General features: G+C 34.4%; 2 protein-coding genes across 3 annotated transcripts; one reads left to right on the forward strand and one right to left on the reverse strand.

Annotated features, from left to right (window-relative positions):
* The first annotated feature begins 8,264 nt into the window (after nucleotides 1-8,264).
* On the forward strand, nucleotides 8,265-12,591 carry LOC118042366 (uncharacterized). Its single transcript, XM_035050015.2, has 7 exons — nucleotides 8,265-8,783; nucleotides 9,421-9,618; nucleotides 10,402-10,674; nucleotides 10,836-10,938; nucleotides 11,235-11,353; nucleotides 11,441-11,617; nucleotides 11,813-12,591. Exons 1-7 carry the CDS (start codon nucleotides 8,514-8,516, stop codon nucleotides 12,563-12,565), a joined length of 1,893 nt encoding a protein of 630 aa, XP_034905906.1. The 5' UTR covers nucleotides 8,265-8,513; the 3' UTR covers nucleotides 12,566-12,591.
* Nucleotides 12,592-22,211: 9,620 nt separating this feature from the next.
* LOC118042358 (phospholipase D zeta 1) lies at nucleotides 22,212-35,930 on the reverse strand. Of its 2 annotated transcripts, none has more exons than XM_035050002.2 (20): nucleotides 35,448-35,930; nucleotides 34,977-35,078; nucleotides 34,717-34,832; nucleotides 34,481-34,622; nucleotides 33,380-33,550; nucleotides 32,231-32,404; nucleotides 30,257-30,499; nucleotides 30,060-30,176; nucleotides 29,467-29,606; nucleotides 29,210-29,359; nucleotides 28,179-28,335; nucleotides 27,582-28,088; nucleotides 26,817-26,927; nucleotides 25,467-25,613; nucleotides 25,182-25,379; nucleotides 24,896-24,997; nucleotides 24,470-24,601; nucleotides 24,284-24,349; nucleotides 22,640-22,701; nucleotides 22,212-22,544 (listed from the first exon to the last, which is right to left on the reverse strand). In XM_035050002.2, exons 1-20 carry the CDS (start codon nucleotides 35,718-35,720, stop codon nucleotides 22,298-22,300), a joined length of 3,357 nt encoding a protein of 1,118 aa, XP_034905893.1. In that variant the 5' UTR covers nucleotides 35,721-35,930; the 3' UTR covers nucleotides 22,212-22,297. The 2 variants fall into 2 exon arrangements, with proteins under 2 accessions (XP_034905893.1, XP_034905895.1); XM_035050004.2 differs by having other exon boundaries at nucleotides 34,717-34,807; nucleotides 35,448-35,465.
* Nucleotides 35,931-72,089: the final 36,159 nt, after the last annotated feature.

The raw sequence follows: 72,089 nt of genomic DNA on the forward strand, positions 1-72,089 counted from the left end.
ACAGATTAGTTATTTTTTTTTTCTTTCATGTTTGAGCTTAATTAAAACTTTGTTTTGAGCTAGGGTCCAAGACTTGTTTGGATCAGGTTATGGACTTTTCAGTTTATGGTTTTGGGCCAGTTTTGAGTGGATCTCATATAAGTCCACATAAAGGGTCCATTATGGTTAATTTTTCAAGAACTATTTAAACTCATGTAAGCCAAAATTTCGGCAGATTTGATGATTATTATTTTGAATTTTTCAGTTTTAACGTTTGAGAGTGATTCTTGCATTCTTCAATTCTTGAATGAACTGAATCTGACTTATCGAAGATTAACTGACTTCGTGGCATCATTCTACTCATTCCAATAGTGTTGGTGCCTTGGGGCAAGTTTCCATTGTGTCACACTCATATTAGACCTATTTCGGCCTTCCAAGATTAGATCTCAATCTTGATTGTGGGTTGCGTGACCACGTGACCACGAGGTTTGCATCAGTTGGTATAAGAGCTAGGCTTCGAAACAAGGTCATATCCTTTTGTGACTTTTGATTTTTTTTAGTGTTCCTTTAAATTTTTCAGTATTTGCGTCCATTTTCTTATTGTTCGTGTCTGTGTCATCTAAGCAAAAAAAAAAGGTTATATTTTATCTTGTTACTGTCTCTAATCATATCAATATATTAAAGAGAGAGAGAGAGAGAGAGAGAGAGAGAGAGATTAGTTGAAATTTGAAGGATCATTAAATTTTTTCCGTAGAAACACAACTCTTGGTGAACTTTAAGCAAACCACCTCATAATCAATTGAAACTTTATATTCAGTCTATTGGGAGTGAGATTGCATCATATTTCAAATTTGAGCTTATTCTGATGTCCTTTTCTTGAGGTTTTAATTCGAGATTCAATTCTACCGCATAAAACCTACTCTTAGTGAACCATAAGAAAACCACCTTGGAATCAATTGAAAGTTCATTTTCAGTATATTGGGGGTGGGATCGCATCATATATCAAATTTTGCCTTATTCTGATATTATTTGCTTGAGGTTTTAATTCGAGGTTCAATTTTGCCGCAAAAACACTACTATTATTGAACCATAAGCAAACCACCTTAGAATCAATTGAAACTTCATATTTTGTGTATTGGGGATTATATTGCACAACATATTAAATTTGGGCTTATTTTGATATCGGCTTTTAGAGGTTTTAATTGGAGGTTCAATTCTGCCGCAAACTGATCATACAAAGGGTTTTGGTACCTAGACATAATCTAATGCCCTATAAAGTTTGATTTGTTGCTTGTTTAGTATCAGAATACTATATATTAAATTCAAGGTCATTTGGATATCGGTTTCTTTACGTTCCTGAATTGGGTCTTGTTTTGTCGTAACGGGTTTGTTTGGTGTTATCTTTCAAAACTTGTTTTGTTTTTGTTGATTTCGTTCCTGACATTATACTATCATCATATTTTGACATTTAGCTGTTGTTTGAGTCATTTTTATCACCTTCTCATTTTTTTGTTTTTTTTCCCCCCGATAAGTTCTGGTCCAAACAAAAGTCAGATTTGTATTCTCGAGTCTAGATCAATGTTCTTCTTGTTATAAACTCTATTCTTGTCTTCTTCTTCTTCTTCTTTTCCCCTATATGTGTCATGTATTCACCAAGTGAGAGAGAACAAAGGAGGATTGTAGATCAACGATGCGAAAACTATGTCATGGTTTGGGGGTTTTAGAACGAGAAGTTGATAAATGTAGAAGATTATTCTATGATCTTCAAGCTTCATGGGAAAAAGAGGTACAATGCCAAAAGAATGAAAGACAAAGGAGAGTCGCTGTGGTTATCATCCAAAGTATGTACGCAAGTGGTTAGTACGACGTGCTTATTTGAAATTCTTGTCAGTCACTACTTCTATACAGTGTTGTTGGAGAAATGTGTTAGCAATAAAGAGATTCCAAAGGTTTAAACAAGAGGCTACTGAAGTCTATTAATCCTATTCAAGATTCGAGGTTGAATCTTCTTGAAAATGGAGGGAATGATACGGTTCAGCCTTGTGATACGACCCACGTAAGGTCAGATTCAGATTTTGACGTAAAAAGCATAACAATCTAGGTTTACGACAACAGTCATAATTCTCAATCCGACCGTTGGATTGAGAAAATATTTTATGTGGACTCTCCAGATATGTTTTACTACCTTGGGTTAAAAATTTAGGTCAATTGGAGTTCGGGAAGGCACCGCAATACTGGTCAACAGAGGCTATACGAATTTTGTTATTTACTTCCATTTGACTTGTGGACTTCTTATTTGGTTAGGATTCTTTTCCTACAAGGATGTGGCAGCTGGTTTTGGGAATTTCCTAGTTCTATAAGGATCTTTAATGAGCTGCAATATAATCTACAAGTGGGGCAATGATTCATTAATGTTTCATAATCTTTTTCTTATAAGGATTCCTTATTCGTCTTAGCTACACAATAAAAGAAGGGTTGGTGGTATTTAATGATAGATTAATTATTTTTATTATTTTCTTTCATGTTTGGGTTTAATTAAAACTTTATTTTGAGCCACGGTCCAAGGCTTGTTTGGATCAGGTTATGGGCTTTTCAGTTTAAGGTTTTGGGCCAATTTCGAGTGGATCTTATATAAGTCCACATAAGGGGTCCATTAGGGTTAATTTTTCAAGAACTATTTAAACTCATGTAAGCCAAAATTTTGGCAGCTTTGATGATTATTATTCTGCATTTTTCAGTTTTAACGTGTGAGAGTGATTCTTGTATTATTCAGTTCTTAAACGAACTGAATCTGACTTATCGAAGATTAACTGGCTTTGTGGCATCATTCTACTCATTCCAATAGTGTTGATGCCTTGGGGGAGGTTTCCATTGTGTCATACTCATATCAGACTTATTTCAACTTTCCAAGATTAGATATCAATCTTGATTGAGGGTTGCGTGATCACGAGGTTCGCATCAATAATGGTTTACCCCCTAAGTCGAGCTAAAACTAATCAATCAAGAACTTTGTTTGAAATTGGATTTATTTTCATTTACATTGTAAACAACCTAATAACGATTCAATCTTGTGATTTCTCTTGCTTCAAAATGATGAGTTTTGCCTTTTGTGGGTTTTATAGGATTGCAAGGAGCACCAACAATCAGGTGAGTGCTGCTGCTACTTTTATCAGCTTGGTGTCTATTTTTTCACATCACATTCGATCTGATTCTGGTTGTGCTGCTGCAATTCTATAACTTTCTCTCTAAATAGCAATTCTTTTGCATGTTTTTATCAAATTGGAAGTAGGTTAAGTTGGAGCAGAAACCATGCTTCCAAAGACATAAGAATTGGTGTGGATGCTTGTGATGGTATCAAAGTCACCGTGGACACAATTCTCGGTATTAAATGTCAGAAAACTGTTCGATTCAGTTTGAGTCATAATCTTAAGAAATAATATCTCTTGGATTGATTGGATTTTTGGATACAAACGGAATTGAATTAGACTATGAACACCTCCACTTAATAGCAAAACCAACCTCCTTGTATGTTTTTTTTAAAAAAACCAAGAACTGATTAGAAAAATAGTTAAAATTAAAAAAATAATACTAAAAATAATGAAAATTTTAAAACAATATTTTTTTAAACTTGATTCTGACTTTATCATTAAAGAATTTTTAAATCCCATTAAAAAAATTTATTTTACAAGTGTCAAGTTTTCTATTACCAACCATCAATTTTGTAAATTCTAGAGAAAAAAAATATTGAAATGTGAACACATGGTCATTTTTTATTTAAACACTAAAAACCCTTTATTACTAAACATTTTAGATTTTGAAACATTGTGAAAACTCTATTTATATATTACATGAAATGTAATTTAATTAAACACATTACATAATAGCAAAAAAAGGAATAAAATAAGATAAAAGCTTCATTCTCTAATTGAGAGAATTTATTAAACCATTTATTAAAATTAAAAAAAAAAACAAATAAGTTTATTGTAATAATACATTAAGGCCAGGCAAAGAAATTTACTTTTTTTTTCTAAACAAGCTTCATTTTTTATTTTTAACTCTTTTTTTCCCGAGCCGAGCTATAAATTGAATTTTTTTATTAACCTATACAAAACATAAAAATAATAAAAAGTTAAAATTTTAATTTTTTACGCTAAAAACACTTCTTAAATACTTAAATAGTAACGCATTGCTCACATATTTATTTTTTTAAAATGATAATGAGAAATTGATATAATAGATTGACTTGAATTAACTATGATTGCCATACAAAACTCGCAATATAGATATAAAATAATGATAAAATTATGGAACCCAAAGTGAAACAAAATAAAAAGCTTAACAATAAAGAACCAAATATTAAAGGTAAAATATGAAAAAAAAAATTAAGTAAACCTATATCAATAACTAACGCAATATCTTGGGGTGGATAAATTTTTTAAACTGAAAAAAAAAAAAAAGTTAAAAGCAATGCTAAAATTTCTAAATAAATAAAAGAAATTCAAGAACTTGAACAATGAGTCATATTAATCACACTTACTAAACTCAATGATCACGATCTTGAATTTCTTGATTCATTGTTCATGAACAAAAACATATCCAATGTTCGTTTTAGCAGGATGGAGCCCGTCATACCCAGGATGTGAGGGGTAGAAAAGCTCCTCACTGAAAACTGCTTGGTCCCATGAGTTTGGCTCTCTAGACAACCGACCAGCAACACGATAAAGATGATGATCAAATGGGTTCTGCAAGTAAAGTATATTATTATTATTATTATTATTATATCAATATCTGACAGAAGAACACTGTATCCCAGCTGCAAAAATTCCCTCAAAATACGGAACTTCAATCCAGAAGAAACAGCATGATTGCCACGTGTTCTTGCAACCGAATCAATATCGCTATCCGCATCCCTCTTACACACTGGAACATCATTTGACTTGCAGAAATCTACAATATGGTGGCCATCTAGTGCTTCGACAATGTGTGTATAAATACAACATCACCCCTAGAACCAAATAGTTGTTGCTAAGAAACCACTTGGAAACAATGAATTCGCCGCTGAAAAGATGTTTTGAGAGTTTTCATTTCAGGGATGGCAGGGTCATTGTACTAGTCGTACAAAAAAACAAATGAAAAACCAAGAATGTCCCTAGCCATAAATAAATGAAATTTCATTTTTAAGGGTACTAAAATAAGTCTACCGTACAAAAAATTTATAAAAGGATAAAGAAGCCCCTTAAGAATTCTTGTAAAAATACAAATCTACCCCTAAGCCAATTCAATGGTTTTTTTTAAGGATAAAAACATCATTTTAATATTACTAGATACATGACCTGCGCGACGTCACAAATTATTTTTTTGTATAAAAAATATTTTAAAAAATAAAAATTTAAAAATCTTGGGTTTTTCTGCAAAGTTATACCCAAAAATCTTGGGTTTGGTTATAATGCCTGACCTAAGAGTAATATTTATAATATTAATAAAAAAATTAAACTTGCATGACCCAAGTTTAAGTGAACCTGACTGCAACACCGGACCCAAGAATATTGGATGTGGGTCTGGCTATAAGGTCGTGTCATAAAAGTGTGATAATTAAATAGATTAATTAAAAAAAACAAAGAAAAAAAATCAACAGGAAGGAAAAAACTAATGAAGAAAAAGAAAAAAAAATTGAATTAATTGGGTTAACCCTTTAAACCAGGTTATTCCGTAAAACCTGAGATTCGCGTCATGAAAGTTTGATAACTAAATAGAAAAAAAAATAACGGGTTTATCCAGAATTAACCAGGTTAACCCATGAAACCAAGTTATCTCGCCAAGCTCAGGATACATGTCATGAAAATATGAAAGTCTGATAATTAAATAGAAAGAAAATTAACTTTAACAAACTAAACTAAATGAAAAAAAATAACTCGTCAAATTAGGTTAACCCATCAAACTCGAGATTCATATCATGAAAATCTGATAACTAAATAAAAAAAATTAACATTAACAAACTAAATCAAACAAAAAAAATTCATTAAAAAAATTACAAAGAAAAAAAAAAAAAAACAGTTATATAATATAATATAATATAATTATAATGAAACGTGGGGAAAATTTTTTTTTTAAAAAAAAAAAAGTGGGGAAAGCTAAAGCTAAAGCTAAATTCTCAACCAACTCAATATTGAAAAAAATAAATTCGACAAAGATAATTTAAAAAAAAACGTGTGGGGGAAACACTGTAGCCAAACAAAAACCATGTAAGGGAAACACTATAGTAATCCATAGTGTTTTTTTTTTTTTTTTTTAAAAAAAAAGCTACAAAGCTAAGCTCTCAATTAGCTTAATATATATAAAAAAGATAAAGGCAATTTTTTTTTTTTAAAAAAGAAGAAGTCAATTTTGGGTAAAAGAAATGAAAAAAAAAATGTAAAAAGAAGGAAACAAAAGTGAAAAAAAAACACGTGGGGAAAGTTACAGTGTTTTAAAGAAAAAAAAAAAAAAAAAACAAAAATTTCAACCAGCTCAATAGTAAAAAAATAAAATCAACAAAAATAATTCTGAAAAAAAAAAGAAGAAAATATGTAAAAAATGACAATTTTGGTAAAAAAGAAAAACAAATAATAATAAAAAAAACATTTAAGGAAAGCTATAGCTAGATTATCAGTCAGTTCAATATTAAAAAAATAAATTCCACAAAGATAATTTTAAAAAAATACATGTAGGGAAACACTGCAGCAAAACAAAAACTATGTAGGGGAAACACTGTAGCAATCCATATTGTTTTTTTTTTTTTAAAAAAAAAAACTACAAAGTTAAATTCTCAACCAACTTAATATATATATAAAAAATCTACAAAAGGCCATTTTGATATAATAAAAAAAAAGAATAAAGAAATCATAAAAAAAAAAAAAACAATGTATGAGAATATTATAGTAATCCACAATGTTTTTTTTTTTTTTAAAAAAAAACTACATAGTTTAAATTTTCAACTAGTTCAATATTTAAAAAATTTAGCAAAGATAATTTTGAAACAAAAAAATTAAAAAAAAAAGAAGAAATCAATTTTGGGTAAAAAAAAAGAAAAAGAAAAAAAACAAAAAAAAAACCTTCTAAAAAAAACATGTTACTATAGTGAAAATCCCATATATATTTTATAGTTCTTTAATAATTCACAGAATCACATCTATTATATGGTGTTTTTTCGCACGTGAAATAGGTTATGTTAATGACATAAAAATATATTTTTTGAATTTCATGTGATTAAATTAATGTATCACAGAATGAACTACTTTTAATAAAAAAGAATAGGCTAATTTTATTTTATAAACAATGATTTAGCTTTTCGATGATTTTTAAAATATATATTTTTTAATGAGCTTGATTGATAATTTACATTTTTTTGTTGCATGTAATCTTTATTTTAACATATATTATAATATTTATTAAGAATATCTTTATATTTATAAATATAAACGATACAAGTGGTATCATTTGAGTTATTTAGTTAACAATATATTTAATCTCATCAGACTAATTTAAAACAAATCACGTGATCAAGTTTTATAAATTTTAAAACAATTTTTTCACTAATAAATACCTTATGAAAAATAAAAATAAAGATATGTATGTTTTTACATATCCTAAAGTTAATAACCATATAAATTTTTAGTGGTTTTATGGTTTGTAAAACTCGAACCGATAACTACTAAGAAGTAAATTTAAATCTTAACCAGCTAAATTACACCTTTTAAAGTTAATTTTTTATGTTTTTTATTGAATTTGTTGTGCTTTTTATTTTATTTTACTTTAAAAAATTATTATTCTATGAAAAAGAAAAAAAAATATTTTAACTACGAAACCATTGGTCCTCTCCCATGCCTGTTCAAATTATTCCATTGAGCTCTGTATTAAAATATATCGTCAAATTCTAAGCCCGAGGTATAGTAATAGTTTTAACAAATCCTTCCCTCGATTTTTTTTATTTATTTTTTATTTTTTTTATCAAATCCCCCGAAGGAAATATTTGATAACCAAACCCAACCACATCTCGCTACAATATAAAAAGCCTCCATGGCCCACCCAATAATTAAGGTTATGATTTCTTATGTCCAGAATACCCTCTCATCTTATTTATTTTTATATATTTTTTTATTTATTTTAAATTAATATTTTTAAATTATTTTAATATAATGATAATATATTTTTAAATTTTTTAAAAAGTCAAAATAAATCTTGACGGGTTCATTACCTGAATTTATATAATTTAATAACAATAAAAAAGAGAAAGAAATAATAACATGCAAAAGCAGAACCCACCTCTAACCAGATAATAGTAATTTAACACCTAATCTTTATGACAGTATACAATCTTCATCTTTCTGTTTCAACATCTGACAGACACTTGGTTTTCTTTCTTCACAAACTTGTCTGACTTCAAATCTATCAATCTTCCTCCTAAATCCTCTTTTACTTGTACCTGGAAAATCTGTTGCGCCTCAAAACAGAAAACCCATTTTTTATGATCTCCAAGACTTGAGATTCTTTAACTCATGGCGGCTGCGACAATGGCGACGGCAGCGGGAGCGGCGCTGCTGCTTTATTACATATTAATCCGGAGACTAGCGGCAGCGAAGGGCGGTGATTTATCGAAATCGAGGTCGGGGAGGAGGATCCCCAGAAGACTGGTACAAGCGCCTGCCACTTGGCTGGAAACAATATCAACGTTATCAGAGACGCTTAGGTTCACTTACTCTGAGACTTTAGGAAAATGGCCCATTGGTGACTTGGCTTTTGGCATCAATTATCTCTTAAGAAGACAGGTATCTATCTATGTATACTAAAAGGAGTGTTTTCGTTTCGATTTATATGGGGTTTTGTTATATTTGGGTTTTGCTTTAAAGTTTGAGTCTTTTTGATTGAGTGTGTGAAGTTAATTTTTTTTTTTTATGCTTTCAGGTAATTTACTTGTGTAGTCTTTGGTTGGTGAAGATACAGGAGATAATTGCTAATTAGTATGTATTTTGTTGAAAATGTGCGGTCCGTTTAAGTTATTTTTTGCTATTCAACTACATTCAGTGCTTGTTTAGGGGAACGAAAAGTTGTTGTATTTTTCATGTTGTGTTAATTTCTAGGATTTTCGGTGTGTTGAGTTATATTTTACTTTTTTGGGTAAGAATTTAGAGTTAACTCGTTATGTAGTTGCTGGTTAGTGAGGAGAAAAGGAGTTAATTAGTGTTTTGGTTGCTGCTGTAATTAGTTATTTATACTTTGCTTGGCCTTTTGTCTAAGATCAAGTGTAATTAGTTATTTATTTGTTGAAATTTGTATATTGAGGGAAATAATGCAGCAGCACTGGATGCAGATGATATTCCTTTACGTGAAACTTTGATTTGTTTTAATCTTGTCTTAGGCGTTTGAGGTTTGGTTAATGTGTTTAATTGAGGATCTTTTGTGTAGGGTAATTTGCAAGTTGCAAGTGTATATGCTGGTAGTAATTCTGTACAGTTGAAAGGTCCGGAAATCATAGCAGATATGTATGATCTATTGAGATTGTTGACCCTTTGCATGTATTTTTCAAAGAAGCCATTCGCAGTCTTTTTGGAGTTGGCTGGATTCTCTCAGGAGGATGTTCTTATTCAGAAGCCAAAAGCAGGGGTTAGTGACCATCTGTAATGCAATTTGTTGTGGTTTGCTTTGATTTCATTATTTAAATGTCATGTAAAGCTGTGAACATCTTTTACTTAGGGTTTTACATCTCGACTTCCTTTCTTTGGGTATAGTTTAGCCTGTATTATGGGTGGTTATCCATTTTAAGTAGCTATTACAGCATTTCAAATTCTGGCTGTTCTTTCTAAAATGGCATGCATATGCTGCAGTTTCTTTTACATGTGAAAGATCTTCATTTTTCACCATGAAGAAGATTCCTTTACATGTGAAAGATCTTGCTTTTTCACCATGAAGAAGATTCCTTTCATGATGCCCCTTGTGGAAATAAATTCACAGAGTGAGGAAACAAATAGCTGACTTTAAACACCATATTTTACAGTTTATAGCAATTACCTTTGGAAAGGAAAGAAATAGAAAGGTACACTAGTATTTGGCTTGCACCAATTAGGAGGCAAGCTGGATAACAGCCAGAACTAGAATTAGCTGAAAATGCAAGACTGCTACCTTTTACCTGTACACTTCTCTTAGGTTTACCTGTTCCTGAGAGGTCACACTAAATTTAGCTAAGATTCTTTTTCCATGTTCAACTCAATTTTAAGCATCAACATGTGCTTGCAACTTTTTTCCCAGTGTCACAGTATATCCTGGAAGAACTTGTTTAGATAATGGTCTTCCCTTGTACTGCAATCTCTTTAGGATCCTACATTCTGCTTTATTTTTGTTTGAAATGTTAAATGAGTATTCCTCTAATTTCCACAAGTTTGGATGCAGCTTCTGAAGCCTGCTTTCACAATTATACATGATAGAAGCTCAAAACATTTCCTTCTACTGATTCGTGGTACTCATAGCATCAAAGATACACTAACAGCAGCAACTGGTGCAGTGGTCCCTTTTCACCATTCGGTTTTACATGATGGTGGGATAAGTAATTTAGTTTTAGGATATGCACACTGTGGAATGGTTGCTGCAGCTCGTTGGATTGCCAAACTGATCTCCCCTTGCCTGCTTAAGGCACTTGGTGAATATCCTGACCACAAAATTAAGGTAATTGAATATACCTTTGGTATGAATTCATCTTACTCATATTTCTGTCTCAGGTATACTCTAACATGGTATTAGTGTAAGATGCTAATATGAGGTTACTTCATTTGGTAAAGTCTACCTGTCTTTGAACCCTGCTCTAATTGTTTGGTTATCATTTACAGATTGTTGGGCATTCACTTGGTGGTGGTACTGCAGCATTATTAACATACATTCTTCGAGAACAAAAGGAGTTCTCTTCTAGCACCTGTGTCACATTTGCCCCAGGCATGTAATTATGACTCTTTGTGATCTTTCATTTTGTTTTGAAATTTACATGGTACCATTTGTACTGGATTGTATACTTGTAATGCTTGCCTTTTGCATTTGCATAAAAAAAGAGATTCTGTGCAATAGATGCAATATTCTGTTATTAGGATCAACCTTTGGATTCTGTTCTTGTTACTTGTGAAATGCTCGTTTAATTGTGATTCTTATGGAATGTCTTATTTGGTTGAAGAAGTGTATAACTCGGGGTTATATTGATATGCTCCTCTAAATGCCTTTCATTACTTTATTTGCAGCTGCATGTATGACATGGGATTTAGCTGAATCAGGCAAGCATTTCATTACTACTGTCATCAATGGATCTGATCTGGTGCCTACATTTTCTGCTGCCTCTGTTGATGATCTTCGCTCTGAGGTTCTGAAATTTTCTCCTGAGTTGAATATCATGTTCATTCTATACCATCCACTGCCCAACTCCTAACTTTAAATGGTTGTCATCCAGGTCACAGCATCTTCATGGCTAAATGATTTGAGGGACCAGGTTGAGCATACTAGAGTCCTAAATGTTGTTTATCGCTCTGCCACTGCACTGGGTTCTCGTCTACCATCCATAGCTAGTGCGAAAGCCAGGGTTGTTGGTGCAGGTGCATTTCTGCTACCCGTCTCCAGAAGCACACAGGTAACATACATGTGCTTGTGAATTTATGGTCTAGGGACTTGTAGTCAAGCCCCTCATTAGTTCTTTTAATTTGGAACGAGTAAAAACACTGGAATTTGGGTGAAAATTTTCTCTACCTTCATAACTAACATCACGTGTTCTAATTGTTTCAGGAATAAAATGGGATTTCCTAAATTTGAGAATTGTTTAATGTAGGTTGTGATGAAGCGAGCACAAGACGTTGCCCAAGCTGTCGTCAGAACACGCTCATCCCTGACATCATGGTCGTGTATAGGCCCACGTCGACGTTCCGTGGGCCCAACAATAAATTCCAATTCAGAGGATTTGCCTGAAGGGACTCTAGTATCTGGAAACTCTGAAGCTCATGCTACTGAAGTCCAGACAAAAGACTCAGTGCAGATCAAACTTGAGAGTAATGCAAGCAGTGGTTCAGGTCATGATGATGCCGAGGAAGATGAGCCACTTTTATCGGACAACAGAGTCATACCTTCATCAGTCATAGAAGAGGTTACTGAAGGTCAATTGTGGTATGAACTGGAGAGGGAGCTTCAAAGGCAAGATAGCGAAGTTGATATCCAAGCACAGGAGGAAGAAGCTGCTGCAGCAAAAGAAATTATTGAAGAGGAGGACGTTCTCGCCAACGCAGCTGAAGCAAAAAATCCCATCACTTCGGAGGACCTGTCAGAGAGCCAACTGTTATATCCTCCTGGCAGAATCATGCATGTCATTTCCATATCTTCCTCAGATACAACCAACTTAGAACTCGATGGACCGACGGAAGAACATATAGGTTTATATGAGACTCCCAGAGAACTGTACAGTAAGATACGACTTTCAAGAACGATGATCAATGATCATTACATGCCTATGTATAAGAAGATGATGGAATTAGTAATCCAGGAACTGGAAAACGATGAAGACTGTAGTTGTGCTATGTTACAAGATTAAATATATAATTGAAAACACGTTTCAAATCAAGGTTATCAAATATCCACGTTTCTTTGTTCCTTGAATCGGTTGACATCAATAAGCTCAAGATTTTCAGCAATATTCATACTACAAATTCCCTAGCAGCGTGACGCGAGTTCAAAAGAGATGTTTTACTGGAGTTCGTGAGCCTCTACCGGAGGTGAGGCTTCCAAAAATTGACGGCAAGATCCACCGGATGTGAGGCGGATCTCGCTCGCCTAGAAGATGGTGTTCGTTGCACAAGGTGTCGGCACGGCCTGCCATCTCTGAACGATCATTGACATGTCGCCTTTCACCCCTGACAAGACAGGCTAATCTCATGTAGTTACCTAGAGCCATTTTTACAAATGTTCAATTTTGTGTTGCTTTTGTCAGGATACAATCTGTGTGCTGGATTGCTCAGAACAAAATGTTTTTTTTTTTTTAATTCATATATTTTTTTAGTTTTCTTTTTCCTTTTCCTTTCCAATAAGAAATTGAAAAACATTTTTATTTGTTAAGATTGAATATATATCAAGATCACAATTTTTTTTTTTTTATTATAAAAAACCATAACTTATTTTGTGATAATCTAATTATAGAAAATTAGTTTTATTTTATTTAAATTTAAAAACTATCATGAAAAACTTATATTATTAAATAAAAACATCTTTATATTAAACTTGTAATAAAAATTACATCATGATACTGAATAAATATTGAAAAAAGAAATCTTTTTACATTATTATAAATTTCCTGTATATTGAAAAACAATGAAAATTTATAAAGACTAAGAACTTACCATAAATTTTAAAAAATAAAAATTTCCTTTAAGTGTGAGTAGTCTTGAGAGATAAACAAGAGAGAGAAGCTCTCCTTCCCTCACAGGAATAGTTTCCTTTGTTCATGGCACCAGCTCAAATTTGAATTTCCAATTATTGTAGCCCCCCCTCCATGCTTATCTTTTGCTCTACACTTTTTTCATGGCAAAAAACAAGCGAAATACACGTCGACCCCTATGCAAAATCAACAACAGCTCAAGGTAGATTTACTTGAAAACTCTGTTCTTGCTCTGGTTGCACCCCCTTCCTCTTCTCCCCTCCCCTCTGATTCCTACCCCCCTCCTACAACGGTGGCTGGTGGGTCCAGCCCTAACAAAATTTTTTATTTTTGCTGAGGAAGGGTTTGTCCCCCAACCGATTGTCTGTTCCCCCTCTACCCCTAATCATGTGATTGTAGAGGATTGCTTTGATGAGGGTGACTATGATGAAGATGAATTGGATTATTCTGCATCTGGAGGAAGTTCCAAGTTTTTTCACTCCCTCATGCCACCTTTTATAGGCAATAACTTAAATGCAACTCTTAACAGTGGTTCGAGGGTTTCACCCTTGTGCTTTTCTGGGCAATCAGTTGTACCAGCAGCTACTTCAACAAAGAAGGAACCCTCTCATGTGCCTGCTCTCCAGCAAAACATCCCAGGTGTCGGCATGGTGGATCATAATCTTACCAATGTAGTCTCCTCACCTGCAGAAGATTCTCATTCAGGCACCTCTCATTCTCCTGCACTTGTTGAGAAATGGCGAGATTTATTTGTATCCAACCGCAACACTATCACAGGTCCTAAATTACTGCATTTCTCATCTTCTTGCAATGATTTACCCTGATTTGTCGCCTGATGATTTAGATAATAATTATGATGTATGGCATTTATGTATTGTGGGCTATGTTGCTGGAAAGTCGCCTGGTTTTAAGGCATTGAATAATATTATATCCAATTCTTGAAAGTGTGAAGCCTCTTTGGCTATCCATGAATCTAGTTGGTTAGTCTACAAATTAAAAAATGTTGATGATAAACTTGGTGTTCTTGCTAATGGTCCTTATTTGATATATGGCCGACCACTGATTATCAAAGCTATGCCAGAGTAGTTTGATTTTGGGACTGATGAGATGTCTTGCGTTCCTATATGGGTTAAATTCCCAAATTTACCGTTAAAATGCTAGTCTCCTAGATGCCTCTCTAAGATTGCTAGCAAATTAGGCATGCCTATACAAAGTGACCAGCTCACCTTTAGCAATGTCGAGAATTTCCTATGCTAGAGTCATTGTAGAATTGGATTTACTTGTTGATCTCAAATCCTCTATTGTCATTAACTTACCGAATGGAGCCACTCTGAATCAACCGGTGATATATGAGATGCTTCCTAGATTTTACAAGTTGTGTAAAGTCCTTGGGCACAACACAGGAACTTACACCTCTCATCCTACACCGGTGGTGGCAAGACCTTTAGGCAAGAAAAGCCATCCACCTATAGTTGCAAATAGGGGTCATAGTGTTTTTGATCGCCTAGGGTTTGTTGCAGAGCCTAGCCTTGGGAAAACTAAAGGCTAGATTGAGGAGTTTTCACATAGTTATGACTTTATGACCACCAAAGCTGTGGTGGCCTCTAATGGATGTGAAATTGTTAAAAGCAAGAAAGCAAGGAAATCTCTTGGCATACCTATTGGTGCCACACACACAGCTGATCAGGTTTCAACCACCCTCTAAAGGTAAAGCACCTGCTATCTCATCTTTAGGAGGTATTTTTACCTCTGATTGCTACCTCCCCATCATCAATAATGGGAAAGAACCAGTTGGAGTAGTCTCATACAATAAATATCCTAATGTAGTTCCTGTTGGTGTAACCACTATACGTGGTCAGAAAAGGAGTTCATCTAAAGCATCTGGGAGTGGTAAGGTACCCCTTCCACCCCTTCCTATGTAATGTTATTATTCAGCTAGAATGTCAGAGGGCTTAACAGTCCTCTAAAACAGCATGAGTTGGTTCGTCTCATGCAAAAACATAAATTTGATGTATGTGGTCTACTGAAGACCAAATTGGTTTCTTCCAAGCTTTAGTTTATGCACAAGTTTCGGCTGAAGCGCTGGAAACTAGTCTTTAACGTGGAAGCTGCTAGCACTGCTAGAGTGGTTGTGTTATGGAATCCTTCTACTATTCATGTTGATGTGCTTGATTCTTCTCCCAAGTTTATTCATATTTCCATTTGATGCTTATCTACTTATCTTACTTTTTCTGCTTCATTTGTTTACAATACAATTACTGCCTGTAGAACTTGTGGGATGGCCTCAAATCTTGGGCTTCAGTGGGTCCCTGGCTTGTGTTAGGAGATTTCAACTCCGCTCTTTCTTAGGATGACAAATATAATGGTGAACCGGTCTCCTCCTATGAAGTCTCTGATTTCAGAGCATGTTGCTGAGAGCTTGGGCTTTCAGATCTAAACTACACTGGTTGTCATTATACTTGGTCCAATGGGACTGTTTGGACTAAAATTAATCGTGTCCTAGCCAATCCTTCATGGAACAATCTTCAGCTCACTTCCCATATGCATTTCTAACCTCCAGGAGCTTTCTCTGACCACTCAGGAGCCCATATCTGCATTAGTGGCAATTGTCCCCCAGGTTGTTGCCCATTTAAGTTCTTCAATATGAGGGTTGAACACCTGGAGTATGCAGGCTTAATTTCTGATGGATGGCAACTCCTAGCCGAAGGCTTTCTCATGTTTGTTTTGTGCAGGAAGCTTAAATCTCTAAAACAACCCCTAAAGAGTCTGAACAAGTTGCATTTCAGCCACATTTCAGAGAGAGTTGCTAGAATGGAGGCTGACTTAGAGCAGCACCAACACCTTTTGCATGATTCCAGAGATGACATATCTCTCATGAACAGGGTAAATGCACTAAAGATTAATCTTATTAATCTTAAATCTGATGAGAAAGCTGACATGACCAAAAGATTGATGTCTTCTTCCAAGTGCAGGAGTGTCGAAGTAATAAATAACCCAGCAAGACCGGGGTCGAACCACAGAGAGGTTAATTGTATAAATTATAAATAACAAGACAACAACAACAACAACAACAATAAAAATAATAGTAATAAAGTAGTAGTAGTAGTAGTAGTAGTAGTAGTAATAATAATATAATAATACTCAGTACCTGCATTGTTATACCTGAGAATGATCTAAAAGATCGGGTCACAGGTTTCCAGCCTATATATTGAGTTTATGAAAAGATCAAAGAGATAAATTATATAATATAAACATAATGTAAATAATAATAATAATAATAATAATAATAATAATAATATATATAGTAATAGTAAAAAGAAGAAGAGGAAGAAATTAATGAGAATTTTGAGATGGAAGATTAATGTAAATATTAAACAATGATAAAAACAAATATCAAGGTTAGAGGATCCACCAATAGTATTTCAAACAAGTATAGTATAAACTCTTATTACTTAATTTGGAAACCACACACGGAGGAGGTTCAAATCGGATGATTTGTCATTAATAGCTCATTATAAATTATTAATAGCTCATTATAAATTATTAACATGATCATATTAATTATCTTATTTACACAACACCAAACTTTTAAATATTGTCAGGAATTCATGATGTTAACTAATGTTAACAATAAATCAAGTTCCTTTCATAGCCCAAGTGTAGGTAATACCATACGGTTGGGCTATGAAAGTGCCAAACATTTGTTCTACCAAGTGTTATATAACACAAATCTAGATTAACCATTTAAAAAGTAAGGTATTAAGAATTAGAAAGATAAAAAGATAAGACATGTTAATATTAAACATTAAGGTCCATGTTGAGTTTACACGATACTTATTCTTACACCATTAGTGTAACCTTTTCACCTTGACATAATAAACTTAGCTAAACATAATGAAGAAGAGAAACATAAATAAACAAAACAAGAACATAAATAAGATACAAGTTAACTAAAGAAAGGAAAGGAAATGAAAAGCATAAACAAGACATTAATGAAAGCAAAACTTAAAAATTACAAAAAATATAAAGATAGAAATAAAGAGCATGAACTTGATCTGAACAACCAAGCCCCAAATGCATGGCAAATGCCTCCTTTTATAGGCCAAAATTCAGAATTATTGATTTGATAAATAATTGTTGAGTGGGTGGCCAACTTTTGACTTGGTGAAAATCATTATCTTCTTGTCTGAATAAAACAAAAATGCTACTATCCGAACTAGGTCTACTGGAAAACATGAAAGTTGTAGGAAATTGACTCAACTTTCCAGGAAAAAAAATGGAGATAATTTGGACTTCTAGAACTCTAGATATGGGCCAAACACTGAACAGTGTTCGGGCTGCAGGATAAATTCAGACTTCTCCGTTGTTGCTATAATTTGGACTTGAAAACGGCCTTCTTAGATCTTGATAAAAACATGAAAGTTGTAGGCCTATGTCTTATTGAATCTGTGTAAAAATTTGAGGTCATTTGGACATCTAGAACTCAAGATATGACCCAATTACCGAACAGTGTTCCAGTTTAGACTGCACCAACATCTCTTTTCTAAGTTTCACCCTCTTTTTATCTTCACAAATTTCAATAGTTGAATTCATCAATCTATTCTTTGATTTATGTGATGGGCCTGCATTTAAGATGAATATTTACCATTTTTTAGGTCATTTTATAGTATTAGACTTGTTATTATAAAACATGTTTTAGTTAAGGAGCTATTGATACTTTAAGTGAAAAATGATGATATAAAACCTTGATAAATATGCACTTTTAAGTACTAATCAAAAGCGTTTTTCTCTCAGAAGCTGAAGTGCACATTTTTCAAGGATAGTGATAGAGGTACAAGTTTCTTTCATGCTTTGATGAGCCACAGACATAGGAAAAGCTTCATTCCTGCTCTCCAGTGTAGCAACAAGGATCTAACTACCACTATAGATGAAGTTGGTGCTGAATTTGTTCATTTTTTATCAAAGTCTTCTTGGCACTTCATTGGCTGTATCTCCTATTGATGAGGAAGTTATTCATAGTGGCCCTTGTCTGGATGCTAATCAATCTGATTTTCTTCTAGCTCCTGTCACCAATGAAGTCATCAAGGAAGCTCTTTTAAGTGTTGGAAACAATAAAGCTCCTGGTCCTGATGGATTCTCTTCTCTTTTCTTCAAACAGTCTTGGGATATTGTGGGAGCTAATTTCTGTGCGGCAGTCCAGGATTTCTTTTCCTCTGGATGGATTTTAAAGCAGATCAACCATTCCATTATTGCTCTAGTTCCAAAATCTGCTAATGTTAATTCTGCAAATGATTTTCGGCCCATCTCATATTGTAATGTGGTTTACAAAGTAATCTAAAAAATTCTTGCAGGAAGGCTAGGACGTGCCCTCCAAGGCATCATTAATCCAGCTTAAAACGCCTTTCTTGGTGGGAGAAACATGATTGATAACATTAATCTGACACAAGAATTACTCCGGCATTATTTGAAATATTCTATTAAGTTTAATAATAATATTAAAAAACTTCTAACAATCTAAATATTACGTTTTTATATCCTGAGAATTTTTAGTCCAAGCAACAGCGATAACATGTACAGTAAACTAGTCTTCGCTATACATCATATAAGTTTAGGGTGTCTAAATACAAAACATTACACTTTAAAGCACACCGTGGAGAATTGAGATTTTCTTATTCTATAATCCTTTCGTGTACTGCCAGCCAATTTGAAGATGTCACACTCACTAACATAAACTACAATACCACAATGTCATTTCTTCTACCTTAATGAACTATTATCTAGCTAGTGATGTTAGTAAAATTATTTAAATTATAATTACCATTAAAAGAAAACTTAAATTACGTAATTTTTTAAGAAATTAAATATTTTCTTTAGAAAAACTAAATGAATTGCTTAAGAAATGAATTATTTCTTTGAAGAACTTCCAAGTTGAGATCCAATGTACTTAAAATAATATAATTGAGGTTAGCTAAATTTAACATTCATAAGATTATTAATTACATAATTAAATATTAGTTTATTATTATGCATGCAACAATAATGATTGAGGCTAGTTATAAATTTTAAAATATTTATGGTTATTTTTATCTTTTAAATTAAATAAATAATCTTCCATAAAAAAAATATCAGTTACCATGTTTTTTTGAAATGTAAGCTGATATACCTTCAAGCTTATATATATTAAAAAAAATCAGTTAAGCAACTGATTTTCAAAATTCTAACCAAATATTTAATTATTTGATAATTTGCTTTAAAGAAAAATAATATAAAAGCTAGAAAAGAAAAGTGCCAAACAGGCTCTAAAATTTGTTCCGATGAGTTTGAAATGTTTAATTTTAGGGCAAAATAGATGCTGAAATTAGATTTGAAAACCCAAAAAAACCAACTGTAGTGGCTTCTAATTACGGGAAGTTGCAGAGACCACCATCATGTTGTTCTTTAATTAATAATAAACGGGCCTATATGTCCAGCCCATGCATGCAGGCCTAATTCTCCAGCCCCATCAGCATAGAGTCATTTTTTTTTCCAATCATTTTTTTATTTTCTTATGAAAATTAATTTATTTTTTAAAATTTTATTTTATGATCACCTTTTTTGGAATAATTTTTTTGAATATGTTAAAAGATTATATGAGAATAAATAAATGATCATATATTGTTTAAAAAAAAATAAAAAAATTCCAGCCTTAAATATCTGCTAGGAGGTTTTAAAACTATTATAGAGATAAACTTTATCCTTCCTTAGTTTAAATTATTGAGATTCTTATGAAATTTATTTTAATTATGTTTTTTTTTTATTTTATTAAAATACAATAATGTTTATAAAAAAACATTTTTAACAAATTAAAAAAAATTAAAGAATGAAAACTTTGACTTAAGAATATCTTGCTGATATTTATTTTAATTTTTGAAATTAAATAAAAATTAACTTTTGAAATTCTTCTCAGGCATCATGCAAGTTAAAATCTAGTTTAATCAAAAGGACAAAAGTTCATTCAAATAATATGTTTCAAGATTTTGGGAAAAAATATTTTAAAAAATAATTAATTTGATCTTACTAATAAGCAAGATGATATGATTTTGTTACATAGTCAAGAGATGGTTGAAATTAAAGAATTAGTAAGGAGTTTGCGTAATGGTGAAAACTTAAGGAGATTATAAAATGCAGGAACATCAAGCTGAGAAGCAAAGATCAGATGGTGATGATTTTTATCAGCATAATCAAAGGAAGAAAGATTATGGATTTTAGATCGTGGAAGTGTTGAAAATTTATTTTAAACAAACAAATTAATGTTGAATCTTAAAAAAAACTCTTGATTTTTCTAGATTTAATTCTTGATTTATGATGGTTAATCAATAATTGATAATGATAAAAATTAATTTTTATTAGTTTTCCAACATTTTATCTTTCAAAATTTCCTTAAATAAAAACAGTGAATGAAGAGTAGTTGTATTTTTTAGATTTTCCCACTCTTTCTCACTTTATTTTTAGTATTTTCATTTATTTTAATACTTTGATTTTCCTCTCAATTCTAAAATTTAAGTTTATCTTATTAAAAGATATGTGAATTGCATAATTTTTTGTTCAAATATCTTATAAAAGTGTATCTCGTGTTGAAATTTTGAAAGATATATTGTAAACATTATAGTTATATGAGTGAAGCAAAAAAATATTAAGAAAAAATAATTCATTACTGACAACAATAAAAATCTTATTATTTTAAAGTGTTTCAACAAATAAATATATATTTTTTTTAAAAGTTAAATGTATATATTTTTATTATTAATATACATATTAGAATCTTAACTTTTGTGGGAAATTTTATTAGAGTTAGTTAAAAAGTAGTTATGTTGTTAGTTGAGCTAGTAGTGATACTGAATAAATAAGAGAAACCATGATTCTTCTTCTTCTTCTTCTTCTTTGTGTTTCTAGAAGATTTTTGTCTGATTTTGCAATAATAATCTTAGCTTAATTCGCTTCATCGATATATATTTTGAATATCTTTTAATTGATTTGAAAAAAAAACCTAAATATATAGAGAAAACTATCTTGATTAAAGATATTTAAAAAGTAATATTGGCCTTGAAATAATTCATTTGATAACTAGTATTATCCTAAATGTAAATATTTTTTAATCCATTTTTTGATTAAAATTTAAATTTAAAAACTCTTTTGTGACCTATTTCTCCTATGCATAATAAGCAAGTTGGGGATTTTCTTTATTAAAGTAGTTTTCTTGATGATGATTAAAATTAAAATTTATAAACTCTTTTGTGACCTATTTTTTCCTATGCATAATAAGCTAGTTGGGGATTTTCTTTATCAAAGTAGTTTCTTGATGATCTAAAGGGTATTTGACATTGAATTTCAACATGTTTATTATCAAATAATTGATTTTTTTTTTCTCTTTAAATTAATTATTTCTTTTAATGTTTTTTAATCATTTTAATACGTCAAAACACAATGACACTGCTCCTTTGTGCACATTAACTTTCTATATTTTTTAATTTTCTCTTCATACTTAAATTGAAAGACCAGGGACCCAAGAAAAAACGACTGATTTAATAATCTTTTCGATGAGATAAAAAAAAAATGCTTGAAGAGCAATGCTGCTAAAAGTACGTATACTTGGGTTTTTTTTTATATACAACAATGTTCAAGATACATCACTTACATGTATAGCTCGCTTTATCTCTATCCCTCGTATTTTTCTGCAAGTTAGCCGGGGAAGAAAAGGAAAAGAAAGATTAAGGATTCTTTTTACGAATTGATTTGAACGCTATAAAACAATGGCCGATGACATTACCAGGAATCATCACTGGTTCGAAAACCAGTAACCAGTGACCCAGCAAAGAAAAAGGCTGGGACTTGGAACGGACCGACCCTCTACTCTTAATGAAAAACTTGGGATGCATAATACTCGCTCTCATTAAACACAGGTCTTAAGTCTTCCTTGCACATGAACTCCAATGGGAAAGAAACAAGATGTCCTCGTGTCGACTGTAATCTCTCCAGTGGATCGGTGTTTTTCACGTCTCCATTTTGGTAAGATTCAAGCTTCTCGGGGGCTATCCCTAAATCGATGGTGGTGTGACCAAGCCTATCCTTCCACGACACCATACTTTGTCTGAGCGCAGCTCTGAAGGTGGTCGGGGACAGAAAGCAATCAGTTAGAGCGCCGCGCGGACCCAATCAGAGAGCATGGTAGGGGGGGTGATAAGTGAAGTATCATACCTGGTATGTATAAGATCATTAGGCACGCAAGAAAAGACATCCTGGTAGATCATGGTATTTGTCTGTCAAGTGAGAATCATCAATAAATCGTTAGTTTGCGTGCCAAATTCGAGGCAAATGCGAAAGCACCAAGCGGACAACCTCATGCAAAAAGCAATTCTTATAGCTGATAAGATACAGAGAATCATTTTTACCACCCTTTATTCTTATAGCTGATACGATACAGAGAATCATTTTTACCACCCTTTTATCTGGCTGAAACAAAAACACAGGAAGAATTTCTTTTGCCCCTGGAGTCTTGATACATCTACTCAAGTTTACAACATAGATGGGATATTTAATTACTGTAGTTCACTTTTTGCTAGTTTTTAGAAGGAAAAAACACATCTAAAGAAAGTAGATGAGTCCAATCGACAAAACTATATGAGCTAGATCATCCAATTCAATTATCATGAATTAAAAACGTTTCAAGAAAAAGTGAAAGGAGGAGAAAGCGCAAATCTGCACTCGAAGAAACTAATAAATCTTTTAATGGTAGCACTAGAGAGGAGACAGTACAAAATTGGGTCCTGTTGATATTTATGGATGGCCAATACTTGAATATAAATAAAAAGATTAAGTTCCAGTAAAATTACAAGAAAAAAACTTCATTAATCAAGTAATTTATATGGATGCATATGATAATGATTTCTTAAAATTGGTCATATATTTACTTATTGATAAATTGGAAAAAACCATTGCAGATGAAGGTCAGCACGATTATTTCAATATAACTTGACTTGATATTTTAAATATTTTGTTAATGTGTTTTACAAGTTATATGAATAAGAAATCTATATTTGTTGATATTGTGAAAGAAGAGTGCAAAGGTTAGGTTATCAATGAAAGATTTTTTTTTTTTTTTTTTATCAAAATGATTTAAAAACTAGATGAAACTAAAGAAGTAGATATTCGTAGGGAATTATTATGGACAATTCCTGAAAGTTCAATTAGGATCATAAGATATTATCATAGACAGCGCAGAAAATTTCAATAGACTTGGGAAAATATTTCAATCTATAATACTTAATTATATTGTGTTAGGTTTGATTATTATAAAAAATCTATCACATAAAAGCTGGTTATTCTTGCTTATATTGATAATTCAAAAAATATTTAAAGACTAACATGTATTCTAGCATCAAATCCAGGGATTAAAATGAAATTATCCGATCAAGACAAGATAAGCTAAAAGACAAAAGAAGATAACAATCTAACCGTTACATTTCGGTGTGTTGTAAAAGGGTGTTATACAAATGAGGCGCTATGTCGTGGTCCAAGGAATTTTCTTCTATTAGGTTTTGTTTAAGAACTTGGAAGCTACATATGACAATGCCTAGCAACTTACACCCCATTTTAATGCAAGCTTTTGAACCCCTGAACTCAGCCCTCAATACATATGGGAAGACCTCCAGATTCAGCATAAACACACAACATACATCTTATCTGACACTATATGCATACACACACACACACACACACACGTGAGATAATTGAACAAACAGGCAGCAATTCCCAAATATTCTTCTCATTGAATCTAAATTTTGAAAAAGAAAAGGTACTGAATTAAATAGTCTGCTAAAATAAAACCATTTTTGTTCTCACCTTTGCAGTTGACATCCATATGTCTTTGTAAGTTGAATCAATTACTGGGTCAATTACTTTATTGATCTGAGATTAAAAGAAAAAGAATGTACAGAGTCAGCTGGAAAGCAGTTAGCAATAATCTATCAGTGCTGTGATTTCCTCCACTGTGGAGCAGTCAATATTTCTACAATCACAAACACTAACCGCTTTGGAATGAAGACCAAGGTGTTCAGACCACAATGAAAGGCGAAGACTAAGAGTAAATTTTCCAGCTTTCCAAGGCTTCCCTCCCATTAATGAGTCCACTAACTCTTTGTCTTCAATAAGTACCCCAATCTAAAAAAAATTGTCACAAAGAAACAATGTAATAATATTCCTTCATCGTTAAAAGTTTTACTGCCCATATGCTATAATATCAATTCTCATTCTCTTCCACTCGTGCTCGCTTACTCATAGATCCAATTTTATCTTTGTTCTTTTCCAGTGACTAACTTTATCAAGGGCACTCTGTTTAAAGTTTGAACCGGGACAGATGATCATTTCTTAATTGTATCGGGCATGTTTTAACTTTGAGAATCAAAATTTCTCAAAACAGTAAAGCTTGTAGAAAAACATGGAAAAAAGTGATACCTCAGAATCCCGTGACCCAAGCAGACTCCTGTCATTGATATTGGCTGATCCAATCAAGGTTGTACGGTCATCTATTATCATGATTTTACTATGGACATACACCTGTAGGTACAATAAGCATTGTGTCAAATGTAAAGAAGCTTGTACATTAATAGATGAAGTGAATAAATCACCAAATACTAAAGATTGAGGTGGTGAGGTGCTAACAGCATTTTGTCAATGACCGTGGAGCAAAATAAAGATGAAGTTAATGAACTGTACAATATATATGCATCAAAGAGAAAACCTGACTAGTGGCAACAGGACCACCATCAAAAAGTCGACCATAAGCTCTAAGGCCATAGAAAGAAATGTAATCATGCGTCTTGGGACCAAGATGATCATAAAGATTATGCAATATTGAATTCTGTCCTCTGCAAATAGTTCGATATTGCCAATGCATTATGGCTCTGACAGATGCTGCACCACCATCATCTACACCACCCTGTGAGACTAAAACTTGAGCCAACAATAGAAAAAGAAAAGGAACATTCAGATTTCAAATTTCAGGGAATGAGCCAAGAATTAGAACCTGGAAACCTGGAAGCAGTGGTATGACAATTATAACCCTGAAACATTTCTTATCATTAAATGCTCGCATAATACGCCGATACAAAGCTTCTAACACACGATTCTGTATAATGTCATCTCCTGAAAGACCTGATATAAGAAATTGATTCTGGGAAACCCAGCAATGAAGCAAAAGTCAGGCAAAATGAATAACTTCAGACTTTAAAAAGCTGCCTTAACATTAAAATATGAAACTTTCATGGTGATTAGAAAGACAGCAAAAATAAAGAATAATTACAGTTAATAAAATTAATTCATTTACTCTGCTCATTCACATAACCATCTGTTAACCAAATTATTAAAAGCTTATGGTAAAATCTTTCTTTATGCTTTTGCCAGCATCAAAGAAAACTCTTTAAAGAATAATTACACTATAGAATCATTCGAAAGTGACATCCATTAATATTTCCCCGCTGTTTCCTCCTAGATGAAAAGCTATTCTTCTGTATAAAGTTTATTATTCTTTCTCTCTAAACAGCAATCAATTCACAGCTTCCAACAATGTATAACACTTCCCCTCTAAAACTGACTAAATCCACTTCCTGTGGCCTAAAACCCATTAATCCTATGCCACAGTTCTACAGTCTTGATTTTTCCTTTCCTTAGCCTACCCAGGGCACAGGCTCATATACATGTCTTTCAAGATGCAATCTTAGAAAATGTAAATGAGCAAGTCCATAATCTAATATCAGAGTGTCTAAATGAACTCATGACTCTGAATAACAGATGAAACTGGAATCGATTGCCTTCGCCTGATATTGAGGAGATGGTGAAGGGTACTGAGTGCAGTTGGGTAGTCTAGTGATGGTATTGCCCCTGTGCGAATACCAACCCTCTATATTACGAGATAAAGCTTGAACACGTATATGTTGTGTTAGATACAAGTTTCTCCTTGCCATTCTACCCTTTGCTCTATCTAAAAACCATTTCTATAAATACTTAGCACTTGAAATCTTTTGTCACTGCACCATTAGCATCAAGTACAGCCCCTTTTTTATTTTGTACTTTAAACCAAACTCATGCCACTCTTCCTTGCCAGTGATGCAAGATCCCACTCTCGGTGACTGAACCTATATAATGAGGTGGTAATTTTGCAAGCAGCTGTTCGAGATGACTTGAAAAACTCAATAGTAGTCGATATGATTGTGAGAAGAATGAACTGCACACAATCTTTTCAATTGAGTGGCTCAAAATATCATTCCACCAAGGAATCTATTAAAATTGAGCTGGATGTCCTTGTCCTTGAGTTCTTCGATAGGCAGCTGGTTCCATTCACTGAAAGAAACAATAAATAATGCATAATAGTTTATACCTCGATGTAGACAAAGTGCTCTGCTTTCTCAATAAGAGAACAATAAGCACAGTGAATACTCTCTTCAATTTGGCTTGTTCCAGCAGACCACTGACTCACACTCCTTATGACCTGGAAAATGAGAGAATTCATTGATGCCAGAGGATACGGATTAAGTTTTATGGATTATATATGAACATAAAAAGTGCTAAATAATAATGGTAAAGTTAATGGGAAAAAAAAAAAAAAAAACAATTGTATTGTCTTGTAGAATGTGAAATTAAAACAGAAACACATGCTCTTCCAATTATAAACATTAATCACCAGCAACAAAAACACCAAATAACTTGTTCTCTTCCAATTGTACAACATTCATCATTGGTCATGTACCAATAGAATTCCTGGGTGATATTCAAAAGCATATAGTAACAGATATTAGACCTTCACTTTTTTCTTTCTAAAAGCAAAATTCAAGGCTGGCACCAGTATTAGATTTTCACATTTCTTTTTTTTCAATAAATGGACAGACCTTTCAGTTCCTCTAAATTTTATTTACATCCAGTAGATTAAAATACGAATTAGATGCTTCTATGGCTAGCCATAAGGCGTGCAATACTTAATCTACACATATCATGAACAGTAAGAAATTTAGGGGGAAACTATGTTAAATAAGATCCCATGATGGCATTGAGGACTGAGATTATCAGATGACTCAAGGTAGGTCTCTTATGCTTTCTTGGTCATGTTAAATAAGAATTGCACAAAACATCATGAGCTGTAACCCACCTGACAATGACAAGAAACACGGGGACCAACTTGGCCACTTTCATCTGCAGAACCAACTTGATCAACCCTTTCTTGTGTTTCCCACCACTCCAAGTCTGAAGCTTTGGTGCCAGGCTGTGCCGATAGATCTGGTGACATTTTCACATGAAGATCCGAGCCATTGTTATCTACAAAGCTTGTCATTGGCATATCTGGAACAACCAATTCAATTTTGGATTTCCAAAAAGCATGTGGAAGGCTTCTGCCAGGGGTAGAGTCCAGCCCGTTTAATTTTGGACCTACACCAGAATCATCAGGCCCCTCAGCTTCCTGAAGCAAAAGAAGAGGGATGTCTTGTAAAGATGATCTAGATGAAAATGAATCTTGCCGTTTGATTCCTTTTACATCATCTTTGATACCCTTTCTTTCAACTTCCATCTCTCTGTTTTGCCCCATATAGTGTGGAATAACCATGTGCTGCTGAGGCATAAGTAGTGGAATAGCTTCCTCATATGGAGCTTTATTTCTCTGGAAAAGGAAAAAAAGTATATTCATGTTAAAATTAAAAGCTTTCCCCAACCAGCAGCACAACCATACTAATTGGTGCTAAACTTTGACCTTGGCATAATTCCAACGCTGTACAAAGTGCCTAGCTACATCACGGCAAGGTGGTCCCCAAAGAGCACAATGGACATCATGCCAAGGCATGCGAGGATATTTGCCACGATCCAGTTCATCTTTCATCATATCTTCCCATGAATTTGGTTCAGATTCCCTGGAAAATGAAGAGAAAATTCATTTCATAAATCCAGCAAATGCAAACCCTGCTTCTAATCCAGTAAATTAATATGCTGATTGCACACCACACTAATCAGTCACAATTTTCAGATGACTCATTGAACAGTAGTCTTTTTATGACTAAGAATGTGTTTGGTAATGAGTTTGGGCTGCGTTTGAAAATGATGTTCAAAAAACTTTGGGACTAAAAAAGCATCAAAATGTTTCCATGCTTTTGGATGGTTTTGATATAAAAATGTCATACCATTTAAAAGCACCCAAAAAAGCTTCAAATTTATGCCTTTACAGCCCAGATGCACTTTTTGCAAAAGCACATGCACCACATTTTCAAACACAGTAAAACATTGCACAAAAATGCTATTGACAAACTGTTGTAAGATTTACTTCAAGTACAATAACATAAACACTTCAATTGATGGTCTTTTATTGAGCATCTATTTGTGTTTATTAATTTGAACAATCATGTAACTGCAATTAAGCATATAGTACGTTAATTAAACAGCAGAAACAAGTGACAACAGATATAACATGGAATCAAAAGATAACCAAAGTAAAGAATCATTCTTATGTTTCATCATCTCTCAACAGATGTTCATTGAACATTCTAAGAAAAGGCATTTGAGTTTGTATTTGGCAATGCTGTACAAGGTGCTTTTCGATTGAAAATGCATCAAAATGACGTTTTTGGATTTTTTTATTTTATTTTTGACATCAGCTTATTAAAACAATCAAAAAGCATATAAAAGCATTGATTTAATACTTTTTCAACAAAAAGTAATTTGAAGAACACTTTGAAAAGCAAGTCTAACCACAAAAACAAACACTCCTTGAGTAGAGGAAAAACAAATTACCTTGGATTATAATAATCCTTTCCTGTCCATACTTGAGCAGGGTAGTCACCCACTCTGTGTTCACAAGTGTCATAACGACCAAAGCACAAGTCCAGTCCTCCAATAAAGCAAATCTGGTGATCAACAATGACAAGCTTTTCATGGTGGGACCTAAACATAATCAAAATATATATCAGAAACTGAAAAGCTCATTGTCATGAAGATAACTAAAATTTGGTTCTCACTGACACTCTTTAAGCCTGTCCAATAATGCATACCAAAGGTAAACACCTGTAGAAAAGTGGTCAGGATAGCGCAGCACTCTCACATTCTCATGGATACTAAGAAGCTTTGTCTTGCTATAGACACTATTGATTTTCAGAGCAAGAGCCACCTCTTTATAGAGAAGAATATATATCTGCAGTGAAAAATTAAGATTACATCAGTGGTCATCCATATAAAACCAAAGCAAGTCAGAAGAATTCTTGCAAGGGAATCTTGATAAAATTCTATTTTATTTGTTGAGGGTTTTCCATAATTTTTAAAACTTTATCAGTACCCCAAAGTTTATATGTAATTGTACCATTTAACCAGGAAGAAATGTAGTGGAACACAGTTCTCACAGAAGCTGTCTTTTTATTCTCCCAAAGTTCATGCCCCTATTTCCATAAATCCAGAGAACATCTGCGCCCATAGAAATGATTCACGGCCTATCCTCCATTTTAATACCTTTAGTTATGCTTTAAAAAAATAAAAGAAAAATGCTCCAAAAGTTTTGTGCATGTTATAAATAAAACCAAATATCAAATCAACCATCACAAGTACCAAAGCGTCAAAGCAGAAAGAAGAACAATAAACAAGCAGTTTGCACCTGAACCCCCTGTTTAGCTTTGGCTTCCAGCAAAGAATCAAGTCTAGAGGAGGCGTGAGCACAAAAAGGACGTCGTAGATAAAGCTCTGGGCACAGCCACCAGCCACAAATAAATATCTGCACAGAATTTCCAAGTATAAATTATATGGCAGAATAAATACTAATGAGTAGTGCTGATTCTAAGTACTGGAGCTGACCTCAGATTTAGCATCCTCAATTGATAAAGCAATGGCTTCAAAAGCTGCCCTACCATCTACAAACCACTGGGCCTGACTACCATCTTCAGACAAACCTCTAGGAGGAGCAAAAGAGGCAAAACGATGAGGATGACACCAACCCTCAGGAGGCCTAAGTCCAGCATCATTAATTGCAGCAACCCAATCTTTAACTCTAGCACCATTTTTAGATCTCAAGTCTATGCTTCTGTTTCCACATGCAACCTTTAAAGTTTCCAATCATCTGTTAGCAAGTGAAATTATCTGATACAATTTCCTCATCTCTAAAAATCATTAATAAATTTAACTGTAATGAAGAGGAATATCCATCACAAATTTAAACAATTTCCTCAGACACCGCTACTTTGCTTCAAGAGGCACTAATGGCACAGTATTTTGTCTAATAGTACAGCCCACTTTGGAATTTTTTTCATGAAAAACAACAAAGTTTCAGATCAATTTCTTTGTTTCTTTCTTTTTTGAATAAAACTGGACTTCAATTTGTTTGGATGCATTTGCACTTTACACAAAACAAGAATTATTAACCCTGATTTTCTATCATCCAGGTTAAACTTACTATTGCAGCTCTGTCTCCTTCCCATGCAAGGATTTTTATGTTCTATCAATCTCTTCGAAACGAGAAGGAGACCAAGAAGTAGGTATGAAAGGAAGTTGCAGTTTCCATGATATTAGGTGATATAGAAAGGACCTATAACTTGGTATTGTCTTGAAGATAGTAGCTGGAAGCTTTTCCTCATTTTGATTCAACTATGTTCGAGTTTTGTTTTCTGTGTTTTTGGATTGTAGTAATTTTAATTAAAGTGGATGGACTAATTACTTGGAAGAAGCTGGTTGACTTCTTTAATGCTCTCCAAACACTCGATCATGGTCCAATCAGAATGCTCATTGTTTCATGGTGGTTTAGATTTTAGTGGTTGAGGTCCTGGCTTTACTGTGAGCTTCTAGTTCTTAAAAGTCTTTTGTTCAGCTGTTTAGGTGGTGGTATTCTCTTATGTAATCTCATATTTGATTTGGAGGTCATTTGGTTGTTTAAGGATCCTGTATCATAGGAAGTCATAGTATTCTTAAGGTGAGCTCAGATATCTAAATGAAAACCAGTCAGCCAAAAAGAAAATGGAGGTCAGTTTTGTAATTAAATCAGCAAAATCTAAGAAAATGTCAAGCAGTTTGACAATGTGATACACCGATAGCCCTTCCCCTTTGTTTCTTATTCTTTATTAGTGAGGATTTGTGTGAGCACAAAAAACTACTTTTGAAAAAGTTTAAAGAACTTTTAGAAGGAAAAACAAACTAGAATATCTAATGTAATAACCAGATTCAAAATGAATTTTTCATTTGTTCTGAAGTCATTCTATAACTGGAAAAAGAAACAGTGAGTTTTACTTCAAAAGTTACAGAAGGCTTCAGAAAGTACGAGGAAAAAAAATTAATTGGTACTGACAGAACTGGAAGTCACTGATAAAAGTGAGCTAAGCAATTTAGCCTGAATTATGATAGCTGGGATTTCACTATTAATAAATTGAACATATAGCACCTAAGAAACTGTTGTATCTAGGCATCTAGCATGAATTGACCTACATTTCTTTGCTAAGTTGTTTACTAGACATTTCCTAAAAATACCACCCATGTAATCAGCCAGACTTTGACATACAGGGAAGGATCACTCATTTTTGAAAATGTAATGGCTATCATCTAGGCTGCCTTACCATTAAACCAGTATTGTACTCCAATAACTTTACATCTTACAATGTGCTTGTGTGTGTAACTGATCCTTAAACAAGTGAAGCAGCTATCATCAGAGCCAGGATATGCCATCATCAGCCAAGCATAGGGGCAGATCATGTACAAAATAATGTCATCAAAATTTTAAGATTACATGTTACAAAACCACGATAGAGAAACCACTAAAGAAGAAAGAATCTACATGCCACTGACCTTAAAACCATGTCGTAAAGGATTCCGCTCTTTTATTTCTGCTGCTAATGACACTCGGCCTTCACCACTTCCATCTGAAGCAGGTAATACATCAAAAACAATTATATCCAAAAGCTTGGTATCAAAAGGATCAGCCAGCAGCGCCAAGAATCCTGGTTTCAAAACAGCCCACACCTGCAGAAAATCAGAAAACATGGACAATGCTGTGTGACTCTTAATGTTATGGATAAAATTACAGCATTCTATTGTTGGTGCACCATCAAGAGGCCCCCAATTAGACCCCAAAAGTTGTCATGCATCTCCAGGGGAAATTATTGTTGAGCTTATCTTTTCCCTTGCCACTACTCGCAAATTCCCTATTAGCTTTAGAATGATAAACAACATTTGTTCTATCTAAAATTTTGATCCAATTATCAAGTTTGAATGATTGCAGCACTATCCAATAAACTAGTTGTGATTTTGTAAGGAAATTGCAAATGCTGGATCTTAAGGAATAAGATTCATAAAGGGTAAAAATTGTGAGATGCAATGCTACAGCATAATTCTCTATTCTTGCAAAATGAATTGAGGTTATCATGTCAATGACTTTCTGATAACTTGGCAGAATTATATGCAAGGACCAGGCATTTCACCAAGTCTTGTCCAGCAAACTGTATGGACATGATGATGATATTTTGTATAGTTGCTTCTGCATATACCTTAGGGCGCATATGTGGTGCCCCTTTTACATTTGAGCTCCACAATACAAGCCAGTGCATAAAGAAACTCTGCTTTTATACCAGACTTCAAGTCTACCCAACAAAATTTGACTTTCTTTTCAAGAAGATTTCTCATTGGAATATAGACCAGAACTATTTCCAAACCATCTAAATCAATAAAGGAGAAAATGAGGAGGTACCTGCACAAATGCACATGTTTGTGAAAACATTTATTTGTAGTGGTAGGGTCTTGTATATGCATTCTCAGAAGAAGATTCGGTGTTAAATACTCATAATATCATTCAACACTGTCAATAAAACTAAAAGTAATGATGAAGAACACCACACAGAAACCCTTCATTTTTTGCACAATTGTGCCCACACAAAAATAACAAATGTAACTTCAAATCAAAACCAGGTGCAGACCTAGGTTAGGGCAACATTGCATTACCTTCTGCCAGTTGTCATTACAGCAACCAAACCAACTGCAAGCACAACATTTCTTGGAATCATCATCCTTCACTATTCGTGGTAGATGCTTCACCATAACATATTCTTCTTTCAGCTTAGGGCCATATTCTGGTGAAAATGACAACTTAGAGACCTCCAGAAACTTGCAAACCTACAACAGCATGGTGAAATGCATGCCAATTAGCAACCAGGAAGCAGTAAAAATTAAAAGCAAGAAAATATTTTTAATTTCAAATCATCAGGTTTCAAAAACCAAGACTTTGGGATTATGGATTGAACTAGGAAGCATGTGTTGTTCAAATTCCCAATGATAGGTTCATACAGTTCATCGTCACACCACGCAAACAGAGAAAGTTCCTGACTTAAATAGATATCAATTGATTCAAGCATTCAAGGAAATGATGTTTCTAAAGGTTGCACAGATGAATGGCAGCCTGGCAGTTCAAGTGATGCCTCATGTTGAAATGAACTGCTGGCATGCTTATGATGAGTTCAAAGACCTATAAAGTAGTCAAACTCCATCATAGATACACAAGAGCAGAAGACATCAAGCACCAATTAGGACATGCAATTGAGCAAGGAAGAGAAATTGATGCTTCCATGAGATGCCTGGTGCATTGCTTTTGGCTTGAACATCACATAGCACATTCAAAAGACACTGTGGAACTTAATTGATCATTGTCAGATTCTGGAATATTAAATTAAAAAATTCCTGAAGCAACATGGAAGAAGAAAAAAGAAAGTTGCATTTGATTTTTCTTAAGAAAATATTCACATCGTATATATAGGAGGGCAAGAAAAAAAAAGAGGGCATCTAGGACCTAAAACAAATAGGTTGAGCTGGCCCTCACATTGGAATTCATAGAAAAAGCTAGTAGAGCTATCAGATCTATCTATCTAAAATTTTACATTTTTCAGAAGTCACCACCATATAAAAGTTAATCTATGATATGCATTTTGTTATCTTGAAATAAGAGTTTTCACTTACCACAAACAAATGAGGAATACATATTCCAAAATAACAATAGCAACAAAATTCATCAAGCACCAGAAACTTGAAGAAGAAGAAGAAGAAGAATACCTCTCGGGAGTTCACAATATCCATGTTCCCTAAAAAGTGGTTTAAATATTGTTGCATTGTAACCTTTGCACGGTCCGACATTGAATTCTGTCTTCCCAACGCTGGACGGATAACTGGTAAAGCAGCACTTGATGGAACATCTCTGAACAGAAAAACCACCTGTAAGAACTATGAGAATTACTGAAGACAAGGACATAATTCATGTTTAACAATTGCACAAATGTGTAAGCTGTGACCTGTTTTTGGCACTCTCATCATTATGCAATGGAATGGTCTCATCGTCGGCATCATCATCATCATTAACCATTGGTGTATGATCTCCTATTCCTAGATTTTGAAGCCATTCTTTAACCTTTAATATAATTTTCCAATAAAAAGCACATCAAAACCACACACCTTCCCAAAAAAAATCAAATTACCAACATAACAACCTCAAAGAATTCATTTACAAAGTAACAAACACAACCAATGCCATCGACCACACACACAGACACACCTGCTCTTGCTTCTCAAGAATTTCCTCGAAAAACACCCGTTTCTTCAATGCAAAATGTAAATAGAACACTTGTGGCGCTTTCTTCAATAATCTCCACTTGAACTACATTCACCAAAATAAAATTGCACGTTTAAAATTTCAAATTTATTTTCCCCTACTAATTCCAAAAAAAAAAAAATAGTACAATACTGTTTCTTCAAGAAAAGAAATTCTAGTCAAAAGATTCTGTACAAATTAGAGGATTCAATAATGTTTCAATACCTAATGTGTAGCTTCAAAAGTTTACTTTTTACTAGCTTTTTTTTATGAAAATATTTAGAGCATCCAAACACGGGCCTAAAGAATATTCAAATTCAAATTCAAATTGAATAGTCAAAATTCAAAACCTAAAGAATAAAAGTCGCACACAAAATTTAGAAACCTAAAAACAAAATATAGTTCAAATTCGGTTAATTGATCTCGTATCGGTACCTGCTTATATTGAACTTCGATAGTATAAGACAATTGAACAGGACTAATATCGCTGGGGTCGGGTCGAGAGACGGATACAATAGTAGCTTGTGGTAATTCATCGAAAATCCGGCCGGATTCCGGTGTCGAACCTTGACGAAAAGAGAAGAAGGAAGATATGATTGAGGATGATGGTTGTTGTAACGGCGTTGATGGCTCTGATTGCATTTGTACGTAACGGGGACCGCCGCTGCCAACACTCCCCCCTCCCATTAATTCCGCTGACGATGCCATTGATGTTGATTATGATTTAAATTAATAATTTAGCTTTTGAGATCTGAATTTTCTGGTGGAGAGAAAAGGAAAGAGGGAAGGGAAGTCGAGGGAGAGTTGGTTTGGGGTTTAAATAAGTGAGCGCCGTCGACAACCAGCCAACGTGGTCACTTCTGGAAAGTATTGGAAAGGTCGCCTTTAAAAAAAAAATGCGCGTTAACGGATTCTCCGAACCGAATAAAGAATGGACCGATCTTCTTGCGTGCTATATAATTTATTTCTCTACCCCGTGTTCGGTCCAATGCCCATAGCTTAAAAATTAAAAAATTCTTAATAAATGGTGCATGTGCTATAATTATATTTTTTATACTCGATTCCAGAAATGCCACCAGTCAATATTCAAGTCAATTTTTTTTTCTAAATGAATTAAGTTAGGTGTCAATTTAAATTTTTAATCAAATTATTTTAAATCAATTTTATTTTTATTTTTATTTTTATTTTTATTAAAATTCGATTCAATCTAAACTTTAAATTATTAATTAATGGATGAAATTATTAGGTTAGTTAAAGTTTTAAAAACAGCTTGAAATGAGAAGAAAAGTTATTGTATATACTAATTTTAGAAAATTAATGATGTTTTGCTATTTTATTAATGATTTAAAAAAAAAACTCAATTATTGAAACTACTAAGATTAATTTGATTCGGTTATCAATTTAGAAACACTATATTTAGAACACGTTTTATAATTTTATTTAAAAAATATGGCTTAACAATTTCATTTCTGACATACGTTTGGAAACTAAATAAATAATAAAACTAAATAAGTGTATGTGTTGGTTTTGTATTTAAAGATAGCTCAATTTGCTCTTTTCAGCTAATGTTATAATATATTAGGTAAATGAAAGTATTAAACTGTTTCATTATAGTATGAAATATTATTTATTGTAAGTGAATTCGTTATGAATTGTATTGTTCTGTATTATAGTGCAAGTATTGTAAATTATGAATGTTTTCACTGTGGACTGCACTGTTTGATGAAGACATGTGTGAGACTGCAACCAGTAGGTCCCAAGCGCCAGGCTGGAGGTGTGTCCCCTAGGGTTGCGCACACATGGTGCTTAGGCTCCTGCCTGGGGTTAGGCACTCATAACAGATACTCGGCACTTGGGCTCTTGCCTTAGTGCTAGGCACACCCCTGCGCTCACGTGGTATTTGGGCTCCTGTTTGGGGGTTGGGCACACCCTTGTGCACGCGTGGCGCTTAAAATGTATGCTTGGGGGTTAGACACCCCCAGTGTACATGTGGCACTAGGTTGCGCTTGGAGTGAATCATGCCTGTGCCCCAATTGGGGACAATTGGAGCTTGGGTCATGGTGTTGGCCCCAAGGTTCATAGGTTCTAGGATTTGAAATATTATTGTTTCTTTTAGAAATATTATTATTATTATTATTATTGAAAGAAAATATTATTATTAGTATTGAAAACATATTATTATTTATATTATAAATTTTTATAATATTTTTTATAAAAATAAAAAGTGAGCCCACGACGCAGTATTATTAAAAATAGTCAACAATTCTAAGTATTAATATAAAAACTATTATTATAAGTTATAAATATTATTATTTTTCTTATAATACAAAGTATTCATATAAAAGCATATTATTATTTGTGTTCTAAATATATATTTTATTCATAATTCAAAGTATTCATTAAAATATATATTATTATTTCTTTTATAATTTTATTATTTTTATAAGAATTGAAATTTTTAATAGAAAAAATATTATTATTTGTGTTCAAAATATTCTTGGAATTTTTATGATTTCAGCAATTGTGTTCTCGATTCTTTGTCTAAAATATAATTTGTGAGGTTCATTTGGGAAATTTAAAATCCGAACCTACTCTTCAATGGTAAGGGTCATGTTAACGTCTTCAAAGGTGAAACATCTATAATCTAGATTTCAGAAATGCATTAAAGCCTTGACTGCTAAAATATAAATCAGGATCCTTATCAGATGAGAAATTCTCCCATACTTTCCTTAAAAAAAAGTTTTATCCTCTATCTCGTGACTAGCTTTTATGAAAGCAATATAGGGGTTTGCAAGGAATGATTGGGACATAATATGATCACCATTACCAAGTAAAGATATAGCTTATAAAGCAAGTCACTACTCTCCGTCTACTAAAATTGAGTTTATTTGTAAATCAGGATGCGTGAAGGCATTATTCCACACCCAATATTCTTATGCATAAGCCATATATATAAATACATGGTAAAACATTGAAATAAAAATATGCTAAAATAAAATTAAATAGACTAAAATAAATAGGAAAACAATCAAACAAGCAAAGCTCATTCCAACCAAACAAGGCTTTCCTAGTGAAGCCACCATCCTGTCGTGACGTGTTTGTGTGGTAGAAATACCTCTTGAAAATTAAAGGGGGCTTTAGGGTTTAATCATAAAGTTGTGATTATAGAGTTTATGAGTCACCACCTAGTATTATGGTTACTAAAAAACCTAATGATTTGCGAGAATCTATGTAAATGAAAGTTGCATTGCTTGTTGATTGTTTTTCTAGGTCATATTTCTATTTGTTGGTCTCGTCTAAGGTTCAAGGCAGATCTCTTTTCATGAGGAAGTTTCTCCTTTATTGGATTAAATTCCAACTATTCTAAGGTCCATATTCAACATCACATTTATTTCTTAGATATAGTTAATTCTTAACATTTTGAATAACAATATAAAACACTTTCCCAATATAAGCATGATCACTATATTTCTTAGATATAGGAAATATGCATGAAAACCTTTTTAAGATTTGGTCGTATGCACGAAAATAAAACATTTTTTTTTTGTTTTTTGAAAATAAATTTTATCTTTGAGTTTTTGGATTTTTTTTAGTATTTTTTGTTTTTGGAAAAAAATCAGATATTTTTTATACCGAGTCCGTATCCTATAGTGTAACTCTATAGCTCGATATTAGACAAAATTATTAGAAAAAATGTGCGGTGGGCTCACAATTAATTTTAAAATGATTTTTAAAAAATTTAATTATTTAATGATTTTTTATTTGATTAGACCCCGCCCAGTCATTTGGATTGGGTTTGGATGAGACGGGTCCAACCCATCTTAGTTTTATTTTGCAACATGTATAGGAAGAGAAAACCACGAGAGGGAAGGGATGACGAAGCTTACCTAGGCTGGATGAGGTGCTGCTGGCTGGTGGGCCTGTTGACGGCTCACAGTGGGGCTATTAGTGGTGAAGCTAGCAATTGGAAAGGCTGGTCTGAAAAGGTTGGCACTGCTAGAAGAAGAGGTTGGTGTCGGTGAGATTATTCCTATTACCAGTGAGAAGAAGAAGTTGTAAGGGTGTTGGGATGTTAGTGGTCATGACGTTGAGGTTGAAGCTGTTGGGATTCACAACAGAGGAGATGGTTGCAATGACGATAGAGAGAGAGAGAAAATGTTGAAAAAGCTAAAAAAGATGGTTTTTTGCTCACCTTGCACTATTCTCTCTTTCTCCTTAATACTTGAAATCCACTTTTATTTATAAAGGGGAAGAGGGACATCTTGTCTTTATTGGGGACCAATCTTGGCCCTTGATTCATTCGAGAAAGATCTCAACCGTTGGCTCAAAGTCATCATCATGAGCTGCTAAAATTTGGCTGCTAAAGGCTAATCTGGTTAATCTTTTTAGGGCAGCATTGCAACAACTATAGGGGCAATCAACAAGAATTATGCTGAGGTGTGGTACAATGTCAGGCCATCATAGTAGTGTATGGTTTGTTGGATTTTGTGGAGAGATGAAACATTGAATGCTCTGAAAAAATAGCCATCCAAGCAGCCTTTCGGGTACAAAATGTTGAAGATAATGAACAATAGTCAGACGACAAGTTATTTGACATCTTTTTTTTTTCATGCTGGTCAAAATGGTATTTTTTGTACCAAAACAAACCATTTTGGTCAAAAGACACCATTTCATTTAAGTGAAATGACACAATTATGATTTTCTTAGGGTTTAATTAGGGATTTGACTAAATTCAATTTAGTCATTTGGTATTTGATTTATTTTAATTGCATCCCTAATTGACGTCGAATTTTTAATTTTATGCAATTTTACCCTTGCTAAACTCCAATATCAACCCTGAATTTTAGCGCTTTTTATTTATTTTGGTCTCTGGTTTTGAATTTATACAAATTGACCCTCAATTAACCATTAAAAATTCAATTTACTTCAATTTCACCTATGTTTTCAAACTAATTGAGTCTTCGAAGTTTAACGCTTTTTAAAAAAAGGTCCTTAGTTATGAATCTCTTTAATTTAACCCTTAATTGACCATAAACTTTGTTTTTCTTGCAATTATATCCTTGATTTCAATTAATTGGCTTCGTAAAAATTAAGTCTGGTCCTCTAAAATTCTAATTTTCTTAATTAATCCCAAATTGGGCTCTCAAACTTAATTTTTCACTAATTAAGTCTCTAATAATTTAATTTGACCTTGTATCTGCATTGTCTCTTTAGTCTTAAGTATAATGGGGTATGATTAGTCTTATAATTCCATCTAAAATTTCAGCTTGATTCTTCTATATATCTGAAACCTTTTGCAACCTACTTTTGCTAAGTTACCAGTCTTCTTTTTGTGATTGCTTTTGTTTTATATTTTTATTTTGAAAGAAAAAAGGTAAATTTCAGAGGAAGAACCAAAAAGTAGATTATGACAATCATTATATATACAAATTAGGAACCAAGGGTTAAATTGAAAACACATAAAACTTTACACAAAAGGAAAAATGATAAAAATATAGCAATCAAAACTAAAAGGATTGAATCTGAAATACCAATAATACTAAGGACCATAATGTATTTATTAGGGTAGGAGAGAAAAATGAAGAACAAAAGAAAGAAAGGATCATCAATGATAACTCGAGAATATTTTGACTGCACATGCCACCTAGGATGAAAGAGAAGACGCCGCCGCTATAAAGACACGATGTTTCCCATATAGTGGCGCATGATGTTGGTGCGTGATGTTAATGCGCCGCCAATGTTTTCTAATTAAAAATATTATTTTAATGTCAAATTACTACATTATATCCTCAAGCCAACCAACCATTAACCAAAAAACCAGAGCCAAAAGATCCTAACACCCTTGGTTCTTATGAATTAAATTCTTTGGATCCAAGTGTACATTTATAATTCAACTATTAATAAAAAAATAAAAATACCAATATATCCTAACACGATACAAATGATTTTTTTTAAAAAAAAACTCTTGGAGGTGTTTTTATTATTTTATTGTTCATAAAATAATGTATAGAAAAAAATATCCTTGTCCAAATCAACAATAATAAATGACTCGTGTGAAAATACCAAACTATTTCTTAATAAAAAACAAATAATTATTTTTTTCAAAACCATAGATGTCATCACTATTGTAGTGAATAGTGAACTGAGTCTATGGCCACACTAATTCTCCCATCAGTTCTAGTTTTAGTGTGTGTATATATCTTAGTGTAATATATATTAGACTTGGTTTAAACAAAATAGAGTTAGTAATACTAGAGAAGTCCAATTAAGCTAACTCCAGAAACAACCTACTAATAACTATGTTTTTATAATAGTTATAAAATCCACTTTAAAACTTGAACTAATTTAGTATTTTAATTTTTTATATTGTTGACTCTTAAATCTTCCTTGAGTTTAACTACTAGATCAATATCCAAAATAATCTAAAATAAATCTTGATAATAAGATGTTAGATTAATAAATTAACAAGATGATTTAAAGATGACATGCTAAATTAGCCGGGTTAATAACAATGATTTCAATTCAAATCCTCCATTTATAGTTGAATCCCCATTTCTAAACTGAAAACATAAGATTCATGTAAAATTATTTGAACATAAATAATGATGTATTCACAATCGTCTTCAAAGCCGTTTGTGAATGTATTTGAAATGATGTTTCTTAGAAACTTTAAACTTTTTTATATAAAATTAATCTTTTCAAATATTTTTCCGTTTCAATATTTCTTACGTTGTGAGTCCAAAAGAACAGCCAGCACGCCACGCCACGCGTTAATTCTTTGTCCGTTTCGATTTCAATTTCAACGTTCCTTCCCATTTATTTTCCCAGAAAATCAAAGTCCCAAACCCTAACTAATTGGGAAAAAAAATAAATTCATGATGAACATCTCGCTAATCGCCGATACAGCTACCATAGCTGCACAACAAACCCTATGTTCTGGAAACTCGCTGCTCCTCCATCGCCAAAACTGCATCAACCTCTACGCCGTCATCGTCGATGCCTTGGCTTCGCCGCCTGTCAAATACAAGACCTCCCGTCGCACCATCCTCCGGAAACGGCGACAGACCAGGAGTAGATCGAAAACTTATGGAGATGCCGGCGATTGGGGAGAGGAGTATGGTTTTTTCGGCGGTGGAGGCGGCTGGGGCGGTTTTGGTGGCGGCGGCAGGGGGTGGAATTTCGATAAATTCGGAGGGCATGATTGGGATGAATCTTCGGGGTGGTTTTCCTCGCGGTCTTCGGATTTTGCTTACGGGTTTGTTTATGAGGTGATGTATTGGATTGCCTTGTCGAATTGCGTGCATTTTGCGTTTAAGAAAGTTGTTAGGCTCGTGGCTAATGGCATTGGTGGTACCGAGAGAGGGAAAGTGGTGCCTTTGAGATTGGGTACCATTTGCTAATTCGGTAACTGAAAGGGTATTATAGAACATCTTTTCTACAATGCAATGTACATATTGTATATAATTCTTCTCATCTTTTTAAATTAATAGTTTGTGATTTGGTTCAATGCGTATGACCTGCCTTTTGATTATTTGATGACTGCATGATCTGTTTGAGGAATGTTTTCTTTGTTGAATGGATCATTGGTTAGTGATTATAGAAAATTGAAAGTTTTTGATTGTGTCAATTAGAAGTGGATAGTAGAGGATATGTTTATATTTTTCCTATGTTCAGATTAATGTTGGAGATGATGGAGTCTCATATTTTATGTTTATTTGTTGGTGGCATCATTTTTGGTTAATGGTGTTTCTATCTCATCTGCAATTACGGGTGACTTGTTGCCTGGATGTCATTGAAATTTTGAGGGAAGAGTAGAAGTCTTTTTCTTTTTTAAAGTATCTGTTTGATGTTGGCTGTGGTGAAAGGTAGAAATCGAAGTTCATTTATTGTAATTCCTTCCTTTATATGGGCAGGAATTATGCTTGATATTGGTTAAGAATTTGCCAACACAACTCTTAGTATTGGATACAAATGTTGTCAACAAGGGCTATTATCTGGGGTGGGTGGATATTCAAGTAGTATCTGGCACTTGATCTGTCATGAAAAGTTAGACAGTGGTTACTCAAAGGTGAACTGAAGACTTATGTGCCATTGATGCAAATTAAAACTTACATAAAATTGTCACTCTTAACTCTAATTTTGTAGGCTACAGAATTAGCATTTCCATTAGAATCTTCCTTTTTTATGCTGATTATATGGAGTTTCTTTAGAGGTTCTTGCTTCAGATAGTCATACTCTACGCAAGACTAGTGGAAAAAAAAAATAGAGGTATTATAGGTATTTGTTATAATGTTGCGTTCCATGACATAAGGTAAACTGTCCTTGAGTTCAAGTTGATAACCTCCACTCAAATAATTACACGCTTGAGTACAAGGGGTGAGGGCACAATTGTGAGAGGGGAAGTAGGGTGGTTTTTATTTTCACTGGATTATCAGAATAGTGTCATGAATCTAACAGGCTTGGAAGAATGGTAATACAGCAGTTGAACAAGAGTTGAAAAACCACCCTGGCCTCTTAACTGTCTAACAATGCTATGTTGCAGCTATGACCGGCCGATGCCTGTAGACCATGGGATTTGATTGCTCTTTAATTGCTCATGTTACTTTTTGAGGCGTAGCATCTCTATAGTTTAATTGCTTATGTAAAGGTAGTGACATGATTTCGATTTCCTTTTCTTCAGTTTTGAATTTGCAATAGAGGTACCCCGCCTTTATTGAGATCGTGTTTCCACAACTGACAATCTATCTGGTGATGTTTTTGAAAAATATCGAAGGGCTAGAAGCTATAGTGCTGATGATGTTTTGGATTGAGACCTTTTGATAATAAGATATCAATCAGCTTCCATGTTGGAAATTGGAGTGTTTTAAATATTGTGAGAGAAGTCAGATTTCCATGATTATGGGGCAATAAGAAAACATTTTTCCTGCTAGACGATTGCAGTGAATGGTATGCAGCTGATCAGTTATAACCATTCTAAGACACTCTAAAGGCTGTTTGAGTAATGTTCTATTCTCCAAACTCCATTCTTTGGATTACATATCATAGCACATTTTCTTTCATGAGCTGATGGGTTTCTGCAGTTTTGTTCTCAAATGTTCTCTTGTTTCTGGCATGTTTTCTGCTGAGGAGATGTTTAGGGTTCTGTTTGGGTGAAATTTCTTAACCTTCCCTTTGAATGCTGGATGATTAGTATTTAAAAGTGTATTTTTATCAAGGTTTTATATCATCATTTTGCACTTGAAATATCAATAACTATTTAACTAAAGCATGTTTTATAATAACATATCTAATAATATAAGATACTTTTAATTTATGGTAAATATTCAACTTTAAATGCAAGCCTATCAGATAAATGAAATAATTGATTGATGAGTTTAAGTACTGAAATTGAAAGGACATAGAGAGAGTTAAACTTAAAAAAGAGATGTTTCAGTCCAAACTGGAATACTGTTCGTTAATTGGGTTATATCTGGAGCTGTAGATCTCGGATTTATGTATGCTTTATATGGATTGGTAAAATAAGACATAGACCTAAAACTTTTATGTGGAGTTCAAGATTTGAAAATGTCATTTTCAAGTCTAAATTATAGCAACAATGGAGAAGTCTGAATCTGTCCTGCAACCTAGATATTGTTCAGTGTTCAGCTCATATCTCGAGTTCTAGAAGTCTAAATAACCTCAATATTTTTTTTTTTCTAGAAAGATGAGACAATTTCCTAGAACTTTCATGGTATAAGTGGTTCAAATTCAGACGTTATCAATGATGTTTTGTTCAGATAAGAAGATAAGCATTGTCACCATGTCAAGATGTGGCCACCCACTCAACAATTAGTTATCAAATCAATAGTTTTGAATTTTTGCCTATAAAAGAAGGCATTTGCCATGCATTTAGGTATATTGGTTTCCAAATCAAGATCATGCTCTTTATTTTTTTATTTGTATTTTTATAATGTTTAAGTTTTATTTAATGTTATATTTTTCTTAATCTATTGTTTATGCTTTTCATTTCCTTTACCATACTTGTGTTGTTTATTTATATTTATCTTCTTTATTATATTTAGTTAAATTTATTATGTCAAGGCAAAAAGGTTTCACTAATAGTGTTAGAATATGAATAATATAAACTCAACATGGACTTCAATGTTTATATCTAAGAAAGTTTGTTATTAACATGTCTTATTTTTTTATCTTACTAATTTTTAATACCTTGCTTGTTAAATGATTAATCTAGATTTGTGTTGTATAACACTTGGTACAACAAATGCTTAGCACTTTCATAGCCAACCGTATGATATAACCTACATCTGTGCTATAAAAAAACTTGATTTGTTGTTAACATAAGTTAACATCATGAATTCGTGACAATATTTAAAAGTTTGGTGTTACTTAAATAAGATAATTAATATGATTATGTTAAAAAATTATAATGAATTATTAAGGATAAATAATCCGATTAGAACCTTTTTTGTGTGTGGTTTCCAGTTGATTAATAAAAAGAATTTATACTATATGTATTTTTTAATACTATTCATGGATCTTCTAACCTTGACAATTATTTTATCATTGTTTAATCTTCACATTAATCTTACATCTCAAAGTCCTCTTTACCTCCTCCTCCTCCTCCTCCTTATTATTATTATTATTATTATTATTTATAATTTATATAGTTCACCTCCTTATGGTTCGACCTCGGTCTTGTCGGGTTATTTATTAATTTGACATTCCTGCACTTGGGAGAAGACATCAATCTTTTGATCATGTCAAGTTTTTTGGTGCCGTTGCTAGGGAGGTAAATTTCTATACAATTATAAATTTTGTTATATTTTTCTCCTTTTACTTTTCTTTCTTCTAACTTTTGTTTCTTGTGTTTTGTCTCCTTTTCTTTTTCCTTTTCTTTTCTTCTTTTTATTATTTTCCTACACGTGCATGAGAGTTTGGTTACATACATAAAATGATAAACTTTATAGGGTATCCTCATTATTTTCAGAAAATATGGCCGAAGAAGATAATCAGTCACTTCATAATGAGAATAACCAAGTTAGAATACTTAGAGACCACATGAATCCTACAAAAACAAATGCTTCCTCATGTATAGTTTTCCCTCATAATGCATCTCATTTTAATTTTAAGCCAAATATTATTCAACTTTTACCTTCTTTTAATGGTTTAGATCTAAAAAATCTAGACTTGCATTTGAGAGAATTTGAAAAAGTTTGTAACACTTATAATAACTTAAATTATAACATGAATACCATTAGATTAAAGCTTTTTCCTTTTTCATTAAAAGATAAAGCAAAACATTGCTACAAAATCTTAGGTCAGGATCCATTCGTGCTTGGGATGCAATGCAATAACAATTTTTAAAGAACTTTTTTTCCATCTCACATAACAAACTCTTTCAAAAGACAAATAACCACTTTCACTCAAAAACCAGGGGAAACATTTTACCAATGTTGGGATAGGTATCGAAACTTGCTTAATACTTGCCTTTATCATGGTTTTGAAACACGGAGATTGGTTTCACATTTTTATAAAGGATTAACACCTAAAGATAGGCAAATGATGGAATTGATGTGCAATGGAATTTTTGAAGATAAAAACCTTGATAAAGCAATGGAGTACCTAGATTTGCTAGTTGAAAATGCTTAAAATTTGGACACTACGGGCACTGATGAGGTACCGGGTAAAACTCAACCTCATACATCTAGTGGTGGTATGTACAATCTTAGGGAAGATTATGACATCTAAGCCAAATTTGCATCTTTAGCTAGAAAAGTAGAGGCACTTAAATGTAAAAAAAATAGTTAATTAAAATCTGTTTAAGACATTATGTGTCAAATCTGTGAAACAAATAAACATGCAACTAATGAATGTCCAACTTTGTCTTCTTTTAAAGAATGTCTCCATGAACAAGCCCATGCTTTAAACATTTTTCAAAGGCCCAATCATAACCCATACTCGTAAACATATAACACTGTTGGAGAAATCACCCAAATTTCAGTTCAAAGAGTGATAACAATAATGCATAAATTTCACAACCACTGTTTTAAGCACACCATAATTTACAAAATTCTCATGGATATATGCATCTCATTATGCGTTACCTCCTAGAAGAAATCTTGAAGAAACATTGCATGCATTCATTGAAAAGCAAGAGACAATAAACACTTAACACTCAACTTGTTCAAAGCATGATAGGTTTTAAAGATGATCTTGCAAAATTCACATCTGCTCTTAGTTTTCAAGAGAACGGTAAGTTTCCATCTCAACCACAGTAAAATCCAAAGGGGCAATACAATGCAAATGCAAGTAGTTCCAGAAGCCAACACATGGATGTAGTCAAATTAGTCATCACTCTTCGCAGTGGTAAGGTTATTGAAAAACTAACTTTTGAACCTTGTGAGAAAGATGATGAGTCAATCTATGAGGGTAAGGAAGGGGTTGAATCTGAACATTGCAACGAAAAGACTGATTCCCCACCAGCACTTCCATTTCCTCATGCCATGACCAAACAAGAAGAAATCGAGGATGAAAAAGGCATTGAAAATGTTGTCGCAGATCATTTGTCAAAATTGATAATAGATTCAACATCCAACATCACACCAATCGATGATTACTTTCCTGATGAATCTTTACTCTCTCTTAGTTCAATCCTTAGTTTGCTAAAAATATCAATTTTCTCGCTTTAGGATTTTTGCTAGCTTATTTGGTTAAACCAAGATAAAAGAAATTTTTTGAGCAAAGTGCAAAACTTTTATTGGAATGACCCTTACTTATTCAAATATTGTCCTGATCAAATATTTCAAAAATGTATTCCTGATAATGAGGTAAGTAGTGTCATTACATTTTGTCACTTTGAAGCACACGGGGATCATTTCTCATAAAAAAAGATGACTGCAAAAATCTTACAAAGTGGATTTTACTGGCCCACCATGTTCAAGGACTCATATGCATTCTGCAAAACCTGTGAAAATTGTAAAAAGGTGGGATTTATTTCAAAACATAGAGAGTCTTTATATAATCTTCTATTGACTCTTAAGTCTCATCATAGTGGAGAAGTGCATCATCAAATTCATGATTTATTGCCCCATTTTCATAAAGAAAATGCTCATCATAGTCTTGGAAATCTGACTAAAAAAAGACCATGTTTGCCAGTTTTTAAGAAAACTAAATAGGAAGCCTATCCTTGACCCATAGAGGGCATTTAAGCCCTTCTTGGATGTAAAACCAAGGGAAGATGTGAGCCACAATTGCAACTACATATACATACACATGTTTGTTAAAAAGAAAGAACAAAAAAAAAAAGGGAAGAAAGAGAGAGACTCCAGCTGGCTTCCATATAGGTGATATGATTGCATTTTCTTTTTCTCATCTATAAAACCTTCTTCTTCTTTCCTTCATTTCTACTGAACCCATACATTCTACCAGCATAGACAGGTCTTGAAATGGCAGGATCCTCAACTCTTAAAATAAAAAATATTTGTGTTTTTTATGGATCCGGTCCTGGGAAAGAAAAAGAGTTTATAGAATCCGCAAATCATCTTGGTTAGATACTAACTAAGATAAAGATTTATTTAGTATATGAGAGAGACAACTTTAGGTTAATGGGGAGTGTGTCAACAACTGCATTCTTAGGAGGAAGTCAAGTTTTGGGGGCCGTCCCCAAAGCTTTAGCAAAAAGGAGGCATCATTGGAAAAACAATTGGAGAAGAACTACAGGTCCCCACAATGTCTGATTGAATGAATGCAATGTTTAACCATTTTGATGCCTTCATTGCCTTATCAGGTGGTCTGGGCACATTGAAAGAGATCTTTCATATTTCCTCTTGGGCTCAACTACATATTTACCATAAACCCATAGGTCTGTTAAATGTTAATGATTTTTTATAATAAGTTGTGTTTTCTTGATCATGCTGTGGAACATGAATTTCTAACATCTTCGGCGTGACAAATCATCATCTCTGCTGCTACTGCTAAAGAATTGATTGACCAACTACAATCTTTCATCCCTGTAATTGATCCCTCAATGAGTCGCATAAATTGGTCAACTAAGGAAAGCCGTAAAAAGCTTAGATTGGATTTGAGCCTTTATTTGTAAAAACTTTGTGTCTTTTGGTTTTATTATTGTGTTTTGTTGTTTCTTATATTTGTTTAAGTGTGTTTCAGGTTTGTCAGTGTTCGCTATTTTAGGTGATGTCTTCTATACTTTATCTTTCTATCTTAGGACATTGAGGACACTGTCTCATTTGGGTTAGGGGGAAAGGGTAGTAGTTGATTTAAAAAAAAACAAACAAACTGTGTTTTCTATTTAATAAACTATTTACAAAACTATTATTACTAGGATGACAGAGTAAAGGAGTTCTTTTGTTAAAGTGACTTTTAAGACACATTTTAGTAAACATTGTTAACAAGTTCTCTCAGAATACTTCTTGAAATATTCAGGTTTACAAACTCTCGTATTGTTATCACTTGATTCTGCTTATATGCTCATTTAACAAGTATTCTTAAATCTTCATTTTCACACACACACACACACACACACTTTAACATATGATTGTGGGTTGCACATTGGATTATTACATTATTTATATTCTTTTGTTTAAGATAACAACTAATGGAAATGGATTGTATATAATTTGCTAAAAAAAAAAAAAAAAAAAAAAAAAAAATAATGATAATAAAAACGTAGATAAGTTTGGTTTCGTAGCCTCCCTAACCAAAACAATTAAGCCCGAAGGGGTGTTTTAACACTTAATACCGTAAAGTCAACTGACTTGGGAGCTGTTGGCCCAACACTTGTTACATGGGTTGAGGAGAAAAGCTTGAGGGAATCAAACATTGCACTATCTACATATCAGTATTTGTAACTCGAGTTACTAAGCACGTTGGGGTGTTTCAACAACTAATGCCCTAAGACCACTTGGTCTAGGAGTCATTAGCCGAAAGCTCGTTACATAGGTTAAAGATGCATTGTGTTTTAAGCTATATGTATATATATTTAAAAAAAAAAGAAAAAAAAGATAATAATCCTAACTTAAGGAAGTTAACCTTAAACATTATAACATAAATTTTGTCTTCTTCCAAGTAAAGCCCTATAACTATATGTTAATATTTTTAGTACAAAAGAAAGGTTTATTAATATCTTGTGTAAGAGGTATTGAGCAGATAAATAAATTTAATAAGAGTTTGCTTATCTGAATAGATTAATGAAAGTTGAATGATGAATGCCTTGCTTTGTGGAATTTGCAAATTGTTTTTCTATTTTAGTGATTTGATTACTACGGACTAGTAATAAACTGGTTGGGGGGTGTGATTAGTACTTAAAAGTGCATTTTTATTAAGGTTTTATATCATCATTTTGCACTTGAAATATCAATAACTCTTTAACTAAAGCATGTTTTATAATAACATATCTAATACTATAAAATACCTTTAATTTATGGTAAATGTTCATCTGAAATGCAAACCTATCAGATAAATGAAAGGATTGATTGATGAGTTTAAGTACTGAAATTGAAAGGACAAAGAGAGGGCCAAACTTAGAAAAGAGATATTGGTTCAGTCCAAACTAGAACACTGTTCGGCAATTAGGTCATATCTAGAGCTATAGATCTCGGATTTAGGTCTGTTTTATATGGATGGAAAGATAAGACATAGGCCTAAAACTTTTACGTGGAGTCCAAGATTTTAAAAGGCCGTTTTCAAGTTCAAATTATAACAATAACGGAGAAATTTGAATCTGTCCTATAGCCCATATCTCGAGTTTTAGAAGTCCAAATGATCTCAATTTCCCCCCTAGAAAGATAAGACAATTTCCTAGAATTTTTATGAGTACAAGTGGTTTAAATTCAGATGGTATCAATGATGTTTTGTTCAGACATGAAGATAAGCATTGTTACCAAGTCAAGATGTGGCCACTCACTCAACAATTTGTCATCAAATCAATAGTTCCAAATTTTGGCCTATAAAAGGAGGTATTTTCCATGCATTTAGGTATCTTGGTTTCCAGATCAAGATCATGCTCTTTATTTTATTTTTTTTATATTTTTGTAATATTTAAGTTTAATTTCATGTTATATTTTCCTTAATCTCTTGTTTATGCTTTTCATTTCCTTTACTATACTTATGTTCTTATGTTGTTTATTTATGTTTATCTTCTTTATTATATTTAGCTAAGTTTATTATGTCAAGGTGAAAAGGTTTCACTAATGGTGTTAGAATATGTATAATATAAACTTAACATGGACTTCAAAGTTTATATCCAAGAAAGTTTGTTATTAACATGTCTTATCTTTTTATCTCACTAATTCTTAATACTTTGCTTGTTAAATGCTTAATCTAGATTTGTGTTGTATAACACTTGGTACAACAAATACTTGACTCTTTCATAGCCAACCGTGTGGTATAACCTACACCTGTGCTATGAAAGGAACTTGATTTGTTGTTAACATAAGTTAGCATCATGAATTCCTGACAATATTTAAGAGTTTGGTATTACTTAAATAAGATAATTAATATGATCATGTTAAAAATTTATAATGAACTATACAAAATAAATCATCTGATTGGAACCTTCTTTATGTGTGGTTTCCAATTGATTAATAAAAAGAATTTATACTATACTTATTTCTAATACTATTAGTGGATCCTCTAGCCTTAACAATTATTTTATCATTGTTTAATCTTCACATTAATCTTACATCTCAAAGTCTTCTTCACCTCATTATTATTATTATTATTATTATTATTATTATTATTTATAATTTATATAGTTCACCTTCCTGTGGTTTGGCCCTGGTCTTACCGAGTTATTTATTACTTCGACACTCCTGTACTTGGGAGAAGACATCAATCTTTTGATCCTGTGACTAGACCCCTAATTATTTATCAAAGCTTGCCAGCATGTTTGGGAAACCTTTGCAGAGTGATAGATTAACCACAACTATGGCACGACTTTCCTATGCTAGGGTCCTGGTAAAGGTGAATTTCATGGATGTCCTGCCTTCTTCTATTAAAGTTATATTTCCTAATGGCTCAACTCTGAATCAAGAAGTTGTTTATGAAACTCTGCCAAGATTCTACAAACTATACTGAGTCCTTAGCCATTCTACTGCAGCATGTCCTTCAGCTAGTAGTAAGTTGGCACCTCAGGGTAGTGGTGAATCAGAGAGCAGGAATTGGGGGAGTGCTCTCCAAAGATTGGGTCCTACAGGAGACCAGGTTGTGAAAAACACTAAGACCATACAGGTTGAGTAGGCTTATGACCTAATGTAAAAATCGTTCCCGCAAGCATCACAACAGCACTACAAGGGAGCAGGTTGTGGTCTCATCCCAGGCTGTTATTGGTAAGAGCAAGCAATAAAGTTTGAGCTCAATGATGGTGGTTGAGGTTGACAGTAATAGTAAGGGTAAGGAGAAGGAAGTAACAGGCACGGTGGATGTTCAAGTGGTGCCTTCTTGTGAAGGCCCACAATAGGTCATTGTTGATGACCAAGCTCATATTACATCTCAGTCTAAAATGGTTCCTGTAAGCTTGCCAGCTGGTTCTGTGAACAAGGTTAAAGCTGTAGCTATTCTAGTTCTAGGGGTGACTTACCGGTATAGTATAAGGGGTCGCAATCAGAGACACGGTGGTAGTGGTAGGAGGGTTCCTCCTTCCCCTACAAACACATGATTATTTCTTGCTGGAATATCAGGGGTCTTAACAATCCCCTGAAACAACATGAGGTTGTTCGCCTCATGAAGAAGAAGAAGGTGGATGTTTGTGGTTTTCTTGAAATCAAGATGCTCTCTTCTAGGGTTGCTTGTATGCAACAGTTTTGCCTTAAGCACTGAAAGTTGTTTTTCTAATGCTGATATTGCTGGTACTGCCTGTATTGTTGTGTTTTGGAACCTTGCTACGGTTAAAGTGGACTTGCTTAACTCTTCTGCTCAAGGACTTTATCTTTCAGTTAGTAGTCTGATCTCTCAATATAGCTTCATGGTCACTTTTGTTTATGGCTTTAACACTACTGTAGCTCGCCGATCTCTATGGGAGGATTTGCGGAGATGGTGTTCTACTTGTCCATGGATGGTTCTCGGTGATTTCAATTCTGTGCTTTCTCAGGTAGATAAGCATAATGGTGCAGCTGTTTCTACTTACAAAACCTTAGACTTTCAAGAATGCTGTTCTGATCTTGGGCTGCATGATCTCAACTATACTGGTTGCCATTTTAGCTGGATAAATGGTAATCTTTGGAGTAAGCTGGACCGAGTTTTGTTTAACCCTTTTTGGTCCTGTTTGTAGTGCTCAGCTTATGTTCACTTTGACACGCCCGGTGCCTTTACAGATCACTCTCCAGCATTAGTTTGTTTTGATCCGCGAGTGCCGGGTCGCCACAATTTCAAATTCTTCAATATGTGGGCTTCACATGATCAGTTTATAGAGATTGTCTCTAGAATTCGGTCTATTTCTATATATGGCACTCCGATGTAAACTCTTTGCAGGAAGCTTAAATCTCTAAAGGGGCCATTAAAGGAACTCAATAAGCTCCACTTTAGCCATATTTCTGAACATGTATCAAGACTTGAAACTGAGTTAGATCTTTATCAAATTGTACTTCACCATGACAGAGACAACTATCTTCTATTAGAGCAAGACAAACTCCTTTGGTTGAAGTTGTTGAGGTTGAAATGTATAGAAAACATGTTCTTTAGCCAGAAAGTCAAATGCAATTTTCTCAAGGAGAGTGACAAGGGCTCTAGGTTTTTTCATGCCCTTATGAGTCAGAACCACCAGAGAAATTTTATTCCAGCCATTCAGTGTAGCCATGGTAATCTTAGCATCTCTTTGGAAGAAGTAGGAGCTGAATTTGTGCAATACTACCAGTGCTTGCTTGGTACTTCAAAAAGCTATTATCCCCCTGGATAGTGTTGTTATCCAATGTGGGCCTTGCATAGATCCAAGTTCTCATGATTTTCTCCTTTCTCCAGTTTCCAATGACATTCAGAAGGCCATGTTCAGTATTGAGAATGAGAAAGCTTTTGGTCTCGATGGCTACTCCTCTCTTTTCTTCAAGCAAGTTTGGGGTGTTGTGGGGAGAGATTTCTATGTTGCTATGCAAGACTTTTTCATCTCTAGCAGACTTCTCAAACAAATTAATCACTCAGTCATTTCTTTGGTCCCCAAATCGGAAAATGTATCTTCTATAAGTGACTTCAAGCCGATCTTATGCTGCAATATGATCTTTAAGGTTTTTGCCAAAATTCTTGTTGGTCGCTTTGCTTATATTCTGTCCTGCATCATCAACCCCATGCAGAATGCTTTTTGGGTGGTAGATTAATGAGTGATAATATTAACTTAGTTCAAGAACTTTTTCGATAGTATAACATGAAACGATCCCCTCCCACTCTCTAATGAAAGTTGATTTTCGAAAGGCTTTGATTCAGTCCATTGAAACTTTATAGGGGATCTATTACGACAATTTGGCTTCCCTAAGAGATTTGCTCACCTTATCATGCAATGTTTTTCCACAACCTCCTTCTCTATTGTTGTACATGGTGATTTGTATGGGTTCTTCCTTGGAAAAAGTGGGGTGCGACAAAGAGACCCTTTGCCCCCTATTTGTTTATTTGTTGCATGGAATACTTATCTAGGATGCTCATACCTATCTCTAAATCATTGCAGAATGTATGGGAAAGGGGTGATGCGGTGCTGTATTCCTCTCTTATTCATGTGGATAGTTAGTCACTTGGAAACCTCAAAAGAAGTCTTCAATAATTTTTGGTGGTTTAACATGAGGTCTCTAGAGTTGGTGCTGACTGAAGAATGGAGTGATTTGGATGAAAAGGCATGGGTAAAGAAATACCAAGCACTTCCCTAAAGTAATTTTAGATGGAGAGCTCCTTGGGTAAGCGATTCATCTTACCTCATGGGTTGTTGTGAAAAGCATGGGTTCCATTGATTGGCTTAATTGGTTATATCAGTTACTCACCCTCATTGGTGGCCAAATAGTTTGGAGGAGTACAATACGTGCTAAGAACTTGGGGGTTAGCCGAATATACTGGTCTATTTAAAGAAGCCAGCTCTTTAGACATGTTAGAAGCCATCATAAATGACTGGAAGCAGCCTGTTTTGGTCTATAAGGAAAAGCATAAAAAAGAGTTCTCAGTTAGTCCTACATATTCAATGTGGAGGAGTGGTGGCTCATTTAAGATACTTCAAGAGGCAAAAGAGCAAAGAAGAGGCCAAGATAAGCCATCTGTGACATTGGAGCTGAAAAGAAAAAAGGGTCAACAATGAGGAAGATCTCCAAGAAGAGTTGGATAAGTTGAGGATTGAGCTTGGCAATAGCAAAAATCATCATAAATTCCTGGAAAACCAACTTTTGAAAGAAAAAGGGATGAAGGCTTCTCTAGATCAGTAATTGAAGGAAAAAGATGAGCAAATTGTTAAGTTGAGGAAGAACCAACATGAATCAAAGGAGCAACCAGAGGAAGGGAAGGTCAAGTATGACGAGTTGGTAAACAAGCATGTAATGGTGGAGTAGGAATTAGTGACTCTAAAAAGGGCCTTAAAAAGTAGAAAGTTTGCTGACAAAGAGATAATAGCTTCTCTAAAGAAAGAAAGGGACCAATATAAATTAAAATGGGAAGTTGAAAAGGAGAATAGCAGGTTAGCTGATCTCACCATTGAAGAAGAACGAAGCTTGAGAACTCGATACCAGGTACATGCTGAAGATGAGAGAGAAGCAAGGAGGATAGCTGAGTCAGACATGAAGGAATACCTGGACAAAATAAATGGTATGAGAAATCGAGTTTGTGTGATACAAGCCGAGCTTGAGTCTTGAGAAGAAGAAGCAAAGAAGATGCAAGAACAATTTGAGGAATGGCAAGACTATATCAGTAGCCTTGATGTACAACTAAATACTAAGGTAGCTGAGTTTGATATAGAGAAGGAGGAATTGCAAAGGGTTATAAAACAGATTGAGTAGTTGGAAAAGATGGTTCAAATCTTGGAGAAAAACAATGAATCATTAGCCGCTAGTAATGAAACACTGCTTCAAGATAATACCTTGTTCCATTATAGGATCGAACAAACTGACAAGCTAATTGACATGGTGGCTTGAAAAGCAAATGAGCTACGAGTGAAGGCTTTCAGGATTGGCAACACCCATCTTAGATATGAGGAATATTTGAATGAAGTTTCCTCTTTCATCAGGAATGTAGCCAATAGAGGATTAACATTTGAATAAAAATACTTTGTATGAACCATCTATATAGGCCTAAGCCTACTTTCGAACTTTTGTAATGTGTATGGAATTCAATCAATCAAAGGACTTGGGTAAAACCTCTTTGAGCATATCAGACTTCAGATTCTACCTGTATTTGACATAGGAAGTGATGGATTAGCTTTTTAACCCATATACATGCATCTTTTTCATTTTTGCATTCGTATTCATGCATTCATTATAACACGTATGCATACACTAAGTTAAAATATAGGTCCCTAAAGAGTCTACAACACCCGACTTCGAGCAAGAACATAGAAGACGAAGAGCGTGCTTACCATGAAGCTCATTTCCAAGAAGAGTTGGATTCTCTAAAGGTTAGTATGGCTCGTCTCACCAGCTTACTCGAGCAAGCATTAAGGAATACTTTTGGTGAATGCCCTTCCACTAGACCTGCCACTTTCCTACCAAATCAACCTGAAGAAATAATTGGAGAACAAGTATAGGAGCCCCGACACAATCCAGCATTTGTGCAGTCAACAACACCAGCATCAACACCTGTAGTCGCAGATGCATTCGCTAACGAGTCCCATAAAACCAAGCCATTTGATGACATTGATCAAGACAAGATGGTAGTACTAGAGGCCAAGATTAGGGCTATTGAAGGAGTAGACTTATATGACCTAGTACGAGCCACATAAATGTGTCTAGTCCCTAATATAGTGGTACCAAAGAAATTTCGAGTTCCTGAATTTATCAAATATACCGGAACCTAGTGCCCTGTTACCCATCTCAAATTTGATTGCAATAAAATGGCAAAAGTAGTGCACAATAAGAACCTATTGATGCACTTCTTCCAAGACAGCTTGAGTGGAGTGGCATTGAGTTGGTATATGAGGTTAGATAATACCAGGATTCATACATGGAAGGATCTTGTAGATGCTTTCATCAAGCAATACCAATACAATATGGATATTGCTTTGGACAAAACTAGTCTGTCTAATCTGGAGAAAGGAGACAAAGAGAGTATAAGGGAGTATGCCTAGAGGTGGAGAGATTTGGCAGCACAGGAACATCCCCTACTTCTAGAAAAGGAAATGGTTACTCTGTTTGCTAACACGCTAAAAGCGTCATACTACAAACACGTGATGGGTAGTTCGGCTCAATAATTTACTGATATCGTGGCAGTAGCAAAGTGAATAGAGTAAGGAGTAAAGAGTGGGAGAATCTCGGCACCCATGGAAAAAAAGGGTTTTGGAGTAAAAAAGAGGGAGATTGATCATGTTGAAAGTAGCTATAAAAGGAAGAAAGGCCAATTCCAAAGATATAACACTCCATCCCTTTCATCCCAAATTGCCAACACTAATTTCAACTTCTCGATCCCAGCCAGAAAACCTGAACCCCAAAACCACCAAGTAAAAAACCAAACTGAAAGTTTTCCTAAAATGAACTACTAAAGAACCCAAGAACAATTGTCGCCATTGCTGTTACCCCTGAATGAGATGTACAAAAAGCTACCAAATATCAGACAAGTACCCCTTGTACCTTTAACACCTCTAAAACCGCCTTACCCTAGCTATTATAAGCCAGATCTTACTTGCGAATACTATGCCAGTGTAGCTGGGCATAATATCCATACTTGTAATGCCTTTAAGAGAAAGCTTCTGCAATTGATCAAAGCAGGTTGGATAACATTTAAAGATGCCCCTAATGTGAATACGAACCCTCTACCCAATCATGCTTCAGGTAGCGGGTCTGTAAACATGTTAGAAATAGATCACTAAAAAATCTTGAAGGTGCTAATGGACAGGATCTACCAAATGATGGTATATGCAAGGTACAAAGAGGGTAGCAAGGAGTCTTGTGAACATCATAACATGGAAGGCCATGTGATTAGCCAGTGTGATGGCTTTCACAAACAAATGATGCAAATGATGAATCATGGATTGCTACGAATCGAGAGGGCAACAAATGAGGAGGTGTCCATGATGGAAGCACCAAATAAAGAGGTAAGTTGAGTACAATTCGTTACAGGAAAGCCACCCAAACTGGTCTTATCCAAACCAGTAGTGGCACATAAAGGGAATTACAATGCCTTACCTTATGATTATGGGTGTTCCTTTAAAAGCACTCAATAGCCACTTATTTTTCAAGTTGAAATTAGAGGATTAACCCGTAGTGGCAAATGTTTCACTCCAGAAGAACTGGAAAAACAAAGAAAAGCTAAGGGTAAAGAAGGGGTTGATGTGACCGAGAAAATAAATAAACCTGTCACAGAAGATGAAACCAATGAATTCTTGAAGATGATGAAACACAATGAATATAGTGTTGGTTGAACAACTCAAGAAAACTCCAACAAGAATATCGCTATTGTCTTTGATTTTAAGTTATGAGCCACATAGAAAGGCTCTACAGAAGGTATTGAATGAGGCACATGTTCCTCAGGACATCAATCAAGAAGCCATAAAATATTTGGTGGGAAGAATCCAAGCCTCGAATTATGTATACTTCACTAAAGATGAGTTGGGTCCCGATGGTACTGGGCATAACAAGCCACTATACATTACAGTGCGGTGTAAGGATATTCTAATTGGAAAATTACTCGTAGATAATGGTGTTGCGCTGAATGTCCTACCAAGGCATATGTTGAAAGAAATGCCTATCGATGAGTCACATATGAAACCTAACACATTGATGGTGAGAGCATATGATGGTTTGCCAAGACAGATAATTCGGACCTTAGAAGTAGAACTATATGCAGGGCTGCAGATGTTCTTGATAAAATTACAAGTAATGGACATTCACCCATCTTGCAGCATATTATTAGGGAGGCCGTGGATTCATGCAGCTGGAGTAGTGGCTTCTTCACTACACCAATGTTTAAAATATATCATGAATGAAATACTGATAACTGTCAAAGCTAAAGAGACAGTTTCTATGGTAAAAAATATAGCCATACCCTTCATTGAAGCGAGAGATTGTAGAGATGAGGATATTCATGCATTTTAAATTGTGAATACAGAATGGGTTCCTAAAGGTGCAGTGTTGAGAAAGCCCAAAATCCATGAAGCGACAAACATGGCTGCCAGATGCTTTCTGAAGAACGGGGCTCCTTTCCAATATAATCCTAAGATTGGACCGATTAAGCTAAAGAGTATGGATCAAAGATTTGGGCTTGGATATAAGCCCAAGAAAGATGACTATAAATGGGTTGCCCAGATTAGAAAGGAGGTAAGAATGGCAAGGATTGAAGGAAGAGAGATAGAAGAAGAGGAATTTGTCATCCCACCATTTCAAGTATCTTTCCCAAGGGCTACAGAAGTGATTAGATCCGGCATAGCAGATCTCCACATCAGTACCTTGGAGAGCCAATAAGGAAAACAGATAAAGGAAGCAGCTCTGGAAGTAAGGGATGAAGTTCTACCACAACTTTCCATTCACACCATTGATGAACCCCCTGCAAGATTTTTTGTGCGAAGATTGGCTAAAGGAGAGGTGTACCAGAATTGGAAGATGGGGATTGCTCCTATTGTGTTTAAAAAGTAATTCTCTTGTTTGATCGTGTTCGGATTTGTTTTTCTTTGTTTTGACTTGTGTTGATCTTGTTGGTAATTTAGCTCATGATACCGCAAGATTTTATATGTTAACTGAGCACTTTTATTTTATTAAGATCATGAATTTTCTAGTGTCCAATGTGTGCTTTCATCCTTTTATCCTTTCATGAATCACACTTACACAAGCACACCTTGCACTTTCAGGAATCCTAAAAGTTCCGTCGATTCACAAAACCATTACACTAAGAATAATTGGCCAAACTTTGATAATATGGTTGCAATGGGCAATGAAGAATGGAAGGAATAAGATATAAAAGAGTTTACTAGGTTGGTAGAACACTTCGAGAAGTCCTGGAAACCTGCTAGTGAAAAACTAGAAGTCATCAACTTGGGAAATGAGCAAGAAAAGAAGGAATTAAAGATTGGCACCCTTGTTACAACTGAAGAAAGAAATAGATTGGTCTCTCTTTTTCATGAATATGCAGATGTTTTTGCTCAGACTTATTCAGATATGCCTAGTCTAGATACTGATATAGTCGTACATAAAATTCCTTTAATAGAAGGAAGCAAACCAGTTAAGCAAAAAACCAAGCGAATGCGCCTGAACATGTTGCTCAGAGGTAAAGGCTAAGATTAAAAAATAGTGGGATGTAGGATTTTTAGATGTGGTCCAATATCCTCAATGGGTAGCTAATGTGGTTATAGTACCAAAAAAGGATGGCAAGATCTAGGTGTGTGTGGATTATAGAGATTTGAACAAGGCAAGCCCAAAAGATGATTTTCCTTTACCTCACATAGACATTCTAGTTGATAATGTTGCGAGAAATGCTATGTATTCTTTCATGGATGGATTCTCTTGTTATAACCAGATCATAATGGCAGAAGAAGACAAAGAGAAGACTATATTGTCACACCTTGGGGGACATTGACTATAAAGTAATGCCATTCAGATTGAAGAATGTTGGAGCCACATATTAAAGGGCAATGGTTACCCTATTTCATGATATGATGCACCAAGAAGTGGAGGTTTATGTTGATGACATACTTGCAAAATCAAAGAAGGAAGAAGATCATGTGCAAGTATTAAGGAGATTATTTGAAAGGTTGCAAAAATACCAATTAAAGTTGAACCCTGCAAAATGCTCATTCGGGGTAAAAATAGAAAAATTATTGGGCTTCATAGTAAGTGATCGAGGAAAAGAAGTTGATCCTAATAAAGCCAAAGCTATTCAAGAGATGCCTGCACCTAAGACATAAAAGGAAGTAAGAAGTTTCCTTGGGCGCCTAAATTACATAGCTCGGTTTATATCTTAGCTAACAATGACCTGTGAGCTAATTTTCTGCTTGCTCAGGAAGAAAAATCCTGGAGTATGGGACAATGACTGTCAGGAAGCCTTTGATAAAATAAAGAGGTATTTGCAAAATCCACCGCTGCTAGTACCTCCAACACTAGGAAGGCCTTTGATCTTGTATTTGACAGTAACAAAAACAACTATGGGCTGTGTGTTGGGACAACATGATGAGTCAGGAAGGAAAGAGCAAGCCATTAACTACTTGAGTAAAAAATTCAATGACCGTGAGTCGAAATACACAACAATTGAAAGGTTGTGTTTTGCCTTGGTTTGGAGTGCGAAAAGACTCAGGCAGTATATATCAAGGTTGTCAATTCCGTTTCGGTAGTCAGTTTCGGAGTGCCGTTTCGGGTTGTAACTGTTCATTATATATATATATATATATATATATTCCAAAACATAATTCAAATTCAAGATAAATTAATTATAAATTATGCAATAAACATAATGCAATAAATATAATTTCAAAATTTAAAATATTTTAAATAGTAAAGATTAAATAGATCTTTAACTTAAAGTAATATAAACCATATATATTAATGATAAAACTAATTTTAAAAAATTAATATCATTGTTAATGAAAATAGTAATAATAAGTTTCAATATTATTATTAATATCACAGCTTTTTATAATCATTAATGAAATTGAGCAAGGTTCAATTTGATTCAATGACTTTTTGGCCGAAACGGAACAAACCGGAACGTTTCGGCCGGAATTTGGCCGAAAAATGATTTAAAATAAGATGAAATTTGTTCCGTTTTGTTTCGTTTTTTGAATTGGTATGGAATGTTTCGGCCATTCCGGGCGGAACGGAACGAAATTGACAACCTTGGTATATATTGTACTACACAGCCTGGTTGATTTCAAAATTAGATCCGCTCAAGTATATTTGTGAAAAACCTTACTTGTCAAATAGAATAACAAGGTGGCAAGTGTTGTTGGCAGAATATGACATTGTCTTTATGACAAGGAAAGCTGTAAAAGGAAATGTAATTGCCGATCATCTTATAGATCATGCCATGGAAAACTATGAGCCTTTAAACTTTGACCTCCTAGATGAAAATGTGATAGTAATCGAGGATGCAGGCGACGAAAGCAATACATGAACCCTTTACTTTGATGGTGCAGTAAATGTATCAGGAAATGGGGCAGTAGTAATTTCCCTAGAAAATAAGCAGTACCCTGTTTCAGTAAGGTTATTGTTTGAATGTACCAATAATACACCCGAGTATGAAGCCTGCATTATTGGCCTGGAAGCAGCTTTAGAACTTAAAGCCAAGAAGCTTAAGGTCTTTGGGGATTCCTTACTAATCATTTGCCAAGTCAAAGGTGAGTGGCAAACCAAGGATGAGAAATTAAAGCTGTACCAAAATTATCTTTTAAGGCTAGCCAATGAATTTTAAGAGATCAAATTCACCCATATAAGCAGAGATAAGAATCAGTTTGCTGATGCCTTGGCAACCTTAACTTCAATGACACAAGTCGATATTAGAAGCAAGATCCAGCCAATAGATATCGAAGTCCGAAGCTTCCAAGCCCATTGCTGCTTAATTAAAGAATCTCCAGATGGGAAACCATGGTATAGTGACATCAAGAAGTTTCTCCAACATCGAGAATACCCTCAAGGGATTTCTAAGACAAATGAAAAGACTTTGAGGAGAATGACTATGAGTTTTTACTTAGATGGAGAAATTTTATATCAAAGGTCATTTGATGGGACTCCACTCAAGTGTTTGAATGAAAATTAGATTGAACAAACATTAAAAGAAGTCCATAAAAGGATTTGTGCTACACATGCTAATGGACATACAATGGAAAAGCAAATATAAAGGTTTGGATATTTTTGATTGACCATGGAAAGAGATTGTATACACTATGTCAGAAAATGCCATAAGTGTCAGATATATGGTGATAGGATAAATACGCCTCCAACACCTCTGTTTAATATGATCTCACCTTGGCCTTTTAATATGTGGTGTTTAGATGTTATAGGGCCAATCAACCTAAAGCGAGCAATGGGCATATATTCATTCTAGTGGCCATCAACTACACTAAATGAGTAGAAGCCAATTCTTATGCCCATGTAACGCAGAAAGTAGTCAAGAGATTCATTGAAAAGGATTTGGTCTGTCATTATGGTTTGCCAGAAAAATTGGTAACTGATAATGCTCAAAATTTCTATGTGAAGTTGATTGACGAACTATGCACCAAGTGGAAGATTAAACACCTCAACTCTTCCCCTTATAGACTGAAGATGAATGGGGCAGTTGAAGCAGCTAATAAGAATCTTAAGAAGATCATCCAAAAAATGATGGTCACTTACAAGGATTGGCATGAGATGCTCCTATATGCACTTAATGCGTACCGCACCACAGTTAGAACATCTACAAATGCAACCCTATATTCTAATATATGGAATGGAGGTGGTTATGCCCCTGAAAGTAGAAATCCCATCACTGTGGATCCTGAAGGATGCAGAACTGGATGAATCAGAATGGGCAAGGTCAAGATTTGAGTAGCTAAACTTGATCGATGAAAAAAGACTAGCAGCTATTTGCCATCACTAGTTATACCAGAGTAGGATAGCAAAGGCTTACAATAAAAAGGTCAAACCAAGGGTGTTTAAGGAGGGAGATTTGGTGTTAAAGAAGATCCCGCTAGCATCAGGAGAAGATCAAAGTAAGTGGCCACCAAACTAAGAAGGGCTATATGTGGTGAAAAAGGCTTTTTCTGGAGGGGCCTTAATTCTGATTAATATGGATGGAAAGGATCTACCTAGACCTGTAAACTCAGATATTGTAAAGAAATACTATGCCTAATGTATCCTTTATCAATCAATAAAATTGAAGTTTGGCCAAGATTTCTTTAGTGTTTTTCCTTAAAAAAAACTACGCATGATCTCATGTTTTCATAAGGATTTTTGGGAAATCAAAGTTTTAATAAAAGAAAATCAAATTGGTGTTTGTTCTAACAAATAAATTATGAAAGTTCAAGTGATATCCTGACACCTAGAAAACCGAAGAATAACCCAAACACCATGATATGACTTCAAATCTAAGTTGTGGTTACATGAATAATAAGAAACCATTTTGCATATTTGCATGAGAGAAAGCAAAGCTTGCTGATTTTGAATGCATGCGGTTGAAATGAAGAAAGGCCATCTTTGATCATCCTTTCACAAAGTCTAAAAATCCCTTGCAGTCCCTTTTTGAGCCTGATATATTTTTCTTGAAAAAAAATAATAACCTTGGCTAGGATCACACCTTACATTGGGGGGCAAGTGCGAAATAAAATCCTTAATGACTAAAAGTGCCCAAACAACCCTAGGGGGCATAAAAAGGTCCGTAAAGGTAAAAAATGCCCAAACAACATTAGGGGGGGGCATGAAAGAGTTCTAAAAAAAAGAGATTTGAGCGTGCCATAAAATCACTAATATAATGATGCTCAAAACCAAAAGAAGAAAAAGCCCAACATTAGGGGGCATCGTGGACCATTTTGCAAATCAATTCCAAGGTCCAAAAAATCCATGAGAAAAAAAAAAACAACAACAAAAACAAAAGGGTTTAGGATATAAGCACTATCTTGAAATCCCTTAAACACCTTTTGAGCCTATAAATATCATTTTTCTTCATAGCTAAGAGCTTAAGCCTACATTACATGCCCAACTAAGCCCTTTTTGATCAAAGGCAGATAATCTAGATCGGTGAGCAATGCTTTCCTATGCGAAACAAGTCATTATTCATGCAATCAAAACAATGCTTTGAAAACTGGTTCTTTGAAACCCTCAGATTGGATTTTGAAACCTTATTAAGCAACAAAACATCACTTCACATTTTCACCAAAAACAACACTTATGTAAACATATCCATGAGAATTGCTTGAATTTTTCAGAATAAGTTTGTTTTAAACAAACATCAAAATGATTTTTGTTCGAAATATCTTTGAAATTCCAAAAGTTCTTTGTGAAAACAACTCCTTGTAAATAACCAATTCTTTTTTCACATAACCTTGTCACTAAAGAAAACCTCGAGCAAATACTCGTGGGCATCATCAAACCGAGGGGCAATATAGCAAAACACATAAGTTTGACTCCATGATTCCCAGAGATATGGTGATCCTTCAGATAAAGGTTTGTGGGCAAGAAGGTATGCTCATGTCATACCCTTCCTAGAGGTTAAGATCACAAGATATGACTCGAGTAAGCAAGAGCAGAAAGAGCCATCAAAGCTTACTATTAAAGACCCAGACTTTGAGAAAAGGAAAACTCTATGAAGAAAAGGGACCTATATTTCTCAGGTAAATATACATGCATATTGATCATAATGCATTACTTTCATCCCTAATAGATTGGTGTCTCATCGTCACCTTTTTTTGAGTGGGCTGTTGATCCCTCATCATTCAGATAGTGTGCTTTCGAGCCCTATCTCCCTTTAAATGCGTCTTTGAGCCATTATCTCCCGAGTATTGTGTTTTCTAACCATATCTCTTTTCGAGCGTGCCTTTGAGCCATCGACCACTTTAGGTAGTGCGTTTTCTAACCCTATCTCTTTTTAGTGTGTCATCAAGACCTCACCTTATGGGTAATGCGTTTTCTAACCCTATCTCTTTTTAGTGCGTCATCAAGACCTCACCTTATCGGTAGTGTGTTTTCTAACCCTACATCCTTTCAAGTGCACCTTTGAGCCCTCACCTCTCAGGTAGTGTATTTTCTGACCCTACCTCCTATCGAGTGCGCTTTTCAACCCTCATCCCCCTTCAAGTCCTATCTCTTTTTGAATGCTTCTTTGAGTTTCCATCTTTTGAATAGTACACCTTTGAGCCCTATCATACCGTCTCTTCAAGACATTTCACCCAGGTATGTCACCCATTACAATCAGACCTCTTTTGAAACTCTTTTCATCTTCCATTTAGGCCGGTTGCCCATTATAATGAAACCATTCTTTAAGAAATGCTTGCATTTCTCACCACCTTCATAATCTTCCATTTTGGGTCGGTTGCCTATTATAATAAAACCATTTTGAGAAATTCTCGCATTTCTCACCTCCTCCAAAATTTTCATCTAGGCAAGTTGCCCATTACAACAAGACCACATTGAAAAATCTTTGTATTCTTCACCACGTTGAAAAATCCCTGCATTTTTTACCACTTTGAAAAATCTTCGTGTTTTACACCTGGATAGGTCACCCATTACAATAAGACCACCTCAAAATTTTTTTTTCAATTTTCTCTGGGTAAGTCACCCGTAGTCCTAAAGAAGGATTCATCATTCCATCATCTCTCATTCTTCTTTTTCTTCTTTACAACGCTTACTATCTAAAGTCTCTTATGAGACTTTCTATCGTAAGTATTGTAAAGAGGGGGGCAACTGTTATATCACAATTCTGGGTTATTCCTTAAAAATCATTTCACTTTTTTTCAAAATAAAAATAAAAAAATAAAATGAAGGTTGATAACGTGGATAAAGTAGACTGAGGAATCAAGCTACAATTTTTTAAAGAAATTCAAGGCCTAATTGTACACTATTATGCCCAAAATGAAGAAAAAAAATGCAAATTGAAGGTCAAATTAAATAATTATTGGATAAATTTGCATAAAAATTAAGTCCAAGGACATAATTAAATTTTTAATAGGCCAATTTGATTTAATCATGGGCCAAATTAATTTTATTTGGGGCTTAATTGGTGAAAAATTAAGTTTGGGGAGCTTAATTTTGGCTTAATTGAGAAGATTGAAATTTTAAAAGACCAAATTTAATTTTTACCAAGTTAATTGATTGAAATCAGGGGCAAAATTGCAAGAAAATTAAAGTTTTGGGGTTAATTAAGGGTTAAATTGACAAAATTCACAGCTAAGGACCAATTTGCATAAGGCACAAAAATTAAGGGGGCTTAATTGACAAAAACCAGGGGTGAAATTGAAGAAATTGAAAGTTGAATGGTCAATTAGGGGTTAAATTACATAAATCCGAGACCAAGGATCATATTGCAAAAAGCACGTAAATACAAGGCTGAAAGTGAAGTATAGCAGGGGCTTAATTGCATTAAATCATAAGTTTGGGGTCAATTAGGGATTCAATTGAAATAAATTGAAAGCTAAAGGAATAAATTGAAAAGTAGATAAAATCCCTAATTCAACCTAAAACAACGCCGTTTTGTGTTTATAAAAAAAATAAAAATCAGGGTGCCAGACGACGAGTCGTGTGGTCACTATTCATTATCTCCATTTTTTCCAAAAAAACTGGTTATGTCATCTCCTTTGCAGGTGCATTTAATGTACCTAACATCCACTAAATTTGCCAAACCTTGCACGAAACTACTCACCAGACATCCCTCTACGTCTGGGTATGATCGTTGCTGACTCACTAGCAAATAAATAGACGTGGCACCACCCCAAATAGGCCACCTCAAGCAGCCTACAACTACAGATTTGACAGTGCACTATGCCTACTTTGAGCCAACGGTTGGGATCCTTCCCAACCGAATCAAGGGCTCAAAATTGTTTCCCTGTAAAGACAAGATTACCCTCTTCCACCCCTATAAATAGAAACCAGCCTTTCTTGCTCATTTTTCCTGCAACCGGTCCTTTCTCTACTTTCTCTCTCCACCGTGGCCTTCACCCACCACCACTTTCATCAACCGTCCTCTCACCATCATCCCCACCTCAAGTAGCCATCAAACCACCTCACGTGGTGGTTGCACCATTTCTCTCTTACTCTCTCCTTTGTAAAAATCTTCTTCTCTGCCACTATGACCTCGGCAGCAGCGACCACCACCTCACCCAGAAACTCTTTCCCTTCCCAAAGGCAGCCAGGGTAGCAACTTTCTCCTCAACCACTCCAATTGCCCCAACCGCGAGCTTCCCTTCTCCTTCTTAGCCTTGTGCTTTTTCTTCTTCTTCCAGCGGTGACCAGAGCAAGCAACCAGTCTCACCACCTCCAACCACATTGTGAGCCGCCAGTCGGGCCACCAGCTCCCTCAACGCCAGGTAAGCCTCCCTTCTCCCTTCCTCTTCTTCCTGTCGATGCATGAGAACAGTGCAACGTGAATTATAATTCACGTTGCACTATCTCATGCAACTTAGTCACTAGGCTGTCAGTGACTAAGTTGCTGTGGGCTGGACTTGTCCTAGCCTAGCCCAGTTGGTTGGGCCGAGTCCAGCCCATCCCTAGAATTAAAAAAAAGAATATTTTAGGTCGAGTTTGGCCCATCTCTTTCTGGGTTTGTGCTTGGCCCAGCCCATATGTTTAAAAACTATTTCATATATATATAATTTTTCAAAAATCCTTTCAAAAACAATCGTGATTTAAAAAAATATATTTTTTACCAATTTTGTTCAATATTGGATTGTATATTTATACTGTAAGATACAAATCTAATATTAAAATACCCGGTTTTCTCTGAAATATTTTAAAAAAAATTTTCAAAAAGAAAATATATTTTATTGCTACGACCAAATCCTAAAATTTTTCCAAGCATATTTTTATATAAAAAAAATCTAAAAATGGATATCATAACTTGTTTATGATTATCCATTAGGATTTGGCCAACATGTAAAAAAAAATTTCAATCTTTTTTAGGATCTAGATGTAGACTTTAATATTTGTGGGATGTAAAATTAGACGATAATGTACACCTTCAAGTATTAAAGATAGAAGATGTAAATAAATGCGATGCTAATATTTAGACTTTAGAACGGTTAGGATCTAACCCGATAAGGTAGAGACTTCCTCATGAAGGGAGATCTACTTTGAACTTTAGAAAGGACCAATGAATAAGAACCTAACCTAGAAAAACAATCAAACAACAATGTAACTTACCTTAGGTAGGGTGCATTGGGGGTGATGCGTCTTCCCCTTGCACAACCAGTCCCTTACCCGGACTCTCGCAGACCATAGGTTCCTAGTGACTATAATACTAGGTGGCGACTCCTGGACATTAATCATAATTTTATGATTAAATCCAACAAAAAACACTTCCCAATTCACCACCTCACATAAAGAGGCATGACATAAGCCTCTGCCATCGCCAGAGGATGTCACAGCCCCCGTGACACCCTTCTTGAAGCATCTTGAACTCAAGACTTGTGGGTGACACAATGGCCGTCACTCAGAAAATTATCATTGTAGAGTTTGGGCAAGAATCACAATTCTTGTTTCATCATACAAGAGTTACAATCATATGTCACCCCTTGAAGGGCGAGTTCATCATATAGATTACATGTTCATACATTTGTCATGCATGCACCGAGATGAAAAGTAGGTCCCCTACGAGTCTATAACACCTGAATTTGAATGAAAAAACACAAAAGATGAAGAGTGTGCTCGCCGTAACGTCCATTTTAAAAAAGAGTTAGAGTTTCTGAAGACAAGTGTGACTTTCCTCTAGCTTACTCAAGCAAATACTGAAAAATAACTCTAAAGAAGTTCCTTCCAACTGACCTATCATCTTTTTTCAAAACCCAACAACGACTCAGCCCAAAGAAATTGGGGGCTAGCATGGTCAAGATGCCTCAACGCAATCTAGCATTTCTATAAAAGCTTTTGTGGGAAGGCTGATCGAAGGTGAATTGCACCACAATTGCAGAATGGAGCCTGTTCTTGCGCTGTCCAAAAAAAACTACCTTTGTTTGATCATGCCTGCAAACCTTCTTGATTTTTGTTTCATCCTGTTCTAGTTTTTGTTGATAATTTGGCTCAAAATTCCATAAGACTTTCCCTGTCAAATGAGCCTTTCTTGTTAATAAGATCATGGGTTTTTCTATGTTCATGACATGCCATTATTTTTGTTACTATTTCATGCAAATAACATATTGAGAATAACCTTTAAGCATGAAACCATTACACCAAGAATCTTTGGGTATGTTTCCCTTTTCTTCCAAAACTATACATGATCGCATATAAGGATTTTGGAATTTCAAAGTTTTGTACAAAAACAGAAATCATGTTGATGTTTGTCCAAAACAAACGAATTCTAAAAATTTAGGTGATTTCTTAGAAAGGTAACCATACACTTAGAAAACCTAAAAAAAAAGAAAAAGAAAAAAAAACATCATAAAGTGACTCCAAAAGCTGAGTTTTATTTGAATGAATAATGAGAAATCACGTAACATACCGCATGAAAACAAAGCTTACCGATCCTAAGTGCATGAGTTTGAAATGAGGAAAGGCAATTTTTAATAATCCATTCATGAGGCTAAAATATATCATTTGCAGTCCCCTTTTGAGCCTAATGCTTTTCTTGAGATAAATAACCTTGGTTAGGATCACACCTCACATTGGGGGCAAGTGCGATGACATAGAAAAAATCTTAATGATTGAAAGTGCCCAAGCAGCACTAGGGGGCATAAAAGAAAATTCTTAATCATCAAAGGTACCTAAACAAAGATGGGGCCATGAAGAAAAATCCAAAGGATCCAAATTTTAAGCAAAAAAAAAAAACCAATATGATGATGCTCAAAACCATATGAAGAAAACAAAAACAAAGAGAAAAAGCCCAAGCCCAACACTATGGGGCACGATAGACCGTTTGAAAAGACAATTCAAAAAACAAAAGGTCAAGAAATAAGCACAAGTGATCCTTAGTTTTGAAAGCCCTTAAACACCTTTAGAGCTTGTAAATATCCTTTTTTTTCATAACCAATAGCCCAAGCCTACATTAAGTGCCTAATCAAGCCCTTTCTGATCAAAGGCAAGCAATCTGGATTAGTAGGCAGTGCTTTCTCATGCGAACCAAATCATTATTTATGCAAATAAAATAAATGCTTTAAAAATCGGTTCTTTGTAACCCTCAATTTGAAATTTGAACCATTTTTGACCAACCAAGCGTCACTTCACATTATTCACCAAAAGCAAAACAGAAAAGTTTTCATCACTTCTGAAAACCTCTCAATAGGAATCACTTGAATTTCTTCAGAATGAGTTCGTTTTGAATTGATGTCAAAATGATTTCTGTGTCTGGAATAGCTTTGAAATTCTAAAAATTTCTGCATGAAAACAACTCCTTATCAAACCTTCCTTGGCATAGCCTCATACTGAAACCCAAATTGAGCACTTGGGGGCATGATCAAGCTGGGGGGGTAGTAAAAAAAACATTTGGTAGAGCTAGCTCCATGATTCCCTTTCTAAGAAACTGTTAGGCAAAATTGGCAACCATTGGATAAAGGGCAGAGGACAAAGAACTATGATGATATCAAGCCCTTCTTAGATGTCAAGATCACATGATATGACTCATGTAAGCATGAGGGACAAAACCATCGATGTTTACTAAAAACACTCCAACTTTTGAGAAAAGAAAGACACCATGAAAAAATAGGGACCTATATTTCTCAGGTACACCTGTTCATGCATATTGATCATAATGCATTATTTTTAACATTGTCAAATTGGTGTTTCATCATCACTTTTGGGGTAATGTATTTTCTAACCCTACCTCATTTTCGAGTGCGTCTTTGAGCCACCATCTCTTGGGTAGTGCGTTTTCTAACCCTACCTCCTTCCGAGTGCGCCTTTGAGCCCTCACTTCCTTTTGTGTGTGCCTTTGAGCCACCATTTCTTAGGTAGTGCATTTTCAAACCCTACCTCATTTCGAGTGCGTCTTTGAGCCCTCACTTCTCAGGTAATGCGTTTTCTAACCCTATCTCCTTTCAAGTGCGCCTCTGAACCACCACCTTTTGGGTAGTGAGTTTTCTAACCCTACCTTATTTCTAGTGCGCCTTTGAGCCACCATCTCTTGAGTAGTGTGTTTTTTAACCCTACCTCATTTTGAGTGCGCCTTTGAGCCACCATATCTTCCTTTGAGCCACCATCTCTTGGGTAGTGCATTTTCTAACCCTACCTCATTTTGAGTGCGCTAACCCTACCTCATTTTGAGTGCGCCTTTGAGCCACCATCTCTTGGGTAGTACGTTTTCTAACCCTAACTCATTTCGAGTGCGCCTTTGAGCCCTCATTTCCTTTCGAGTGCG

Source organism: Populus alba, chromosome 8 (assembly GCF_005239225.2).
Source record: "Populus alba chromosome 8, ASM523922v2, whole genome shotgun sequence".
Lineage (NCBI taxonomy): Eukaryota > Viridiplantae > Streptophyta > Magnoliopsida > Malpighiales > Salicaceae > Populus > Populus alba.

Bases quoted from the DNA above. Each gene is read 5' to 3' on its own strand.
- LOC118042366 (XM_035050015.2), top strand. From the start codon at position 8,514: ATGGCGGCTGCGACAATGGCGACGGCAGCGGGAGCGGCGCTGCTGCTT. The intron at 11,354-11,440 runs GTTCTGAAATTT...GTTGTCATCCAG, and splicing joins TTGATGATCTTCGCTCTGAG to GTCACAGCATCTTCATGGCT. The intron at 11,618-11,812 runs GTAACATACATG...TGTTTAATGTAG, and splicing joins CCGTCTCCAGAAGCACACAG to GTTGTGATGAAGCGAGCACA.
- LOC118042358 (XM_035050002.2), bottom strand. From the start codon at position 35,720: ATGGCATCGTCAGCGGAATTAATGGGAGGGGGGAGTGTTGGCAGCGGC. The intron at 30,177-30,256 runs GTCAGCTCCAGT...AATTCTGTGCAG, and splicing joins TTGAGGATGCTAAATCTGAG to ATATTTATTTGTGGCTGGTG. The intron at 22,545-22,639 runs GTATGATACTTC...GACCACCTTCAG, and splicing joins AATGATCTTATACATACCAG to AGCTGCGCTCAGACAAAGTA.